Source organism: Castanea sativa, chromosome 6, assembly GCF_040712315.1.
Source record: "Castanea sativa cultivar Marrone di Chiusa Pesio chromosome 6, ASM4071231v1".
Taxonomy (NCBI): domain Eukaryota; kingdom Viridiplantae; phylum Streptophyta; class Magnoliopsida; order Fagales; family Fagaceae; genus Castanea; species Castanea sativa.
Genome location: NC_134018.1, coordinates 15159402 through 15231490, shown reverse-complemented (window position 1 = coordinate 15231490; position 72089 = coordinate 15159402). Strand labels below are relative to the sequence as shown.

Sequence of the window (72089 nt, the reverse complement as noted above, 5' to 3'; positions counted from 1 at the left end):
ATGCCTTGAAACTCAATTTTCTTAATTTATATTTTATATTAAAAAATTGTCATAGAATTGGTTTCCGAATATTGAGTGAAATTGCTCTATTGATCTAAATTTATGAAGTTAGAACAATCAATATTTTTGGACATTTTTAGAAGACTAAAATATTATATTATTGATTAAGAAAGACTATGTAGCATGTTAAGTAACATGTGGTAAACATTGCAGTTGCTCTTCACATAGAACCTGAATTGTATTGCCATTCTGAAGTAAAGAAAAATCATCTCAGTTGATATGTTATAGTCTTTGCAGATGAAATGCCCAATTTCATCACCGACTACGAACTACAATTCTGAGTTTACAAAGAACTTGTGATTTATATCTTATATGACTTTTCACATAAATCAAATACTATGCATCTCATGGACTATATCATAATGTCTCAATATTCATGTTACCATTATTTTAGATAATAATAAAACAACTTTATTTAATCATAACATTAAGTCATACATAATGTAATACATAGCATCATACACTGGGATTTAAGGGCACACATCCTAACAATCTCCCACTTGCCCTAAAGACTATTGTGCACTAATTTAACTCTCATTCCTTCCAAATGTGACTCAAAAGTCCTTTGGGGCAAGGTTTTGGTAAAGGGATCCGCTAGATTACTTGCACTACTAATCTTTGCTACTACTACATCTCCTCGAGCAACAAAGTCTCAAATAATGTGGTACTTTCTCTCATTGTGCTTCCTTCCTTGTGATTTCTTGGATCTTTGGATTGTGCAACCGCTCCACTATTGTCGCAAAACAATGTGATGGGAACTTACTCCATTCTTACAACACCAAGTTCAGAAAGAAATTTCTTGAGCCAAACAGCTTCCTTTGCTGCTTCACAAGCAGCAACATATTTAGCTTCCATGGTGGAGTCCGCAATACAAGATTGCTTAACACTCCTCCAACTTATGGCTCCACCTCCCAAGGTGAAAACACATCCTAAACTGAATTTTCTGAAATCTAAATCTGATTGAAAATCTAAATCTGTATAGCCAATGGGAATCAAATCCTCACACCGATAAACAATCATATAATCTCTCGTTCTCCTAAGATACTTGAGAATATGTTTTACAGCTTGCCAATGTTTTGGTCCTGGATTTGATTGATATCGGCTGACCATGCCAACTGAATAACAAATATCTGATCTAGTACAAAGCATGGCATACATGAGACTTCTCACTGCAAAAGCATAAGGAACTTGTCTCATCATATTTTCTTCCTCTTGAGCCTTAGGCCTTTGGTTATCAAACAGAGAAACTCCATGTCTAAAAGGAAGCAATCCTTTCTTGGAGTTTTGCATGCTAAACTGTTCTAGGACCTTATCTATATATCCAGCTTGTGATAAGCCTAACATCTTATTCTTGCGATCTCGCCAAAACTTGATCCCTAGAATAAAGTTAGCCTCACCCAAGTCCTTCATATCAAATTGGCTTGACAACCAAACATTTACTGATGAAATTACCCCTACATTATTTCCAATGAGTAGAATATCATCAACATAAAGCACTAAGAACATTACTACTTTGTCTTGATATTTTTTGTACACACATGGTTAGTCAAGATTTTGTTCAAAACCAAATAATTTGATTGTTTGACCAAATCTGATGTTCCATGACCTAGATGCTTGCTTAAGTCCATAAATGGACCTTTTCAACTTGCATACCATATACTTTTGGTTCGTTTCTATGAAACCTTCCAGTTGCAACATGTATATTTCTTCTTCAAGATTGCCATTAAGAAATGCAGTCTTGACATCCATTTGCCAAATCTCATAATCATAATGAGCAGCAATGGATGAGATAATTCTAATAGACTTAAGCATGGCTACTGGCGAAAAAAGTTTCATCATAGTCAATACCTTCTTTTTGTGTATACCCTTTCGCCACTAGTCTTGCTTTAAAGGTTTCAACCTTTCCATCTATCCCTCTCTTCCTCTTGTAAGCCCATTTGCAACCAATAGGTTTAATGCCGTTAGGCGCCTCTACAAGATCCCAAACTTGATTGGAATACATAGAATCTAATTCAGATTTCATAACTTGAACCCAATGATGTGCATATATATCATTCATTGCCTCCTTATAAGTGTAAGGATCCAATTCAGCCTCTTCTGAGATAGCTTCATAAGGTTCTCCTAAACCTATAAATCTTATAGGAGGCCAAACAATTCTCCCACTACGACGAGGCACTTGTGTACTAGACATCTCATGAGTAGTATCTTGTGGTGTATCTAATACAGCCACATCATCCCTAATTTCATCTATTAGTTGTTCAACTACAGGTTCATTCATTTCAGCCGAGACAACTCTACTTCTAGGAGTAAAATTATTCATATAGTCATTTTTCAAGAATTTGGCATTTGTGCTAACAAATACTTTATTATCCTCATGACTATAGAATAAATGTCCAATAGTTCCTTTTGGATACCTTACAAAAAATACCACTTCTGTTTTAGATTGTAACTTGTCAGACTTTCCTTTCAACATATGTGCTGAACAACTCCAAATGTGGAGATGTCTCATACTAGGCTTACGCCCATTCTACAACTCTACAGGTGTTTTAGGAACAAACTTCAAAGGTACTAAATTCAGAAGATACATTGCAATATTTAAGGCATATCCCCAAAAGGAAATTGGTAGAGTCAAATAACTCAACATGTACCTAACCATATCTAAAAGAGTCCTATTCCTTCTTTCTGCTACACCATTTTGTTGTGGAGTTCCAGGTGCAGTCAATTGGGATATTATCTTATTTTCAGTTAAGTAATCCTTGAAATCCCCAAGAAGGTATTCGTCACCTCGATCAGATCGAATGGCCTTTATGCGTTTACCTAATTGATTATCAACTTCAGCCCTAAACTGTTTGAACTTTTCAAAGGCTTCGGACTTCCGTTTCATTAGGTACACATAACCAAATCTAGAGTAATCATCAGTGAAAGTAATGAAATACTCATAGCCACCTCTTACTTGGATTAACATAGGACCACATACATCTGAATGTACTAGTTCTAACAAATCTTGGGCTCTTCTACTTTTTGTATTAAAAAGTTGTTTGGTCATTTTACCTTTCAAACAAGATTCGCAAACTGGAAAACCATCAAAGTCTATGGGCTGTAAAAGTCCATCTTTGATTAGTCTTTGAATCCTACTTGAATTAATATGACCCAAACGCAAGTGCCAAAGATATGATTCACTCTTTAATGATTTTACATGAGAGTTATTATCTAATTTTAAATTATATAATTCATGCTTATCAGGAGTTAAAATATAAAGACCATCCACAATATTTCCAGAACAGATGAACACTTTATCCTTCTTTATTACAACATTGTCTTTCAGGATAACACAATACCCATGTTTACCTAAATAAGTTGCAGAAATTAAATTCCTACGAATATTAGGTACATACAAACAGTCTTCCAATATTAAAACTCTAGACTTAAAGCATAAATTAAACACTCTAACAGCTACAACCGAAATCTTGCTCCCATCAGCCAAAGTAAGAAATAGTTCTCCCTTATTTAACTTTCTGGTCTCCTAGAACCCTTACAAAGAATTGCAGATATGATTAGTACAACCTGAATCCACACACCAAGAATCCGTGAGATTCTGTACAAAACATATTTCAAGAAAAACGAACTTTTCATACCCTTATTCTTGGCAGCCTTAAATGTTGGACAATTCCTCTTCCAATGTCCTTTCTCACCACAATGGAAAAACTTTCCTTTGGTTTTCTTTCCTTTGTTGGCAACTTCTAAGGCAATTTGTTTACCATCTTGCTTAGTGAAGTCCTTCTTCTTCTTTTTCTTAGCCTCGCCTTTCGACTTAGGTTGAGAAGTAGAAACTTCACCCATATTGGCTTTAACACTAGAAATACCAAGAATGCCTTCCACCGCTACCAACTCATTCATTAATTCGGACAATGAATAATTTTTTTTGTTCATATTATAATTGAGTCTGAATTTCTTGAATGATTCCGGTAGTGACTAGAGTATCATATCCACTTAGGATTCTCCATCAATGTCGGCACCTAAAACTTTTAATGTGTTCAAATTAGCAATCATCCTAAAAAAATGCTCTCTCATTGAACTTCCTTCAGCCATTTTAGTATTATAAATTTGCCTCATAGTTTCTTGCCTTGCTAAATAGCCTTACTCACCAAACATCTCCTTTAGACTTAGCATTATGTCTGAAGCTAGTTCTACATCCTGTATTTGATACTGTAGAACATTTGAGATAGATGCTAGGATATAGCACTTGGCCATCTCATTAGATTTCTGCCAATGATCATATCGCTGTTTTTCCTTAAGAGGAGCATCTAATGAAGGAAAGCTAGGACATGGTTGAGTAGGCACATATTTGTGCTCTTCAGCAGTAAGAACAATGTCCAAATTTCTTTTCCAGTCAACATAGTTAGATCCAATCAGTTTGTTTGGTTAAAAATAGCAACAAGTGGGCTAAATGATGCCATGATTTAAATCTGAAAATAATAAACATGAATGTAATAAGTAAACTAGACATTATCAATTTAGCATAAAGCATATAATATGGAATCTTAATAAAACCATAATATAAACTATGCAACGACAACCCAATCCCATGTTTAAAATTCCTTGGAAGCAAGTAAATTATAAACACTATGATTGATTGAGAACTATTCTTATTATTAGTGCTATCATGATAACTCTTATCAAACACTAATAACATGTTGTATTTCCTTTAGCCTCTAAGTAATAATGACATAGCTCCGAAGGGAGGTTAACATTAAACTTAGTCTAGTGTACACTATTGACTGAATTCTATTTGAGTCATTAAGTAACTCCACGGTAGCATTATCGTTCTTAATGTAAAAACATATATCATCCATCATTAAGAAGTATATTTTGTAGTATCATGAATTAAACACCCTCAGAAGGGAGCAAGGCATATACGCCAAGGCGAGGTGCTTAATCATTCTATTATAAACCATCAATGAAAGCCGTGAGATCCAACCCTTGTATCTCTCTCCCACTAGATGTTTTAAATTAAAGGTTTTTAAGATCAAGAACCATAATAATGCTAAAAAAACCTTTAAAAACATAATCCTAATCTCATTAGGAATAAATTTCATTAAACTAGCATTAACATATATAAAATATATATATATATAACATAATATAAACCCATATTACATTTAAAAATCCATATTATATTATATATAATATAATATATGGATTAATATATGTAATATATAATTATTACATTATATATTTTACTATATGTAATCTTATATACGGATTATATATGCAAATGGAATTCTTTATATGCATGCAAGTTGGCCATCAAATCTGTATAAACTAAAGCACATCATAACAATTATACATTGCAATAAAGGACAAGCAATGCATTAACATTCAAGTCATGCAATCCGTATCATTATTACATAATATAGTAATACAAATGCATGATGGCCAAGCCGTGCATTAAAGTCAAGCCACGCAATGAATGAGGTCCAAGCGGTGCAATTATGGTTCACACATGACAGTTATTGAAATTCAATAACTATATCCTCTAGGCCATAATTATACACGGCTCCTCTTCAATAGCAATATATCCTTGTGCAAACATGGGTATATATATACAAGTGATGCAATTCTCTACATTATATTCAAATGATGCAACAACTATTAAGACACGACACCATTACTTTATGATGCAGAAAATTGAAACACAAAGATAACGGTTTTCTTAAATTCTAAAATTCAATCACATATTATACAATCATGAGATGAGAAGATAGCTCTGATACCAATTGTTGGAAAAATTGGTTTTGTATCTCATACAAAACACACAGCGAAAGCAACAAACATAGATCTATTTCATTCATGATTGATAACATACACTATGCAAATTTCAGAATTTAAGAACAAGATAGCGTACCTTGGTATGGAGAAATTCAAAACAAAGATTAGAAGCACTTGGGAACACTTTTAATCTTCACTCCAATTCCACTTTATGCCCAAGATGTGTGGTCTCTCAATCAATTTTCGAGGGAGAATAATCGAGTGGCTTCACTCATACATGCACACCATTTCACAATGATGTCTCTTTCTTATTATTTTTCTAATAAAAATTTTTGTATATTTCTCCCTTTATAACTAACTAATTATCTAATTGGGCTGGCCTATTGGGCCTTTCCAATTGGGCTGGCCTATTGGGTCTTTCCAATTGGGCTTTAGTGTGTGGCTTGGAGTGGGACCAAAAGGAACCAATAAGACACTAGCTTCAATGGGCCTTGGCCTTTTCCGTCAACTCTGGACAAGTCCAAAATTACCATTAATTATATTTAATACTATTATATAAATATAATTGCACTCTAGGCCATATTAATAAATTATATCCCAAGACTTTATTATACATGCAACCCCTTCATAAAATATTCGTAGTAATATAAAGTCATGAATGTAGACTGCCACTTTGTAAATTACTACATCTTATCCTTGAGTAGCCAGTTTAATCCTTTAAAGTTATTTATCATATATTTATGAAATTCAATTTCATAAATGTATACTTTAGTAACGTCTTACCAAAGTGGTTAGGCCTAACTCTTTGAATAACAAACTCATTAAACTTATCTCAGGGGAATAATTTGTATCTCCATTAAGAGACTATGAATTTCATCTTGAGAATATATATTTCATCAACACTAAATGTGATTGCCCAATATACTAAGATTTTGACTGTTACTTTAGATCTCACTCCAGATATATCAAAGCAACCAACACTTTATGATCGGGTCCATTATCCTCTCAGGATTAAGAGTTCATGTAAATAGAAGTCGTGAGATTTATTATTCATTTGACAGTCATTAAGAGAATAATAAATCTCACAGCGGTTCAGTTCAATATGTCTTAACTCTTAAAACATATCAACATATCAACTAGAAGTCTACACTTCCATGATCAAGACAAATCATCTCAGTTGATATGTTATATTCTTCGCAGATGAAATGCCCAATTTCATCACCGACTACGAATTACAATTCTGAGTTTACAAAGAACTTGTGATTTATATCTTCTGTGACTTTTCACATAAATCACATACTATGCATCTCATGGACTACATGATAATGTCCCAATATTCGTGTTACCATTATTTTAGATAATAATAAAACAACTTTATTTAATCATAACATTAAGTCATACATAGCATCATACAATAGGATTTAAGGGCACACATCCTAACACCTATGACATAGTAAAGGCGTATCTGATAAACATGACAGAAGGAATAAGAGCATACAATTAAAAATAGAAAACACAAACTTAAGCAAGTAAACTAAGTTTAAGCACACTTAGTTCCCCTTAGTTGACTTAAGAAAGAGCCCAAAGTATAATAATTTTTGCACTGTTGTTTATATATACCGAGCAAAAACTTCTAATTCAAATTTTCACAACTCCAACCATCATAATAACTATGATATCCATTGAACACATGTGAAATAGCTAAAAACAAGGACAGAAGTCCTCTTGACTCATCAGAAACTGTCTAACTACCAAAAAGAAAAAGAAGGCTCCTGATGAAAATTGACTGGAAATAAGATGATCCTGCAAATATGGCTTCCTTCCTAAAGATCTTTTATGTGTTTTTCTTCCTTCCAAGGTCTTTCAAACCAAAATAGAAGTAGAAGGCGTTCAATTAAGCAAATAAAAATCAAGCTACGTGTTACTAGAAGTTAAACTCACCTGAAATACGTTCCTTGACCCAATTATAGCTCCATCTATGAACTAGGTATTATCACTTGTAATATTTGCTTGTGAAAATGCCATTCGATCAATGCCAGTACCACTGGGATTCCGGTGTTCAAAGTAATAGTTCCACCAGGCTGCAATGAAGCCTAAACATGCGACATACACAAGAAAGAAGAAATACAATGAGATGTTCAAAACTTTAACCCCAAAAATTTGATGGTTTGTGGGGGGCAGACTGCAGAGAGCAGAGATAGAATCAGATAGACAAGTATACCAAAGTGGGACGTCCTCCACATCCAAGAACAATACTCCATCTTCTGTTTTAGTTCTTTAAGCTTTATCTCAACAATTATGCCTCCCTCATTCTTCTCATCAGGTTGTGGTTTCACCTCAATGTTTCAAAACAGACTTAGAGAGTTTATGTTCCTCAGAGCTTGCTTCCCTGCCTCAATGTTAAAAACTTGGCCCGGTCGAAGCTGTCATCCCAATACAAACATTCACCAACAGAAATAAACAACCAATCAATCATCCTGTGAGAATTTGATGAAGAAAATTCTGTATTGCATTACTGAAAAATGAATGTACAACTAGTATTTATACAAGCAAAAAAAAAAAAACTAACTTCCTAAACTAACTCCAAATTATAAGCATCTTTCCCTCCAAAACCTATTACCAATCAACCACTTACACGTGTCTATAAATATAACTACCAATTACAGTTAATACTAAACTACATCTATACTACTATTTAAGTGGTTGTACCTATTTGGAGTGGATTTTTTTTGTTCCAAAATACTCTTACACCCCTAGGTTTAAGTAGAGACAACTAAAGGATAGTTTGGTAGAAGATTTTTTTTTAGTTCCAAAATACCCCTACACCCCTAGGTTTAAGTAGAGACAGAACCAAAGGATAGTTTGGTAAAAATACATGTCTAACTTGCACTAAAATATTGCCTACAAAATAGGAACACTCTTCCACTAACCCATTCTTCAAAGTTACTATACGTTTATTGTTTTTTTTAAATAGAAAAATAAGTTAAACACCTCAAGTTTATCTAAAAACAAATTTAAATATATATATATAAAATAAACTAAAGGACAATCTGGATTCTTTTTGTTCTAAAATACCCTTACAGTCCTATGTTTAAGTAGAGACAAAACTAAAGGACAATTCGGTAAAAATAAAACCTTAACTTCCACTAAAACATTGCCTAAAAAATAGGGTCACTTTCCTATTGATTTTCAAAATAAAACATTTGAATAACTATCATTTTTTTTTTTTTCAGTTTTCAAAATAAAATTGGTTATCCTTATTACTCCATGGTATACACTTTTGTAGTTTTCCTTCTTCAGTAAAATAGTTAGTGTTTCTCTATCTCTGAACGCTGCAATTTAAAAGATGGGATGGGTCATGCGATTCCATGTAAGAATGTTTTATGCAGTTTTATGGTAGTAATATTTACTTCCATTCCTACAACTTTATAAAGTTATATGCTTGAAAACTATCCAATATTGTTCTATGATCTCACATTTTAATTCAATGTGATTCTTAGGAATGTTTACTTGATTTGGTAAGTTATAGCTTTGGTGTGATTCGGTCTTATATTATTATTTTTCCTAAAAATTGGGTTAATGTGTTTATGTGTAGCATTTTAAAAAAATTATTTTTACTGTAAATGCAAGAGAAGGGCAAACATTAATTAATGATGTGGAACTATGTATTTATTTTGAGTAAACATTAATTATTATTTTTGTATTATTGTTAATGTAATTGTTTCATGTTGATTTAATGAAGGATTCGAAAGTCACACTCTTTCATTCTTCTTCTTCTTTTTGTTGAGAAAAATACTCTTTCATTCTAATTATTATTTTCCGTGAATGTATATTGATCTTTTATATTTTAGTTTTTTAATTTTAAAAAAATTAACAATATTCTAATACGTTACTCTGTCTTTTCTTCAATGGATTTTAATTCTAAAAAAGAGGATAATTGTAGAAGCATGTCCTTAAGCATATGTTAATAAGCAACATATTTAACATCAAAATTAAGTGAAGTTTAACCTAATTAGTAAAAGCATAATTTAGTGTGAACATTTCTTATATAGTTTTCTCCATAATTTAGTGTTTATAAACTTGACAAAATTGACTTAAATATTTTTTTTTTTTTTTATGTTGGGTTGATTTTTTGTTTTTGTTTTTGTTTTGTTTTTAGCCTGGACATATACTACTTCTGCATATGATATTTGTTTTGACTGCATGAAAAAAGAAAAATGAAATTAACTTGACAAAAGTTACTAAACTCAATATTTTTGTGGATTAATAATGGCTTAAGTTGGGTTGAGTTTTTTTTTTTTTTTTAGCCTTGACATATATTGGTTGGTGCTTTGTGTTTTGACTGCATGATAGAACGAAAATGAAATATTGGTTTTTATTCTTATCCACCAATATAAGAATATATTTATACACACTTTTTACATTTTCCATTATAATGCATTTGTGGGTGAAATAATTTTAAAATCACACCCCTAGATTTTTTGTGATTAGAAGATGTAATAATCTCAAATTATAAAGGATGCAACATCAATTAAAAATATACTAGGCTCTGAACACGCACTCACGCGCGTGCTCAGAGACTTTTCTATTTTTTGGGTAAATGTCAATTTAGAGCATTCATTATAATATCTGATTATTACATTTTTCAATCACCAAAAAACCTCGGGGTGTGATGAAAGATTATTTCAACACACATATTTTTCATCACACTCGTAGGTTTTTTTTTTTTGTGATTGAAAAATGTAATAATCAGAGATTATAATGAATGCTCTAAATTAACATTTACCCAAAAAATAGAAAAACCTTTGAGCACGCGCGTGAACGCGTGTTCAGAGACTAGTGTAGTATAATGAACTAGAGGATTAGCCTATTAGGCACTGTCGTTTATGCAGAGTGCAGAACAACAAGTGATCTTCCAGTGCTCGGTCTTATTGCTCCTACTCTCTGCTCATGCTCGATTCAATTCTTCAATCCAGGTGCTTGGTTCATCTTTAAGTTGGTCCTTTGATCTGACCCTTCTGACACATCCATCCAATCTCTTTTACCTACCAATCACCCATTTGACGATCAAAAGAAGAGCACACAATTTTAAAGCCAATCACCCTCCTAAAGTTTGAAATCAGTCACTCTAAAGTCAATTGCCAAATAGAAAAAGGTCGTGACTTAACATCAAGATGTGACTTTGTAGTCGCAAACCCGTGCAATGCACGGAAAAACTTTGCATAAATGTATAATGTAATTATGTTTGTCTTGAATTGAAACAAACATAATATTGGCTGTGAAAAAAAGAAAAAGAAAAAGCTTTAAGAAAAGTCATATTTTTTTTTTGAAGGCAAAACCAATATCATTTAATTACCAATAGCAATTGAGTCCAAATACAAAGCTTCTAAAGCCGGTGGAGGAGACTCCTCCAACCAAACAATATCCTCACTAATATGCTTAGCAAAACGAGCTAAAGAATGCGCTACCCCATTGGCGCTACGTCGAACGCCCCGAAATTCCACATGTCGCATCCTTCCAGCCAAGCAACGAATATCATCATAAATATTTCCCAAGCGAGACCAATCTGTCTGAGCTGAGACAATAGACTTCATCACAGTTGAATTATCTCCCTCCACAAGTAAATCAACAAACCCAACATCTATCGCAAATTCCATAGCTTGTCTACACGCCGAAACCTCTGCCTCTTCACTATCCATCACTGCACTGCCCCTTGATGACAACGCTGCCATAACCTCACCCCTTTCATTCCGAATAATCACACCAACACCTGAAGCTGAAGCATCCATGAAAACCGCTACATCAAAATTTAGCTTATATATCATACCGTCAGGTGGCCACCATGACTGTGAGTGACCAATAGTAACAGGGACCGCTAATTGTGACTGTGCCTCCTTATACTCCTCTAAAAAGCTGCTAGCCCGCACATTCAACCTACCCGGTTCCTGCAACCTACCTCCATGCACAACCCGATTACGTTGATGCCAAATGAGCCACCCTTGCACCAAGAAAAACTCAAGCACGTCCTTAGAAACCTTTTGCATAATATTCTCAAATAAATGTATTATATCAGCCTGATCGGTCAGCCCTTTATGCAATATTCGGTGTGCACATCTAGCCCACACATCCTGAGCAGCTCCACACTCCCATAGCGCATGTATTGTAGTTTCAGGAAATCGGTTGCAAATGGGGCACATATCATTCTCTAAAATCCGCCGCTGCCGTAATCTATCATAAGTAGGAAGAATATTGTGAAGCATTCGCCACGTAAAGACTTTAATCTTATTTGGGATGTGAAGCTGCCAAATTCTTGCCCAAACTTTGCTGCTAGACATCATATTGGACCCTTCTCCCTTCCGGCTTGCCTCTTTCATCAAAATCCTTGCCGTATGATAACCAGACTTCACTGAGTATCTTCCATTTTTATTGTGAAGCCAAACCATCACATCTGGTACACACCATCAACTTAGAGGAATCCGAAAAATAGCCTGAGCATCATACCTGTTAAAAACCGCATCTATGAAGCCACGATTCCATTGAAAGTTTGCCCAATCTATCAACTCCGACACATGCCAACTTTCATCTATTTCATTGGGTGGAACCATAATTTTATTAGTTGGGTGGTTTGGAATCCACTTGTCTGACAAAACCTGAATAGAAGAGCCCGTGCCCACACGCCAGCAACATCCTTTTCTCAAAATCGGCTGAGTTGCAATTAAGCTCTTCCAAACATAGGAGCTGTGTGGATGATCAACCGCCTCCAAAAAGGTGCAACGAGGGAAATATTTAGCCTTAAAGCATCGATAGAGAAGAGAGTTGTGATCAGTCAACATTCTCCACCCTTGCTTTGCCAACATCGCTAGATTAAAACTTCAAATGTCTCTAAAACCCATACCTCCCTCCTTTTTTGGCTGAACAAGTGAATCCCAACTCTTCCAATGAATTTTCTTATCATCCCCACATTGACCCCACCAAAACCTCGCACACATCATATTTAATTCATGACAAAGTTTTTCTGGAAGTTGGAAAACTCCCATCGTATATGTAGGAATTGATTGAGCCACAGCTTTGATGAGGACTTCCTTCCCAGCTTTAGATAACAACTTCCCTTTCCACCCCTGAATCTTCTTCCAAACCCTCTCTTTGAGAAAAGAGAAAGCTTGATATTTTGATCTGCCAATCAATGTGGGTAATCCCAGATAGGATTCAAATTTGTCCACCTCCTTCACTCCCAATGCAGCGGTTATCCAACCTCTTTGCACCTCTATTGTATTGCTACTAAAAAACACGGAGGACTTTTCTAAATTGATGCATTGGCCAGAAGCCACACCATACAATTCTAAGACTTTAGAGATCACATGCACTTCCTCCTGTGTAGTTTGACAAAACAGAAGAGAGTCATCAGCAAAAAGCAAGTGGGAAATGGTGGGGGCATTTTGACTAATGGACACGCCATGAAGTCGACCGTTCTCCTCCTCCCTAGCCAACAAAGATGTAAAGGCCTCAGCACAGATCAGAAATAAATAGGGGGATAAGGGATCACCCTGGCGAATCCCTCTAGTGGGCCTAAAATTACCATATGCCTTGCCATTAATACGGACAGAGAAAGAGGAAGTAGTGACACAACTCATAATCCGGTCAACCCATCCTTGAGGAAAGCCCAATTTTATCATCATTCCTTTCAAAAAAGACCACTCAACCCTGTCATACGCTTTGCTAATATCCAGCTTTAATGCAAGAGAACCTTTTTTACCCTATTTCCTGCCATGCATGGCATGCAAAGTTTCATAGGCCACAAGCACATTATCAGTTATCAATCGTCCCGGAACAAAAGCACTTTAAGTAGGTGAAATTAATTGGGGCAAGATCGGCTTTCAATACGTTGCTTGATACCTTAGAAATAATTTTATAAATAACGTTGCACGAGCTAATAGGTCTAAAATCGACATTTTTTACGGAGACTTCACCTTAGGAATGAGCACAATATGGGTGTAATTTATTTCAGGCAACATATTATTAGTATTCAAAAATTCCAAAACAGCATTAGTCACATCATTACCAACAATATGCCAAAATTTTTGATAAAAAAGGGCATTCATACCATCCGGTCCAGGCGCTTTAGTTGGTCCCATTTGAAACACCGCCAACTTTACCTCATCAGCACTAAACTCACTGGATAAAATATGAAGCATATCGAAGACATCTTGTGATTGACGACATTAAGACATTCATCCATCTGGTCACCTCCACCTGAAGAAAATATATTTTCAAAATAGTGGACTGCCACCTCCGCTACATCCTCAATCTCATCAACCCACACCCCTTCAGAATTTTTAATGCCCTCTATAAAATTCCTCCGACGCCGTTGCGAAGCCTTTAAGTGAAAAAATTTAGTGTTTTTATCCCCAGACTTTAGCCAAGACAACCGAGAGCGTTGTGCCCAAAAAATTTCTTGCTTAAGAAGAAGATCATCAAGCTGTTTACTGGCTACAAAGTCGACACTCGGTTTCCTCATTTTGATCACTTTCATTTAACCTCTCAAGCACCTTCTTTAATCTTTTAATTTCGGACACCTGAGGATTTGTCCTAGATGAACCCCACGCATGTAAATCATCCCCACATTGCTTTATTTTTGCATTAACACTGGCCATTGACAAACCTCCACACCCCATTCGGTCCCATGCATCTCCAACCACCTTCTCACAATCCTCATCTAACAACCACACTTCTTCAAATTTAAAACCCCGTGCAATCCTCCCATGAAACCTGTTATCCCTCCTGGTTTGTAAAAATATTGGCAAGTGGTCTGAAGCATGTGAGAATTTATGAGACACAGTGCTTGCCGAAAACATATCAGTCCACTCCTTATTCGCAACCACTCGATCAAGTCTTTCTCTAGTATTTGCTGCACCTGTACGCTTGTTATTCCAAGTAAATTTATATCCATGAAATCCCAAATCCATCAACTGACAAGCCTCCAAAGCAGCCCCAAACTCCTCCATCTGTTTTACTAGTGGCGGGTGAATACTCAACTTCTCCGACGAGTGTAAAAATGCATTAAAATCACCAACACAGCACCATGGACCATTCACCAACAAAGAGATATGCCTTAAAAGAGACCAGGATTTGTGCTTTTGATTTGTTTCCAGCCAACCATAAAATCCTGTTAAAAACCATTGAAAACCATCATCCTCTACCACTTTCGCCAAGACATGATTGTTTGTATAGTTAATCACCTCTAACCGAACCTCCTCTTTCCAAATCAATGCTAACCTTCCACCAGAATCAGGCTTCTTAATAATCAATTTATTCGGCTAAGCTAAGTCTCGACAAAAATGCATAAAACCTTCTCTATCAATTCTTGTTTCCATAAGGAAACATACAGTGGGAGCTTGATCCTTCACTAAATTGTGGAGGCTTCGTACTGTCCAAGGGTTCCCAAGCCCTTGGCAGTTCCAACTTAGTAGTTTCATTGTGTTCGGCAAGGGTGTTCAACCACCCTCGCCGCTTCAATTGATGTAAAAACCTCCCCAGTTTTAAACCTCTTCTCTGCATGCTCATCACTACTGCCCAGACTTACTTGCTGCTGTTCTTGGTTTATTCTTTTGCCCAACACTGATTTTGCACCCTCCTTTATTAACTCCAAAGGCCCATAATTCTTACGGGTCAATCTAGTCCAGGTACGTTGCTTGTCAAGTCCCTGAGGCCTGATATTTCCACACTCATTTTTAAGCCCATCTAGAACCCCTGGCCCATCCACACTAGGACTACCTATTGCATCACCCAACGTGCTTTCATCCATGTCATCCCTCTCCGTATCCCTCTCTCCATGATCCACGGAACCATGCACCGAAATTTTTGGACCAATCCCGATATTCATGCTATCGCCATCAACACGTTTGTCAACGCCAACCCTAGCCTCTGTTTCATCCCTACCGCCGTCATCCCTCACCCCTACCATCACCTTCTCCCATTGTGACTTAGCACTCCTCTCATCAGACCTCTGATCATCCACCTCTCGAGCTTGACCTCTACGACTTGGTGAACGGACACAAATTCCCGATGCCTTCATCCACTCCCCATATTGGCATGCTACCTCCCCCTTATTCTTAGTTAATACAAAGTACTGAGCACAATGTTTAAGATCATGTCCAAGCAACCCACAATGATGGAAAAAGAGGGCTAGCCTTTCATACTTAAACGTTACCTATGTCCTCTGTCCACTCGATCCAGCCAAAAAAGCCCCTCTCCGAATAGGCTTGGATATAGGGAGTGCAACCTTTACTCTCATAAAAAAGTTTGGCGCATCCTTTTTCTGCCTCTTCTCCACTTCCTCCATAACCCCTAGACGGCTACCAATCTCTTCTGCAACTTTCAGAGAAACCATATCAAACGGGGCCCCCCAAATTTGCACCCAAAAGGAGGCTGATTCAAACCTGACATTGCTTGCAGTCATCCCAGATTGCCACCTGATTAACAATAAAACCTGATTATCAAACGTCCATGGCCCATCTCTCAGAACCCTCTCCATATCAAATTCATTGTGAAACTTGAATTGAAAGAGGTTTGCTCCAACTTCCACCACCTAGACTTTATTCTCTAAACCCCACGCTCTCTTCAGTGTACTCTGAGCAGCCCTCTTATTAAAAGTCTTACAAGTGAGAAACTTCCCAATCAAACTTTGAGAACAACTCTCAATCTCCTCCTGCCTTCCTTCATCTGAAATAGCAATAACTTCTTCCTCCTCCGTAGTCAACTTCATATTCTCCATACTATGTATCACATCATCCGCCATAATGCAGTAAGGGCAAAGACCAAAACAAAGGAAAGAATCAAACCCTTAGCAGAAACTAAGGGAAGAAGAGACTCGTATACACGAGAGAGAGAACTCCTACCCTAGAGCAGGAGAGAATACTAAGAAAAGTCATATTAGGAATTCACAAGATAACTGATGCAATTAATTACCTATAGATTTTTATATTGCTACATATGCACTTCATAGATGAAATAAAACTAAAAAAGAAATATTGATGTAGCAGCTCATATGAAAACCAACCATAATTAGTATTACTATTACTAAACGCTCTAGTTTTTTTTTTTTCCAATTACTCCTCTTTAATCCAAATTTTGTTGAGTTATTTAAAAAGTTTAGAAATGAAGCCTTCAGGATATGTACCAAAACATTATTGAATTCATTGAACAAAAAACGATTTTAAGTATTTGTACAGCCGTGGCTGCTTTCACATATTCACAATGCAAAGGTAGAAGTAGAGTAACATCATTGAATAGTAATGAATTAGATAATGAAATTGCAGTTGATATGATTTCACAAAGTACAGTACTTGAAGAAAGCAAATCTTCAATATAAGGTGTATCATTAGTATATCAAATATCAAAAGAATGAAAATTAGAAAATCTTAAGCTAAACTATGGTCTTTCAATTCTATATAAAAATAAATAATAATGAAAACTATGGTCTTTCAATCAAATGAATACCTGTCATAATTATAAAGAGAGAGAGAGGTAAATCTGAGTAATGTATATTAATAATAGTGTAGAAATGATCTAATTAATGGTTTTATACTGAATTTTTTTTTAATAGACATAAGTAAAACGTAATTTAATTTAAATTTCTTTATTACTGATTTTTTTAATTTTTTATGCTTAAAAAAGAGTGAGGTTATTAATAATATGTTTTTTATTTTTTTAAAAATAATTACAACATGCTACTAACCTTGCAACTCGAACCATTTTCTTTTAAATGCTATGACAAAAGTGAGGTATAAATTAATCCAAACTCAGTAGTAACGTTTAAACTTACCACAGATCTTTTATTCAACTATCAAAAATTTTACCAATTAAGTTAACTGGAACTCGTAGTAGATAATTAAAATTATTTTGATGATAGATGGGCGTAAAAATAAGTTGGTCCCAAAAAAAGAGTAGAGTAAAGAGCAAAAAATGATGATATAAATAGCAAGAAGGGTTTTGCAAGCAAACAAAGAAAACCACATCAAGTGTCAAAATTCACATTTTGGAAACCGGAAAGAAACGAATGAAATGTTATTGTCCTAAAAAAAACTAATGAAATGGTAAAATTAACAAATAAAATAGCAAATATATTGAAGTCGGTGATAGATGGTGGCCAGAACACATAAGCCACACACGTGGTAGGAGTTAGAGCAATCCAACAAATTGTAACGTGTAAAAAGAAACCATGGACTTAGAGATTCATAAGTAAAAAACTGTAAAAAGGACAAAGAAGTATGGACGAAGAAGAAGAAGAAGAAGAAGGAAAGAAAAACCAAACTGAATAGTGAGTCTAGATGTCGAACACTAAGGAGCCAGAGAGAGAGGGCAATAAATGAGTCTCCTTTCATGGTCAACTCCAAGTCTCTAACGAAGAGGCAAAACTAAAGCCCCTTTTTTTGCGATAATTGTTCAAAAAAAATTTGTATCCATCCTAGTTTTTTTTGAATGCCCATTTAATTTAATTTAATTTTTTTTGTGGGATACACAAAGTTTATCACTTTATAGGATGGGAATCTTATCTTAAAAAAAAAATTATAGGGAGAGTTTGGGGGGCAAATTTGTATATGCTTTTTTGAAAAGATTTGCAGATCACTACCAATAGAGACTGCAAAAGTAGAAACGGTAGTGAGAGAAAAAAGCCAAGGGAAAAGAAAAAAAAATGTCTCTAAATTGTATCCGCTGCCGTTGGTTTGGATTTTGTATGGGCATAATTTGATATTTTATTTTATGAGATATTTTTTCTAGAATGATTAGAATTCAGAAGGGTAAAAAAGCGCGGTAAAATGAGAAGTGGAGACCTTTGAACTGGATTTGGTACTTGGCAAGAAGTCCTGGTTTTGAGATTGTTCAGTGGATAGAGGAACACTTATTTGGAAAAACTAACTCAAAAGTGTCCACAGGAAATAAATGTTAGTGAAGGAGAGAGAGAGAGAGAGAGAGAGAGAGAGAGAGAGAGAAGAGTATAGATAATGAGAGAGATCAGAAAAAACTGTTTATTACATATTATGTGACTACTAAGACAAAACGTTGTATCTTTACAGAAATGATATGTTCACAACATTTTCACAACATTTTTACAACAAATCCTAAGTGGCAGGATGTTACTGGTTGTTATTGTTGGATCAAAAAAGTAATCTTAGTGTTAGGTTCAAATTTGAACCAATAACAACTAACCACCTATGATTTGTTGTAAAAATGTTGTAAAAATGTTGTGGACGTAGCACCTCTCGTATCTTTAAGTAAGGCAACTGAAAAACCAACTGTATTTAAGAATAGCATTGAAACGGTTCATATAAGGCACTTTTGTTGGGTGTTTTAAGATGTAGAAATGTGACATAAATTTATGTAGCCACATGGCACAATAAGGAGTAGTCAACAAAAAGTCAAACATTTTGACTATTAATTATTATATAGATATAGATTTACTTATGTAAAGTATTCTAAAGCTTCACTCTAGTTTTAACTGTATAATTTTGCCATATTTCAACAAAAAGCTAATCCAAACACAGACTATATAGATAAATATTGAAAACAGCAAAGACATGAAAGTCACTTCATAACAGATCTTTGAAAAAATTAGTTCCCAATTTCTCTTGGACTTGGATGTTCTCCTTGTAATCTATGTACATCAAAGTAGCTTAAATTCTCAAACTAAAAACTCATGCATTAAAATACATAGCTCACGGAGGCATTTCATCGAACAATTCATTGCATTTCAATTAGACCAACTTGAAACTCTAAAATAAAATAAAATAAAATAAAATAACTCAAGCAATTTCTTAACAAAACTAAACCAACCAATACTTACCAGTAGATACAGACCCACATAGAAAAATCCAAATGAAACCCACACAACCCAAATACAAATAAAAACAGAAATACAGACAAACCCACGTATAACCCAAAATTCCATTGATATTTTATTATAGCAAATTTGGAATATAAGGAGAAAAGAGATGGACAGGCTGAGAGGACGGGAGAGTTAATGCGAACTTAGATAGGCTAAGAGAGACAAACCTAAACACCATGGTGGTTACGGCTTTAACGTTGTTGTCGCAGCTTGAGGCAGAGAAGACGCGAGCGTTGTGGGAGGATTTCCCAAATTCCACGGTTAGTGAGGGGAGTTGAAATCAATAGATTTGAGACTTGAAATCCAGGATGGATTTAGATCAAATTCAAATTCTTCTCTTCTTAAGAACGCGAGAGAGGAAGAAGATTAGAGAACGCGTGAGAAAAAAAACTGAGAGAGACATCTAGTTTTTTTTTTTTTTTTTTAAGTTCATGTACACGAACTAAACTAAAAAATCACTCTTTTAGGTAAGAAATGATTTAATGGAAGTTAGAGATGTATTTTTACTATATTGTTCTTTAGTTTTGTCTTTACTGTTTAAGGATATAATGACATTTTTGAATTAAAAAAAATAATAAAGAACTCAAACAGGAAAAGTTTCTTAAATAGTAGTATACTAGTATAGATTATATATAAGAAGATTCTTCTCTTTTAACTAGACTTTTATGTGTTTCGAAAATATTCTCATTAATAAAGGTAATCTCATTTAGAAATAAGGTCATAAATGTCAAATAACAAATTTTATTTTGAATTTAAAAAGAGAACTTTTAAAATTTAGAATTTTTTTCCCCTTCACGTTAAAACAAATATTACAGTTATGACTTATCTCTAAAGTTTATTATTTTTATTTGTTTGAAAAATATATATACTTTTAAATTATAATAGAAGCAAATTATTAACTTTTACCTAAAAAAATAAAAGAACCTCTAAACATGGGCGTGAGACTATGCTCAGAAGCTAGTAGGTATCTACTATCATTCACACCATCTAGCATATTTTAGGCTCAATGCTTTTCTTTAGCTTCAATGGAAATCAATGCATTGAAATTTTTCCATAAGATAATGCAAAGTTGTTTCTGTAGTACAGATTTTCATTTAGAAAAATAACATTTTCCCAACTAAGCACAGTAAACAATGTTTTCTTTTATAATCTGAAATGTAAAATTTGATAATTGGGAATCAAGTACAGAAGTTCCAATCATTAAACATACTTTCACCCGCTAAACGCATACATAAATTATATGAACAATACTATATGAGTCACTAAAGCCATAATTTTGGTTTGATCCTCAAATTGTGAAAATTGGAATTATATACCATTGTATATAGTACACTCCAAATCTCCATAAATACATTGAAACATGTTTATAGGCAAATACTTTATCGAGCTGCTGGTAATGTAATTGTTAGTCCATTTGTTGAAGATCCTTCTTGCTTGACTGGTGAAGAATCCATTTTTGATAGATACCTTCCAGTGTGAAAACCAGGCTCTTTAGGCTCAGGCAGTGCAGTTTCACTACTCAACATCAAAACCACTGTAGACATAGTCGGTCTATATTCTGGACATTGTTGTACACATAATAGACCAACATGAATTGATCTTAACACTTCATTTGGGTTGCACGATTCATTTTCTAATTTATCAATTAGTTCCAATTGTCTGTCCTCCTTATATAGTCTCCATGCCTGAGAATTTAGATCACTTGTAAATAGAAGTTCAAGGGGAAAAGAGATTATATTGAAACCCTAAATGTTAGCAAAATATGGCCAAAATCACTCATCTGAAAATTTGAAACAGAAAATAAAAAAAAAACAAAACTAGAAGGGATTATATTGGTTGACATTACTTACATGTCCAAGAAGGTTAAGATTGTGGTCTGGATGACAGAATCCTCTATTTCTCTTACCACTCACTATCTCTAATACCAAAACACCAAAGCTATATACATCAGATTTTACTGAAAAGAGTCCATCAATTGCGTACTCTGGAGGCATGTAACCACTGCAGAAAATTATTCATTAAATGAACATGTTTATGGATAGCTGTTGCAATTACAATATATGGAGATTCTTACTATGTTCCAACCACTCTACTTGTTTTTGCTTCAATTTCATCTCCTCCAAAAATTCTAGCCATGCCAAAGTCAGCAATCTTTGGATTCATCTCATGGTCCAATAAAATATTGCTAGCTTTTAGATCTCTATGAATAATCCTCAATCTAGAATCTTGATGAAGATAAAGTAGCCCCCGAGCAATCCCATTGATAATGCGGAAGCGCTTAGACCAATCTATTAATATGCTTCGATTTGGATCTGCAAGTTTAACATCAAAGTTAATTCAAGCTGGGGTTGTCAATTATTTAAATATTCATTGAACCTAAAATCAAATAACGTTGCTAACACGGACATTCTGTACGAGTAATTTCAAGTGTCTGCAAAGGTAACAATCAAAGCAAAAACTAGGACCACAATCTGTATAGAAATATTGGTTCAAGTGAAACAGTAAGGAAAAATGCTATTTGATGCAATTTCCATCATGAAGATCTACAAAACTATGATTGGTCTAAACATTAATTCAACCAGAAGTTGCAGAACTTAAAAGCTAATCTAGATAAATTTATAGTCTAAATAAGCTAAGATTTTGATGGACCCAAACCAAAAATAAAGGAGTCCAAGCTTTTGTTGGGCATGTATTCATATATCAACATTCTTTCTTCTTCTTGAATGCAACATCCTAAAATCTTCACAAGGTTACGATGCTGAAGCTTGGAAATGCTCAAAACTTCATTTTTGAATTCGTGGAGTCCTTGTCTTGAATATGCTGAGAGCCTCTTAACAGCTATTTCTTTATTTTCTTGTCCCTCTGTTAGTATGCCCTGTATATCATTATTAATTTGCATCAGTCAAAAACGTTCAGCTATAAGGGTTATTACATACATACATATATTGCTTGTATGTATGCATTCATATTTATAAATGTCTGAAAAAGTTCTATATGCAGAAAAGACTATTTATAACCCCCACCTAGATGACTTTATGAACAATAGAATAAAAAAAATAGTTTGTGTAGACATTAATTTCATATTTCTTTAAAAGAAGTCATCTTTTTAGTTAATTACCAATACTTGTACATGCACCAAATGCACAGAATGTCTTGTAAATTTCACATTAACAGACTCATAAGTTAATATTTCATTCAGAAAGCAAACTGCTACTGAAATATTAGGTAAGTTCAATAATATAGTTTGCTTTACCAAGCAGAAGTTATCAACAAAACTACAGAATAGGAACTAAATTCATGGGCAGAAATACTATTTTGGTGCCTGAAATTGCTTCCATGTAGAGTGTATAGTACCGACCATATTTATGGAACTGTATAGCAGTCTTTCTATTTAGATACCTTGTAAACCTGTCCAAAGCCGCCTTTTCCAAGCACATTTTTAACTGAAAAGTTATCTGTGGCATAAGCTATTGTGGCAAATCTGAATAATGGTAGCTCTAAATCGTCATTCTCACTTCCAGTGGTGAAGTCTTGTATTGGTCCCGGATTGTCTAAAATAATTCCTGCAAAGAATGGAGCACATATGAACTAAGGAAGGAATACATTTATTTTAGGAATGTTGAAATTTTAAAAACCCGTGGAACACTTATGAGGTAGATTATTCCAGTCAATGACTGATTGATCCGAGACATGGTAAAGAAAACAAAAACATCCTATAAATGATTGCCAAGATAAGGTTGGACAAGAAATTAGAATCAAAATATGAAATAGGATTGATTTGGGATTGTGGTTGTCAGATTAGTTATCCTTCCTTTTGATACAATTTTTCACTGCTCAAACCTGATTTTGGTATTTTTTAAATGTGTCACCTTCTCTTTTAGGCTTCTTCTTCAAGACATATAGCATCAAGCATAGGCCAAGGAGAGCCATTCCAAATGATAATAAAGCAATAACAATGATCCTCGCTTGTTTCTTTCTTTTCGAGCTTCTATATGCCGCTGCAATCATCAATTCAATATAAGAAATTAGCATTAGCATTATGGAAAATAATTTTCTCAAATCACTTTATCATTTACTCACATATGGATTAATTTCTAATTGTTCCTTCTGTTTCCATATGCTTATATTTCAATTGGCCTCATTTACAAATTGACTCAAAACAAAATATATTTAAGACTATGAAAAATGAAGCTTACGTAATTCAGAGGCAGCCATCCTAATGAAAATGTCTTGCCCATATTCAGTGTACACTCTTATATCAATCAGTTCTCCAAACCAAAATATGCAACCACTTCCTCCTCCGGTGATGTCCAAACTAGAATAAGCTGTACAGGTGCAATTCTTCAAGCACACATCCCTGCATTCATCAAGGTCCATGGTCCTGTTATACCAGGACTGCCTTGTGTCTGGCAATTTAATTCCAGAGTATTTTAGAAAGCCCTCACCAGCCCCACAATTTAAAGGTGTCTTCGGTACACATCCATGTGACCAATCAGCCTCATTCCAATCTTTAGGATATTTTGGCACAAATCCTGTCAAACACTCACAAGCTGGGGAGTTGTTGATGTTGCAACTACCATATGCACCACATAGTGCGTACCTGTCACAGCCATCCACTTGTGCCGTTAAGTAGAGGCTCCAACTCTGTGTTCTATCAATCCATATAAGCCGCTGAAATTTGCCATCAGGAGTTAAAACCATCCTTGAAACAACCGAGTCATTAATAAGCTGATAAGTATAGTAAGTCTCCACGGGATTGGAAACATATTCATATTTATAAATTGGGTTGGGTTGCAAATTAGGCATACCACTGAAATGTAGACCATTCCATGGTCCTGTCCGGAATAAGACTGTTGGTCCCTCCCTAAGAAGAAACTGTGGTAATCCATTTGGATCAAGCTGATTAGTATAATCACCTCCTGAAGGGTCGTCAGAGCTCTTCCATGATGTCAACACTAGACTCAAGCCAGTTCTCAAACTAAATCCGTACTTCATACCGGGCAGAAACGTATCAGTTGGGTGATCAAAACTCTGCCAAATTATATTTTCTGCATCACCATTTCCATCTCTCACTATAAAGTTTCCTGTATCCAGAAGCTGCGCAACTGGGTTGCTTGCTGCTTTTGATGAATTGGAAGACCAAATGACATTGTTAGCTTCATCGATAAGGACAAGAATTCCATGGTCCAGAAGTTTGAAACCTCCTGTTGTATTGTTAAGAGGGGTATCTCTGTTGGCAACCCATACCACTGTCATTGTAGATATCTTCTTGTACCATATTCCTATATACCAACTTTTGGAATTAACTGGGCTAAAGAATCCCAGCTCAAAATTCCCACCCGATGAAACTAAAGTCTGACCGTCTCTTATTGACTGAGTTACAACAATTGTGTCTACTGCTGTTGTGATTACAAAGATGGAGAATATACAACACAAAAAGTAGAGCACAAAATAGACTTGCATGGGTTGCCTCATGCTTCTCATGATTCAAGTGAACCTTTGCAAACTAATATACTGCAGGACTGATATAGAAAAAATGAAATGCTAGAGCATTCCAGTTTCCAAAGTCCTTTGCTATTGGAACTTTGAAGGGAACATAAAGCGTCTCCTATGAATTGCAAGTTAAATTACACTGTTCAAACAAGTGTAAAATTAAAGCATCAACTTCTTCATTTTTTTCTCTTTCTTTTTTTTTTTTTCGGTTTTGGTTTTTAAGTTATATTATGCAGGCCTTATTGTAATATGAATTGGTGAACGCATATTTGAAAGGTACTGTATTATGAAAGGGACTCAAGGAGTTGAGAATTATTAACAAACATCACCATTGCCTTGACCATAGAGTTTTGAACGGTTGACCTAGAGCTCACAATTATTTTTGATAAAATAATCTCATTTTCTATTGATGTTGGTGGAGAAGGCCATCAAAGTGAGATAAAAGTTTATCCAAATAGGTGGATGGTCAATTGAGACAACAGTTGACTCACTGTTCATAGGCCTACACTGTTCATACATTTTGATTTTGTAATGGAAATTAGAGAGAAAATGGTCATATTTATATTTTATAGAGCAAAAATGTGACTTGAGTTTGAATTTCAAAAATTTGACATTTAGGTTTGAATTTACTTTGTATTTAAAGTTAAAAAATATGACCTTTAGGTTTGAATTTACAAAAATATAATATTTAGGTTTGAATTTACCATTGGGTTTAAATTTCAAAAATTTAACTATTAGGTTTAAATTTACCATTGGGTTTAAAGTTAAAAAATATGACCTTTAGGTTTGAATTTCAAAATTATAACCGGTGGATATAAATTTCAAAATAATAATTGTTGGGTCAAAATTTTAAAAAAATATGACAGTTAAGCTTGAATTTACCATTTGAATTTCAAAATTATGATGGGTGGATATAAAATTAAAAATTATGACCGTTGGTTTACTTGACACCAAACAAACAGCGATCATCGAAGCCACTATTCTGGTAGTTTGGTTATCGGTTCTAGCAGTACAGTAGTTGGAGACATCGATTTGGAGGCAGTCATCAGAGCCACTATTATAACAATCCGCCCACCGGTGATGGCGGTACAATGGTCGAAGACACCAATCTGCTGGCAGTCACCAAAGCCACTATTTTGGTAGTTTGGGCACTAGCAATGTTCGTCGAAGCCACTATTTTAACAATCCACCCACCGGTGGGTCACTATTTAGTGATATGGTGGGCGGCGAGACCAATTCGACGGCATTCGTCAAAGCCACTATTTTGGTGGTTCAGCCATCGAACCTCTACCACAAGCGGCTCCCCTAGCCGAGCCACCAGTGTTGGTAGTTTATTATGAAAGCTCAAATTAGTGTGGAACACTAATGCTTGTTTAGACCCCCAATTTTAAATTACGACTTAATTGCTTTTACTCTAACTTATATAAGTGCCGAATAAGAGTAAATGAAGCGCAAGAAACCGAAACTACTCTAGTACATAAACATGAACAATAAACAATAAATGTAAAGCACAAAGTGTAAGGGAAGAGAGATGCAAATACAAGATAACATCAAGACGTGTTATCGAAGAGGAAACTAAAGAACTAGGCGAAAAACCTCTCCACGACCTTCCAAGTAGAAATCGATCCACTAGTGAATAAAGTTGGAGTACACGAATAACAAACAACCCTCCATGCCTTGTCTACCCCATGTACTTGAGCCCTCCAAGCTCCTACTACCAATGGACTTCTTAGAGTCTTGTTTTCACTAGCTTTCCTGATCCTGCAATTCAACCCGATTGCATCTGCCACTAAATGGCTCCTTCCAATACTTCCCAAAGTCACCAAAACTTGAATTAACACTCAGATTGGGTGTGGTAAGTGTTTGGGCTAAGAACCTCTCATGTAGAGATAGAGAGGTAGGAGCAGAGGAAAACCAAGAGGAAATGTGTAGATGATTGTGGGTATAACAATCTCTAACTCGTAAGTATTTTTGCTAGGGTTTTCTCTCTAAAAAGCACTCCTTACATTTCATGGGTATTGAGGATATATTTAGTGTGGGTAAAGAATTTGGTAAAACACTTTTTCTTTTTGCCAAGTAGAGAGTTTTGCGGGTACCTTGCGAGATGGCCTTTCTTGTGAAGTACTTGCGAATTTGACAGTTTGGCATAACTTTTCAACTTCTAGGTATGTGCTTCACACGTGACCTTTCGCAGGTTACTCTTCTCGCGAGCTTCTCGCGATTTAGTCGCAAACTGCACTGATTCCTCTTTGAAGCTTGATTCTTCACCAATCTCTCACACTCATCCCTTACCATTAAACCCATATAAATACAGGAAAATGATTGAAGAAATTATAATCAAATTTGAAATGGAATTAAATCCAACAAAGGCTAGTTGAAATTCACAACTTTACAGTCTCCCCCTTTGGCTATTCAGTGACAAAACCCCTAAATAGACTCTAAACTTAAGCGTGAGTTTGGTAACAGAGGCAAAACTTACTCACACCTAAATCTAAAAGCTGTGAAGCACTTGAACCATATACACTGGTATCTCGAAACACTTGCACATAACAAATAAACTTCATTAAGCACAAGACAAGTAGAATACAAGGCATGTATAAAGAGCATTTAAAATGCAATCAAGATAAGAAAGAGATATGTGAACATATAGTTTAACTTGATCATACAGGAAGAGTCATTAAGAAATGACCACAATGAACATTTAACGAGTAAATGATCATCCGGACACACAAGCAATTAAGAGCAGTGAACAAATTAATTGCATGTCCAACTAACCACATGATGCATTAAGGAAACTAAAGCGAGAAGCAATAGAAAACTAAAAGCATCAAGAAACGGCTTTAAAAACCAAAGAACACAAAGTACTAAAGAAAAACTAAGTTTTAGACTAAAGTCCTGAAAGCTTTAAATAAAGCATTGTAAATAAAGACATAAACTGTAAAAAAAACATATGTTAGACTATCTAAAAGATTGTGTGGCTGTAGCTTAGCTTCCTCCTTTTGAGCCCACTGATCTCCCCCTTTCAATATGCACTCCCCTTTACTCTATGCCATAGTCATAGTATTCATAGTAAGTGTTCTTCCCCTTTTTGGCACGAATAGTTAAAGGCTCTCCTTGAGCTTGCGCTGAATCTTATCCAATTGTGTATCAATGGTGGTCAAGCGAAGTTGAACATGATTGTTGTGAGAGTACATGACATTTCCAAGTCCAGGAAAGTGATCATGTAACCCTTCTATCAAAGTTATCAACATATCTGAATGAGGGATAGACGGTCCTGACTGAGTGCTAGATGAGTAAGGCTTAGGAGTGTGAGGAGAAGTTGTCTTGAGAAGTTTGGAGACATTAAAAGCAGCTGAGCTCTTCCCAATAGGAGAGGCGTGATGGAAGGATTCGTTCTTTAAAGGCTTAGAAGGACTTTTCTTTACACTTTCAGCAGATAAGTGACCCTTGCTACTTTAGAGAGAATGCAATGAAATTGGTCTTTAACGAGGCAAGATCGTTCCATCTTTCGGAGGATGGATGCCGTTAAGAGTCATGATCTTCATAATAAGGCTGCAAAAAGGTAGACATGTTCTTGCAGCTAAGTTCCTCGTAGTTTTTCCCATAGTCTGAAATATGTGTGCACAAATATCTATTTGAGCTCTATTAATCAAATCACATAGGAATTTTGCTCTTCCAAGGTTAATGAAACTTGTGTTGGACAAAGGGTACAAGTTGGAGTGCATAATCAAGGTGAGAGTCTTCATCTCTAGCTCGAATCTCGAAGTACCAATGGAGGTGCCTGTGGAGAAGACTTCATGATGCACTCCTAAAGTTTCAAGGATCTCAACAACGGGTGCTAATCTGTCATCATATGGGGAAGTGTCTACATTTTCCGGACGATTGATGAGAAGGATCTTTGCTAGATAGTTTGTAGTGATGACAAAATCCTTTCCTCAAACCAAACACTTCAGTTCTACTCTAGTGAACCATGCATTGAAGTAGAATTTTTTGACTAACTCTTTAATGGGATCTTCAAAGCTACCAAACAAGCTTGCCCAATCTTTGCCCACAAAGATTTTAGGGATGAAGGTTAATCCCAATGTGTCAAACCTCACAATCTTTTCCACCACAGTAGGAGCATTCTTGAAATTGTTGTTAAAGGATTGAGAGTCCAAAAGAGTTTTAAATCTCTTGTTGTCAAAGTTTCTCGTTGATTGACGTGTCCTCTTTGATATTGGAGATGATGTGAGATCAATCAAGGGTTCCTTACCGCATGAAGATCTATAGGACATTTGCAAAATAGTCACACAAACAAACAAACCATACACACAAATGGTAACAAACTTAATTAGATACAAGTTAGTCCATAAACAAGAAAAAATAAGAAAAATGTCCTAAAATGGAAATAGACAAGCAAAACATAAACATAGGAACATGTTATAAATGCTAAAAGGTCTAAAAGGCTTAACTAGCATAAGTGAATGCAAAACATGTCAAATGTTAAAGTGTGTGCATCAAGGGTGCATCTAGTGTGCATATGAGATGCATGATTAATGCATAAACAAGCACTCATGGGGCAAAGTGTGTAAAACACACAAACAAAGATCAAAACATAATAAACATGCATAATCATGATAATCCTCAAAAATTGGTACTCATTGGAGTCCAAAAGAATGAAAAAAAAATACCATATAGGCATTTTATCTGAAAGCTCGAATTTGCACTAAAACACAAGAGCTTGTTCTGGCCCCCAATTAAAAATTACGGCTAGCTAGATTTTACTCTAACTTATACTAAGTGTGGAACAAGAGTAAATAAGCACAAAGAACCGTTATCACTACCTTAAGCCATATTCATCCATTATCAACAATCAAATGAAAGCTTAAAGAATAGAGAAGAGAGATGTAAACACAAGATAACACCGAGACGTGTTATCGAAAAGAAAACCGAAGAATGCGCAAAACCTCTCTGCAACCCTTCAAGTAAAAATTGATCCACTAGAGAATAAAGTTGGAGTACACGAATAATAAAAGACCCTTCAAGCCTAGTCTACCCCATGTACTTGAGCCCTCCAAGCTCCTACTACCAATTGACTTCTCGGAGCCTTATCTTCTCTACCTTTCCAGATCCCGCAATTCAGCTCGATTGCATCCATCAATGAATGGCTCCTTCCAATGCTCCCTAGTAGCACCAAAATCTCACTTTACACTTAGAATAGGTGTGGTAAGTGTTTGGGCTAGCAACCTCTCAAAGATATAGAGATGGAGAGGTAGGAGTTAAGGAAAACCACAAGGAAATGTGTAGATGATTTTGGGTATAACAATCTCTAACTCTCAAGCGTATTGTCTAGGGTTCTCTATGAAAAAACACTCCTTACAATTTGTGGGTAATAAGGGTATATATAGTGTGAATAAAGACATGGTAAAACAAAACATAACTTTTTGTCAAACAGAAACTTTCACGAGTCCTTTGCGGGTTGGCCTTACCCACGAGACACTTGCAAAAAATACAACTTGGCACGACTCTTCATCTTCCAGTCATGTGTTCACGTGGCTTTTTTTGCGGGTAAGCTTCTACCGAGACAGTCGCGAGCCAGTCGCGAAATCCACTTAATCATTCTTTAAAGCTTGAGTCTTCACCGATCTCTCACACTCATCCCTTACAATTAATCTCACATACATACAAGGAAAATGATTGAAGAAATTACAATCAAATTTGACACAGAATTAAAACCAACACAACATAGTTGGAAATCACAACTTTACATTATCAAACACTTAGAGTACACACACTACACTTATATATTAAACAATGCATGAACACGTGAAAAACTTGTCTAAATAAGTCTTAAAATGCCACTAGGGGCCAACAAAAACACAACCAAACACAATGGGACACAGCCTAATCAAGAAAAAATCAAAAAGATTTGACAAAAATAAAATTTTCCCAACCCTATTTAAAATAACACCAACCCTAGAATTTGAAGAATCTAAGACTTAATCTAAGGATTCAAAAGATAAAAGTTGTTAAAACATTCCTTAGAGAAGGCTTAGAGATGAAATCTAAGGAGTTTTGGTTGAGATTTGAGTGAAAATGGTGTTTTGGGTTGAGAGAGGCACGAAGAATGCAAAAATAAACTTTTGAAAAACTGCCACTTTGTGCCCCTTCAAAAACTAAAAATCCACTCATTTTACGAGATAGCTACTCGTGAAGTACTTGCAAGTTTCTCGCGAAATGCCTCAAATGCACAAGGTAAGTTTCACGAGAAGCTATTTCTTGTGAAGAACTCGTGAGGGAGTCGCGAAACTCTCTATGTAAAATTTTGTAAGAAATGAAAATTTGCTTCCTCATTTTTGCGACTAAGGTGCGAGATACCTTACTTGCGACATACTCGCGAATGTGCTTTAGGAGGAGTTTTTCAACAAAACAAATTTGGCTTTTTGGAAAAACTTTCAAAACACACGTAATACACAAAAATACTTTAAAAAAAAATAAAACACTCAAAAATATGTTTGGGTTTGATCATTAGGTAATTGAGAATACACATATCACATTTGAACACATACAATCGCACAAATGAAATAGGCATTCATTGAACATTAGACTTGTGTGTTGTGTGTGTGAATCAAGTATGAACTAGTCCATAGTATAGTATGAAGCTTCAATATCAATTCAATCAAGTCATACACAACTAGCACAAACTCAAGTGACCTATCTCACTAGTAAAAATGAACATATATAACCCCCACCAAAGTGTTTACATTGATTGAAAACTATTCATTTGGCTTTCATTTTTCATACTTTTTTATCAATACAACTCAATTCTTTGAGTAGCGATGCCATGAAATTTTTTATATTTCTTTGTGGAATAAGCCTTTGGCTTTGGCATCATACATGTTGAATACATTTTGCTACACCTTGTCATGATCAAACTAGTTTTTGAAGTAAGGCTTTTTCAGCTCTTTCTCTTTTTAGAAATTGACATTTGTAGAGCTTTTTGACATAAAAATAAATGTGAGGAGATATATAGGTACAAGTCTACGCATGTATCAAGATCAAACAAAACTATTGACCAATCATTCATGATGAGCTTGAAGATCTATCCACAATAATCATACATAGGTTTCTAGATTTCATTCACACTTTAAAATGTGCATACATAACAAGTTAAGCTCGTAAATGCACTACGCCATTAGTACGGAGGTACTAGGTCAAACTCAACATGTGATATACACAACACAAGCAATCAAACTTTTTGAGATTTTTACTTTATATGGATTTTTGAATTTTTTTTTAACACTAAAAAAAAAAGCAATAAAGTAAAATCAACAAAACAAGGCAAACAAACCAAATACCTATAAAAGAAACATGCTAGGAGGGAAGCAATGACTTTAGAAGAACGCATATGCCATGATGCATGAAACTATGACCCTAATACATTGGAAGTATTAATGCATAGGCATAGTGTGAGATCATACATAAGTACCCTTCTTCACCCATGCCGTACGAGTGTTTTGGTTGAGGTCCTTAAAAGGAGGAGTACAATTGACATAACTCTCAAACTTCGAGGTGAAGCTAGCTAGGCATGATGAATTTTTCTTCAACATCTCCATAACGTCTCTGATGGGTTGACCCTCATTTTCTCCTTTAGCTTGATTTTCCCTTGGCATTCTTCTAGAGTTTCCTTGATCACGCAGAGAATCAACCCTCTTGAATGCTTGAAGCTTAAAGCAATTTGGTCTTGTGTGTCCTCAAACTCCACAATGATGATAGAAATGCTTCACTTGAGGTCCCCTTTGATTCTTAGACAATGACTGCCCTTTTGCCTTTGGTTTTGGACCAATGTCTTTCTTCTCAACAGTAGGGATCTCAACCTTGGGCTTCTCTACGTTCTTTGCCAACATAAATTTCATCTCTTTTTTGGGTTCGCTACTTAAGCTTCCTTCACTGGTGTAGCCCAATCTGGTCTTGTCCGAGGAAGGCTTTTAAGATAAGAGCACGCTGTTAAGTTTCTTGGTTATGATGCATTCCACTTTGACATTTGTTTGAATTACTTCGAGTTCAAGAAACTTAATTTTGGATTAGGCATTCAGCAACTCTTCCTTCAGATCTTCAACTTCACACTTGGCATCCTTAAGTTGAACAAGAGTAGATTTGTGCTCTTCTTCAATTTTCTTCATCTTCTTAACAACACTCTTGGCAACCTTAGCATATTTGCCATAATCTTCAAGCAATGCATCGTACACTTGTTGAAGATTCTTCTCACCCTCATTGAGGTACACATTCCATCATCCGAAACTTCAAATTCTTTGCCTTCGGAGTGTACACCAAGTTTATCAACCAAATTGCTCAAGTCATCTTTAGAATCAACCATGGTAATCGTCATAAATGCTGAATAGTTTCCATCACTATCACATTCTCCTTCTGCATCAAAATTTGAGTTTTCCAAGTCACTAAGGGTAGTTGTTAGCACTTTAACATTTCCTCTCAAATAGTTTGGACATTCTTTCTTTAGATGCCTATGGCCATTGCATTCATAGTACACGATTCCTTGGGTTGATGATGAATCTTTCCCATCCTTCTTCTTGAAGTCTCTTTTGTCATTTTTGGAGGATGAGAATTTTCCTTTGCCAAACAACTTCCCATTGCTCTTCATCTTGAGAAACTTCAGAAGTTCTTTGCAAGATATGCCACCTCTTTTTCAACATCATCTTCATCGGAGGAATCACTAGTTTTCTCATTTATGGTTTTGAGAGCAAGTGATTTGCTAGACTTGTGAAAGAGTAGTCTGAGCTCATAAGTTTGAAGACAGCCAACAAGCTCTTAAATCTTGATCTCATCTAAATCTTTGCTCTCCTCAATGGCGGTGGCCTTAGCCCAGAAACTTTCGGGTTAAGAATTTCAAGATTTTCCTCACCACTTTGGTGTCTTCAATCTTCTCTCTAAGATTGAGCTTGCCATAACAATCTCAATGAGTCTCCCATAGAATGAATCAAATGACTCATCATCACTATCTTCACTTCCTTAAATCGAGTAGTGAGCATTTGAAGCTTAGTGTCCTTGACCTTCTTGGTCCCCTCTTAGGTTGCCTCAAGAATGGTTTATGCCTCTTTGGCAATCTTCACATGAGATATCCTGTAGAATTCATCAGTAGAAACATCACAAAAAATAGCGTTAATATCTTTGCTATTGGCATTTGCCAAAGCAAGTGCAGCCTTATCCCATTCACCCTTGGCTGTTGTAGGTCTCACCCAACCATTCTCAACAGAATCCCAAATGGTCTTATCAATAGCACATAGAAAAGCAAGCATACATACTTTCCAAAATGCATAATTACTCCCATCAAAGTAAGGAGGAGCGTTGAGAGATTAAGATCTATCCATCTCAAACGGGGTCTAGGATCACACAAGGATAATGAAATCCAAAAAGTGTACCCGCTTTAATACCAATTGAAAGCTTAAATTAGTGTGGAACACTAATGTGTTAGGACATATGTGTTTCATATGTTAGGAACATATGTCATTATTTTATGTAATTGGCTAATCCTTTGACAAAACACATTTTACTTGTAATTGGGTAGATCTAGGATGTGTTTAATACTTCAAGAAACCTTGTTTCAAGACAAAGTATTAAAACCATACAAGTCTGTCCAAGATTCAAGTGTGAAAAGTGTTGTTCATTAAAACTTGACAGCTAGCTTGACAACTAGCATCTATCGAGACTTGAAGAGCTGCTCTAGCCCGTGGCTCGATAGCAGCTCGACAAATAGGGTATCTGTCAAGATTTATGAAACCCGAATTTTCAAGTCTGTTTTTCATCCAATCTGTGATTATATGTTTGGATTTTCTTTTCTGACAACCCTAGACATATAAAATGATTATTTTAAGGGCCATAAAAGGTGACACAAGTGGCACAAGTGTTGAGCAATTTGTTCAAGCAAATTGTGACTGGAGACCTAGTTTTTCCCTAGTTCATCTTTCTTGTGAATAAGCTACTGTGTTTGTATACCGTAAGGTTTTATGACCAAGGAGCTTCTCGATCTTCGCCATGTGATGAATTGAAGAACTTTGCAGCCAACAATCCTTCTCTAGTTGGTGATTGAAGTTGTGTACTAGGATTCGAGCAATTGGTTAGTCACGTACTGGAATCCGTGCATTGAAAAGGAGAGATTGTCACTACTGAACAAGTCCAATTGGGTATTGGGGTAAGGGTTCAACTGTAGATTGGTATAAGGTACTAGGATTCCTTTACTTGTAACCGCTTGTTTTGATATAGTGGATTCTCAGGAGTGGTGACCTTAAAATCACCCAATAGGGTTTTTGCCGTATAGGTTTTTCCCATTAATAAACAAATCACCGTGTCAATTTAGTTTCTGCTGCACTTTAGTTTATTAGTGATTTGTTTGTGCTATCATGCGTTTGCATGTTAATTTGATTAATTAATAAACTTAGCTAATTAATCAATTAATTCATCACAATGGGTCAATACGTTTTTGGCCTATCAAGTAGTATTAGAGCATGGCACTAAAGGCCAAGAGCAGTGACACTGATGAGTCTTTCGATGATGAAGATTCTAAAATGAAGTTCTACATCACCCAGCAGTTCATGAAGAATGTCAATGTAAAGGGCTTCGACAAGGACCGTAGGCATTCTAGTTCTTCTAAGTTCAAGAGCCAGGACAAAGGAAAGAAGGATGCAAGGGATGGCGGTCAGTACACTGTTCCCTCAGGACGTAAGTGCTTTAGGTGTCAAGGCTTCGGACACATGAAATAGGAATGCCCCACTTATCTCAAGTCTATTGGGAAAAGCAAGGCACTTGCTGCTACATTAAGCGACATCGGACCTAAGAATAATTCCGAAAATGAGGATGACGGAATCCTGAATGCCTTCACCGCCACTGTCAATCCTACTGAAGGTATTGTAGAAGATGTGGAAGAAGAAGAAAACTTGGTGGAGTCAAAATTTGAGAAGATGGATAAGCAAAATGACATCCACATAACCTATGCAAAGTTGTATAAGGTATCATAAAAGTATGAGAAATTGAATAGGTTGACCACCAAGAAGCTTTGTGATGTGGAGCTTAAGCGTGAAGAGCTTTCCGCAAAATTTGATGAAACCAATCAGACTATTGGAGCACTGAGGTTTGAGAACAACTTCCTGGCTGAGAAGACCAAGAAGCTTGAGGCAGAACTGTTTCAAGTCAGAGCTCAGTTGGAAAGGACTTTAAGCGCTAAGCTCGATAAGATGCTCAATCTTCAGAAATCTGCTTCTGATCAAACCGGTTTAGGGTACGATTTCTCTACTTCCAATATTGCTTCTACTAGTACTACTGTTTTTGTTCCTCCTAGTAATAATGTTGAAATTGAGAACACTAATGTCAAAACTGATTTAGCTAGTGAGAACATAGACAAGGATAAATCCATCTTAGGAGCACCCCCTAAGCAGGATAAGAAAGAAGCTAAAAATCCTAGGGCTAAGAAGGCTAACTCTTGAAAGCCTAAACAGAAGAAGCAGCATCTCTGTCATCACTGTAGAGCAGCCGATCATACTCGCCCTAATTGCTATAAGTGGTTAGCCACTCAACAGAGCAATGGCATGATCGCATTGGGAAACCAGAATTAGTTTCCATCCTCTCTTGCACCTTTTGGAGATCTTCTCAAAGCCCTCATGTTTCTTTCAAACTTGAACGAGTTCAATTCTTCCCCCTCACCACCGATTCAAGGCTTTGCTCAAAGGAAAGGCTCTTCCAAGGTGTGGAAAGAAAATGACTCCAAGTGATTTAATCAGTTCTTCTCCCTCCCTATCTGTTTTTGATTGCATTACTTGTGTGTTTTTGCTTTCTTGTTTTGAGTCAGTCTAGTTTTATGCATTGCTTTGCTTTGTTTATCATGTTTTTGTTGGTTATTTTCAATTTGTTTTATTTTATTTTTTTCATAAAAATAAAAAATTTGAAAAATACAAAAACAGTGTGTGTTTGTGTACATTGGTGCTTGTGCACCTTGGATGGCCATTAAAACAAAGTTTTCTAAACTTTGTATCTCTCGCAACTTAGATAAGCATCTCTATGCTCAACTAAGCAAGTGAGTTTTGTGACTCTTTGTTTGTGATGAGTAAGGTTAAGTAATCTCTTGTACTTAACACGTGTATCACTTTTTTTGACGGGAAGGACTAGAAAATCCTAAGAGAAAGGCATAAATAGTCATCTCACCACTATTGCCCACCAATCATGAAATGACATCTGTATGCTTCAGCATAGTAAAAGTGCAATGTCTATGACATCGGTATGCTTCAGCATAGTAAAAGTGCAATGTCAAAAAGCTTAACATAATTGGGTATTTCTTTCCTCTCTTTTATATGCCCATGCGTGGTTTGCTTAAGAGAAAAATATGCAAAGAAAAATAAAAAGCAAAAATATTAAAAGGCTTTAAATATGATTGCAAGCGTGTATTCTAGGAGATGTGGGAGTTATAGGATGTACCTCGAAGGTGATAGTCCCCATCAAGCAGTTATGATCGTGTGTAAGTTAAATTGATTTACTCATATCTCAAATCGTCATAACATAGAGATATTTATGCAATCTTGCAATATTTTTCATACACAACACGCAATATTTTTTGCTACTCTTGATACATATGCAGGTACAATGTGATTTGGTCATCACAAGGTTTACATGTGTTAATGTATGCTCACTAAACTGTCTTAACTTGTTTTTGAAATATAAAATTGGTTAGACTTGTTTTGTGTGTGTGTTTATTTTGGGATCTATGTGCTTAGTGTTTTTGTTGAGAGATGATTTTGAGAGCTTAAAATGTTGATTGGATCATTGGTTGAGTTGCTTGTTTGATTCCATTCATGTCTGTGTTTTTCCCTTCTTTGAAAAACTGTTTTTAAGCAATCTCGACAACTCCTCGACACCTGGCTTATCTATCGAGCTCTTTAGTTGCTTTTTATCACAATCTCGACACCTCTCGACAGCTATGTGGATCGATCGAGAATTCTTCTGTCCCCTCGATAGCTCCTCGACAGATCCTCGATCCATCGAGCTTCTTTGTGAAGAATTCCTTTGTTTGATCCTCGATAGATCCTCGATAGCTAGCTCGATAGCTTGAAGACGCGTTTTAAAGCTCGACAGCTCCTCGATACATCTCGATCGATCGAGCTTTATGAGGTTTCTATATATATGCTTGTCGCGATTTCTGATCTCATTTCTTCGATCTCTCTTGACAATTTCTCATCTCTCTCACTCCCAAACACTCCCAACTCAGCCACTTCATCTTCCCTACTCTTTCTTTGATCATTTGCTTGCCCTTTCATAGGTATTATCTCTTTTCTTGTCTTTCTTCATACATGTTCATGCATTCTGACCTAGATTTTGGGATTTTTTTTTTTAATTTGGGGTTTCTCGAAATTGATAAAGTTTTGGTGGAATTTTTGGGTTGGGTTTATGATTATGTGATCTTAACACTTCATGCCTTGCATCTCATGTGCATTATAACTATATTTTCATGCATTTAGATGTGTGTTATATGTGTTATCTGATTGTTTGCTAGTAGGATTGGATTGCCCATGATGCAATTACTTTGCATGTCACATGTTCATGCATTCCCATACATACGTCCTTTCTTTTCAATATATTTTGATATATTTGAAATGCTTGGGACTTTTCTAATTGTCTCTTTCTCCCTCTCTCTCTTCTGTTTGCATTAGTCTGTTTCTATGGCACCTAAACGTAAATCTGTTCCGTCCCGAAACCCTCTACATTTTGGGGCATCTTCCTCTTCTGATCCTACTCCCTTTCACATCCGGTTCCGTGATGAAAAGGCCAAATCGAACTTCTTTGAGAACTTTTCCCAACGAAGCATTCATTCAGAACACCAAGTCATTCTATCAGACTTCTCTAACACTGACCTTCCCACTGTCATCCATAGTAGGGAATGGGAGTCACTGTGTGACGTCCCGGTCACATGTCCATCCGTGCTGATCTAGGAGTTCTACTCCAACATGCATGGATTCGATTATTTAGTACCTCAGTTTTCTACTCGCATTGGTACGCGCATCGTGGTCACTCTGGCTCTTCTAGCCGACGTGCTCCATGTCCTTAGGGTAGCGCATCCTAACTACCCTGGTTGTGAGCGTCTTAAGGTTGTGTCTAAAGACGAGCTTATGTCTGCTTTTTGTGAGCGCCCTTCTGATTGGGGTGAGCGTCAATTCACATATTGTTCGACCTTTGCTAAAGGTCCGCGTTTTCTTAACATGGTCATGACTTTTTTGTTACATCCCTTATCTCATTATAACTTTATTACAGAGCCCCATGCTCAGTTTTTGCTTTCCCTTCTTGAGCATCTTAGTATAGATTTTTCCTCTTATTTTATTCATTCTATCATAGATGTGTATAGAGATACGGCGACCTGTGACAAGCTCATCTTCCCTTTTGCCATCACGAGGATCTTACGCCATTTTTCTGTTCCATTTCTCATGTCCGACCACTTTTCTACTATGGGTGCTATAGATGCCGCTACCGTTAAATAGAGCAAGGCACAGTTTCAATCGAGGAGGTCCGAGTTAGTAGCTCCTCCTACTCCTTTAGCTTTATCCACATCTGCTCCCTCTCCTTCTACGAATGGTGTGACTCTCGAGGACATCATGGCCCAGCTTTAGCGCATGGATGCTCACCTCGACACTCTCAGTGATAAGTTATGTCAGGTGAACACCCGTGTTGGTCGTATTGCATGACGGCAAGCGGTCATAGGTGGCTTCGTGGCTTCTCCTCCACCTACTCCTGAGGCTTTTGAGGATGAGGATGATGGTGATACTAGCTCTTCCAGTGCTGACGAGATGACTACTTGACACTCTTACCCTTTGTCACTTGTGACAAAAAGGGGGAGTAATTTTTGTTATGAGAGTAGTCATAGTTAGGGGGAGAGTTAGTATAGGAGATTTTTGTTAGGAAGAGTGTTGATATTGAGGCCTATAGTGAGGATACTTGTATCTTTTCTTTTCTCTCTATCTTTAGATACATTATCTCTTGTACATGGGTCGTGTGACCATTTTGACATACATTGTACTTATATTCTTTATATGTTGATGTATGTATGCTTTTCATCTACCCTTACATGTGCAGTTTCTTTTCTATCTTTATGCACCTGCTTCTTATATATTGTATGCAATCTTTTATTTCTATTTAACACAAAGATGCCTTGATGAGTTTTGTTTAAATGTTTCAAAAATGTAGATTGTCAAAGTCTACTTGCCATGAACTCTCTTCTTGCAAATTTTTTCGAGAGTTTGTATTAGGATAGATTTTATTGTACGTAACAATTGAATATGAGTTGAGTGATTTATGACTTCTCCTATATGTTCATTTATTGGTTGTGATTTTGTCACGAATTGCCAAAGGGGAAGATTGTTAGGGCATATGTGTTTTACATGTTAGGAACATATGTCACTATTTTATGTAATTGGCTAATCCTTTGACAAAACGCACTTTACTTGTAATTGGGTAGATCTAGGATGTGCTTAATACTTCAAAAAACCTCGTTTCAAGACCAAGTGTTAAAGCCATGCAAGTCTGTCCAAGATTCAAGTGTGAAAAGTGTTGTTCATTAAAGCTTGACAGCTAGCATCTATCGAAACTTGAAGAGCTGTTCTAGCTTGTGGCTCGACAGCAACTCGACAGATAGGGTATCTATCGAGATTTATGAAACTCAGATTTTCGAGTCTCTTTTTCATCCAATCCGTGATTGTATGTTTGGTTTTTCTTTTCTCACAACCCTAGACATATAAAAGGATTATTTTAAGGGCCGAAAAATGTGACACAACTTGCACAAGTGTTGAGCAAAGTTTATTCAAGTAAATTGTGACCGAAGACCTAGTTTTACCCCAGTTCATCTTTCTTGTAAAGAAGCTACTGTGTTTGTACACCGTAGAGTTTTGTGACCAAGGAGCTTTTCAATCTTCATGTGATGAACTAAAGAACTTTGCAGCCAACAATCCTTCTCTAGTTAGTGATTGAAGTTGCGTACTAGGATCCATGCAATGGTTAGTCACGTACTGGAAACTGTGCATTGAAAAGGAGAGATTGTCACTATAGAACAAGTTCAATTGGGTATTGGGGTAAGGGTTCAATTGTAAGTTGGTATAAGGTACTGAGATTCCTTTACTTGTAACTGCTTGTTTTGATAACAGTGGATTCTCGAGAGTGGTGACCTTAAAATCACCCAGTGGGTTTTTTGCTATATAGGTTTTCCCCATTCGTAAACAAATCACCGGGTCAATTTATTTTCCACTGCACTTTAGTTCATTGGTGATTTGTTTGTGCTACCACGCATTTGCATGTTAATTTGATTAATTAATAAACTTGGCTGATTAATCAATTAATTCATCATAAGGGGTCAATACGTTTTTGGCCTATCATAATGCTTGTTTAGACCCCCAATTTTAAATTACGGCTTAATTACTTTTACTCTAACTTATCTAAATACGAAACAAGAGTAAATGAAGTGCAAGAAATCGAAACTACTCTAGTGCATAAACATGAACAATAAACAATAAATGTAAAGCACAAAGAGTAAGGGAAGAGAGATGCAAACACAAGATAACATCAAGACGTGTTATCAAAAAGGAAACCAAAGAACTAGGTGAAAAACCTCTCCACAACCTTCCAAGTCGAAATCGATCTACTAGTGAATAAAGTTGGAGTACACTAATAACAAAAGACCCTCCAAGCCTTGTCTACCCCATGTACTTGAGCCCTCGAAGCTCCTACTAGCAACGGACTTCTCGGAGTCTTGTCTTCACTAGCTTTCTAGATCCCACAATTTAGCATGATTGCATCTGCCACTAAATGGCTCATTCCAATACTTCCCAAATGCACCAAAACTTGACTCAACACTTAGATTGGGTGTGGTAAGTGTTTGGACTAAGAACCTCTCAAGGATGTAGAGATGGAGAGGTAGGACTAGAGGAAAATTAAGAGGAAATGGGTAGATGATTGTGGGAATAACAATCTCTAACTCTCAAGTGTTTTTGCTAGGGTTTTCTCTCTGAAAAGCACCCTTTACATTTCCTAGGTAATGAGGGTATATATAGCGTGAGTAAAGAATTTGGTAAAACACTTTTTTTTTCCAAACAGAGAGTTTTGTGGGTACCTCGCGAGATGGCTTTTCTCGTGAAGTACTCGTGAATTTGATAACCTGGCATGACTCTTCAGCTTCTAGTTATGTGCTTCACACGTGGACTTTCGCAGGTTACTCTTCTCGTGAGCTAGTCGCAAACTCCACTGATTCTTCTTTGAAACTTGATTCTTCACCAATCTCTCACACTCATCCCTTACAATTAAACCCACATAAATACAGGGAAATGATTAAAGAAATTACAATCAAATTTGACATAGAATTAAAGCCAACAAAGGCTAGTTAGAAATCACAATTTTACAACTTAAAATATAAGTTTAAATTAAAAAAGTATGACCATTGGGGAAGATAATAAAAAAATTGATGAAGAATGAATATTTTATTGAAATATCTTGTAAAATAGATAAACTGATGTAGGTGTTTTGGAAAAGTGATTGTGTAAAATAGAAAAAGTAGATTTTTATGCTAAAATGGATGGAATATTTTACACGGACTAGTGCGGTTGCTCTTAGCCCCCTAAAATAGCCTATGATCCAATTTTTATCAATTACATAAAGGAACATAAGCATTATTTCATAAACAATTTAACTAGCACTGTTGCAAATCCTCATGCTAAGAATGGTACAGAGCATGAAAAAAAAATTCAAAAGTGAACTTCTAATCAATCTAAAGAAGTGATTGGGTCTGGCATTATCTCCCTCTCTTTTTCTTACGCCTCATCCTAAAGGATAGTGTACTGACCCAAGACTCAGAGCAACCGCATCAGTTCATGCAAACTTTCCATCTATTTTGCACACACAAAAAAAAAAACTACTTTTTTTTTTATTTTACATACCAATTTTTACAAAACACTCACATCTGTCTATTTATTCTACACATCTATTCAATAAAATATTCATTCTTTTACAATTTTTATTATTTGTTCACTCACTACCCCTCTCTCTCACACACCCAACACTACCAAAAAATACTAAAATATTAAATGCACGAGTTATAGTAACCGTGCATATATGCACGGTTATTGTAGCTTTTGTGAATTTATGCACCATTTTACACCCACTAATGTGGGGTTTTTTTTTTTTTTTTTTGCTCAATATATGTAAAATAGACTACTTTTTGTATCTTGCAAGATTATGCATGATCTGATGCGGTTGCTTTAGACAGGAACTTAACCGCAAGGACAAGGATAAAGAGACCAATTTTAAAGTTCTGCTAAGATGTAGGTTATTATTTATTTATTCAATGACAGTGTCTTTCAATTCTTTATTGGTTTCTCTGTTTGTGAATTGATTCTTGATAGAATCAAATTTTGGATGTTAGGGTTCAATGTCAATTTTCAAGTACCTTAACGATGATTAATGTTTGCTAATCTTAGAGTATCTTCATTTCATCAATGATTATTTTATATATGTTAGCTTCAAAAAAAATTAATTTGGGAATTTTATGTTCTGTTGGATTTGAAATGGGAAAAACCCAAAAAGAAACGGGTTACTTCTTTAGTGCAAGCATATGTGTTATTTTTCAATAATAAAAAAGTTGTCAAGTTATTTAAAAATGAGTTGTTCACCATCAGGAATGGTTAGTCCAGTGATTATGAGCTCACTTCTAAGGGTTAGTCCAGACTTAGCAAGTAGAGTGTCACTATATTCACGTGGTACTAGAATTTTTGGTTAAAAATTGTCATGTCATTACTAGTAGTGTTGATTTGAAAATTTTACTGTAGAAACCTAACAATTTATTTTGATAAAGATGAAACTACATACGATGCATAACTCGTGCGTGCTTGACAGGGCTTAGTTGTAGTCTTGCAGAAAGTAACTATGGGCCTATGGCTGTAATTGAGTATTGCAAAAATATCATCTTTATGGTCTGTTTGGATTGAGGGGGAATGAGGGAGAGTAGAGTAGATTTAGCACAAAATTAACTTATTTTTAGCCAACTATACTTTAGTCCCCTCCACTCCCCCTCCTTCCCCCTCCATCCAAACAAGCCATTAATTTCAACTAACCATTTCTCTAAAAATAAAAAATAAATTCAACTCTATCCACATACTTTCCATTTTATCATTACACTCAAAAGAGATAGATATCTACTACACAGCACATGGTCAAGGTCTTCATCAAGTGCTTAATATTTTCTTTTGTATCTTACTTGGAATTCACGAAATTAAAAATCCCTCCATCTATCCCTCAATTGTTTATAATTATTGTCTTTATAACATATTCTTCCAATTACATTCTGTTGCAGGAGATTTTCGTGGTATTGACTTTGTCTAGATGCAATTAATAAGTGAAAAATATGATTACCGGAACCAGTGAAAATGAGTTTTTAGTCTTTAGATTGAGTAATGACCCGGAGTCTTCGTCAACAGATGCATTCAAAATCAGGGAAGTTATTGGAGATGATTTGATAATGTGTAGACATGACAATTGTGTACAGAATAAGTTGATTCAAGTTGGAGAGAGAGAGAGAGAGAGTTGAACTAACATTACTAGATCTAGAAAAAAGAGCATTGCAATTAAGGGTGTATAACCTATATTCTATATATATCTAAAATGTATAGTATTTATTGTTGTTACACTCCAATTAAGTCACATCAGCGTTCACGCCATTATCTTTTTTCTTTTCAATTTTCGTATAATTATTTTTAACATTCCTATTTAATTTTTACACTTCTCTAACTTTTCTCCCTCCCTCCCTTACCTTTTCATTTCTCCACTACTTCTCCAACCTTTCTCCCTCCCTTATCTTTTCATCTCCCCACTACTTTCTACATTAATATCATTCTTCCTTTTTTCCTTCATTCATCTTCATTTGTTTTCATCTCTTCTTATTAACAACCTTTTACTAGAAATCTGTCATTATCTCGTCCATTCTATGCATAATTTTCCCTCACAAAGAAAAGGTTTTCTCTCTCTCTCTCTCTCTCTCTCTCTCTCGCAATTTTTTGGTGGATTTTTATTTTTTATTTTTCTTGTATCTCTGCTTTAGGTTGATAATCTTTTATATTCTTTAAAACTCTACTTTAGGCTAATGTGATTTAGTTTAGTTTTGTTTTTGTTTTTTTTTTTTGTTCTCTTTAATTGTTAAATTTTATCCTATTGCGTTATAAAGAATTAAATATAGCATATATTATTCTATTACATAGCATGATTTGGATAATTTGGTACTTATTCTATTACCCAACATGATTTTTTATAGTGCTTAATTTAGATGTTAAATTACCATACTTTTTTGTTTATTTTTTAGTCCTTTGTGGTGGACAAAGTACTCATAATAGTTGTATTAGAAGTACTCTGTAATGCCATTTATTTAGAGAAAAACAAATGTTAGCCAAACGAAAATAATCAGATGGTGACAAATCTATATACATCTAAAAGTTGAAGTGTAGCATTTATTATGATTACACTTCAAGTGAGCCACATCAGCATCCAATCATTATCTTTTTTCTTTTCAAGTTTCCTATAATTGTTTTAACATTTTAAAAAAAAAAAAATTACACTTTTCCAGCATTTCTCCCTCCCTTACTTTTTCATCTGCCCCGCCTACCCTCTACATTAATATCATTCTTTCTTTTTCCCTTTATTTATTTTCCTTTATTTTTGTCTCTTCTTATTCACAACCTCTTATTATAAATCTGTCACTATCTCTTCCATTCTATGCATAGTTATCCCTCACAAAGAAAATGTTCTCTCTCTCTCTCTCTCTCTCTCTCTCTCTCTCAATTTTTTGGTGAATTTTTATTTATTTTTATTTTTCTTGTATCTCTGTTTTAGGTTGATAATCTTTTATATTCTTTAAAACTCTACTTTAAGTTAATACGATTTAGTTTTGTTTTTATTTTTTTTATTTTTTTTGTTCTCTTTGATTGTTAAATTTTATCCTATTGAGTTATAAAGAATTAAATATAGCATATAAAAATATAATATTATTCTATTACATAGCATGATTTGGATAATTTAATATTTATTCTATTACACAACATGATTTTTTATAGTGCTTAATTTAGATGTTAAACTATGAGACTTTACTAATTTCTATTTATTTTTTAGTCCTTTTTGGTGAACAAAGTACTCATAATAGTTGTATTAAAAGTACTCTATAATGCCATTTATTTACGAAAAATCAAATGCTAGCCAAACGAAAATAATCAGATGGGTGACAAATTTTAGCTTTTGCAATTTTACTTTAATTGTTATTATTATTTTATGACAATGCATATATAGAAATTTAATTCTTAGATTTTGTTTATAATTGTTTATTTCATAATATGTTTTGGGTTGATGAAATTACAATTTTTGCAAAGAAAATAACCTTAATAGATTATCCACAACAAATTATTTTTCTTAATTGGTTCAATTAATCATTGTTAAGTCTATTGATTTTCTTAGTTACATTTTTCAGTGTTTTGGACTGCAAGTAGAAAAAATAAATTTGAGAGTTTTTTTAAAACTAAAAGAATAATTTTCAAATTTTATATTCTTTTTAATGATTCACAAAATGTTATAAATAACTTTTATTAAAAAAATGAATATTTTCATTAACTTGCCTTTTGAATTTTTGAGAAAATTGTATTGTTTTCATTTTGGTATGGCAAAATTTATATTTATAATATAATTTATGATTGTTCTTATATTACATTTATGATTGTTCCTATAATAAATAAAAATATAATTATGAAATACATTATTCTTTATTAAATTAGTTTAAAATGTAAAAAATAATAATAATAAAAAAAACCACCATAAAATTAATTATCACGTGCAACGTGCGGGTTCGTAACTAGTTTCAAATAAAATATGTGATGCTCAAGAGTCCAAATCCAGATAATTAATTGAGTGTGTGTTGTGTAAATATGTGTTGAGTCTCACATTGGGTAGAAACTAAGCTTATCTGAACTTTATAAACATCTATAAAGAGTCTCAATTTTGATTAAACTAATCATTTTAGTATCTAGTGCAGATGTGATCGACCCTTTTTATTACAGATAATATTTGACAAGTACTTCACATGCTAACACTGGCGGAGCCAGGGGGGGCGAGGGGGGGCACCTGCCCCCCCTGACTCCTAAAATTTTTTAGCATCAGTACTCAAGTACTTACTGACATGGAGGAAAAAAAAAAAAGAAAAAAAAAATGACTTCTTGGTTGAACGTGACTCTCAAGAAAAAGAAAGGAAAAAAAAGTTCACAAACACCAAACTTTTGTTTTGTCCTACATCACCTATTTCACTATTTTTTTTAAATTTTAATTTTATATATTATTTACACAATTTTTACTATTTATGATACTTTTTATAGCATTTTATTCTTGAATGATGCTAGGATACTACATATTTTACTACTTATATCTTACAAATTAGCATGTCACCAATCAAAAAATAATAATTTCAAACATTTATTCATTATGTTTTTTTAAGTAACACTAATCACATTTTTACTCCATCAATTTGTAAATTTTTTAGTAGCAATGAATTTGTTATTTTTGTTTATTTATTTTAATAATATGAAATATATTCATATTTGCTTATAATTTTTTATTTATTCTGTTATTATTTTTTATTAGTATTTTTTAGATTAATTTCACTTTTAATATTGCCCCCTCTAGACTAAAATCCTGGCTCCGCCACTGCTTAATGCTAAGGTTGGGAAGATCATATTTAGCGTATAATACGAGTGAACGCCAGTTTTTCTTTCCTTTTTTTTTTTTTTTTTCCTAAATGAGTGAAGGCCAATCTTGCGACTGGATCGGGGTACTCACACATGGCATTGAAAAACTGTAAAAATTTTAAAAGAAAGTTTTTTTAGCAAATTTTTAAAGAAAGTTTGACTATTTAGTTTGCAACAATTTCATCTTACAGTTGTTTTTTCCCAAACGTGTGTGTTATGCCATGAAACTGTCCATGTTGGAAGTTAGCCAATCATATAGTCAAGGATTTTTAAAGATAGTGGAATCCATTAAAAGATAATGAAAGTATAAGATGTAAAGAAGGTACAAAAATTCGATGAAAGTTAAAAAAGAAAGGGACTTTTATATATTTATATTATGCAATACATAAAAAGTGATAAATGTTGTACACATTTGCAAAAAAAAAATGAAAAATATTGTACACTTTTTTGTAAATGTGTACAATTTTACCTTTTTTTTTTTTTTTTGAAAGCATATTTACCATTTTTTGTGTCACTTCAATTTAAATTTATATTGCAAGTATAATGTAAATTAAGAATTTTCCAAAAGAAAAAGAGTTTTATACAAAATGTTGTATACCACTTTGGAAAGGCATATGCCATCTTTATTCAAATAGTTTTTTAGAGAGTAAAATATTACTTCTTTGCTCCCAAACTTTACTAAAAGATTTTTTTTCATCCTTAAGTTTTAATTCAACCCTCAACTATTGAAAAGTTCATCTTTACAAAATGATTTACCTCTTATCCTTAAACTTTAAAAAGTATCTTTTTCTATCCCTAAATTATTGAAAAAAAAAATCATTTTCATCCCTATTTTTTCCTCTAAACTATTATAAAAAAATATATAAAAAAAATAAAACTCTTTACAAAGTTTAAAAATGAAAAAAAAAAAAAAAAACTTTTTAAAATTTTGGAATGAAAAATAAACTTTTGATAAAATTTAGAGATTAAAATAATATTTTACCCTTTTATAAAAGAACGTTTTCACACCAAAAACTAATTTCCCAAAGACAACAATTTTCAGGACTTTGAAGCTAGCCAGTATACAAAACTAGGAAACAGGCGTACGGTCCTTTGCCATTGACTTCAAAAGAATCAAACTTATATTTTTCACAATTCAAATTCATTCAATTTTATTTAGGTGCTTTTGCATATATCGAAACGAAACCAAATATCTAAAATATGATAGTAAACATAAAACAAGAAAACATACAATCAAACAAACATTAAAAGTTAAATTTAAAAATTTTAAAAATTTTATTTGCCATAAAACAATTAACCAATTTCTGTTGCCATAAAACATTTTATTTTACCGTTTTAGCAATGAAATAATATTGTTTTGTCAAAAAAAAAAACACCAAATGAGGCACATTCTCAAATTTTTTTAGATATTTTAATAATTCAATAATTAGAAAGAGGATTTGTTGTATGTTTTGTGTAAAACACCAAGAAGTATAGCTTTTTTTTTTCTTTTTTTGAGAAACCAAAAAGTATTAGTTAAAGTGTTAAACAACAAGATACATCCTTATTTGGAAAAAGAGAATTTGATCACGAGTTCAGAATCACTTCTGAGTTCTAATACATAATTATAGACTTGTAACCCATTGTATCAAATTCAAATGGCATTCGTCTCGGCTCATTGAAGATTATTGTTCTGTTAACTCACAGTGGCGGAGCCAAGAATTTAGGTCAGGAGGGGCAAGATTAAAAGATAAAATTGAAAGTAAAAAACTAATCTTAAAAAATTTAAATATGAATATTAAGAGTATGCAATATACCTGTGAATATTTAAATTTGACTCAATGACTTGAATGCTTTTAAAAACTCTGCTTGAATGCTTTTAAAAACTCAACAGAAACTCTAATAGCTTGTTTGGATGGAAGGTGAGTACAAGGAAGTAGAGTAGAGAGAGGGAGAGTAAGTTAAATTACCTTATTTGAATATTTTTTAAGAAAGAAGGGGGAGGGATTTGGGAGGGTTTGGATGAGTTATAACCCCTCATTTTTAATTCCTCAAAATTGGAGAGATTTTGAGGAAGGGCAGAGTTTAGAAGTGCTGAACCAAATGAATTATTAAATTTACCCTTATTATATTAACAAAATTACAAATTATGAAAAAATTAATTATTCTCCCCTTACTTAATTTAAAAAAAAAATCCAAAGAACTTTTTTTTATTTTTTATGGGAAGCGTGCTTTATACTGTATTAGATATACACTCTTTTTTTTTTTTTTTTTTTTTCAGAGTTCTATTAATATTAGTATTAGTACTCCAATAAAAAACAAAAAAGTTCTATTAGTATTAGGCTGGTGTGATTCCTATTCCGTATTGGCATATAGCATTAGCAGTAGGTTTTTTTTTTTTCCTTTTAATCATTACTAAGTGGGACCAATAGTTTTATATTAAATTTATAGTAGTTTTAGAGTTCTATTAGTTAAAGCTGTTGAGTTCTGAACCATGTAGCTGTTTGTTCTCAATAAATAGAAAAGTTTTTTTGTCTTTTGTGTAGGGGGTAAATAAGACATTTCAATTCAATACATTATCATTATCAATAAAAAAAAAAATTGAAAGTTCAGGGGGGGCACCTGCCCCCCCTCGGCCCCCCCTTCCCTCTGCCCCTGAGCTCACCTGTCTATATTGGGCTGGGATTCAATTCAAGCCCTTCTTAATTTAGTCCATATGCCATCATCAGAGACCCCAGTTACCTTTCACTTTTCTGATGTTAGTGGATAAATATTTTTGTTACTTTTTCTTCTTGACTCCTCTTTCCCTGGACACGGTAATATATATATATATAAATATATATATATATATATATATATATATATATATATATATATGTATGTATATGTATGTATGTATGTATGTATGTATGTATGTATGTATGCATCCACACAAAAAATTAAAACAGGAAAACATGCAATCAAACAAACATTAAAAATTAAAACTTTAAAAAAAAAAAAAAAAAATAGAGAGAAAGAACATGAAGACAAAACAAAATAAAAATCACACTAAAAAAACCTGGAAAATAAAATTTTTTATGGCAACAAAAACATACCTCTTCGTCAAGGTGAGCTTTTCTCTCTTACATTTCGTGTTTTCCCTAAATAATTTCAGAAGTGTATTCTTGAAGAGAGTAGGATCCTTGTTTTTATTTTATTTTATTGTAAGGTTGTTTTTCTTAAGATGTTTGGATAGGTTTGGCTTGTAATTTTTTTTTTTCTAGTTCCTAGTCTCTCCCAATATATACTATTCTTGTATTTTTTTTTTCTTGTAATTACTTTTATTTTAGCAATGAAATAATATCTTTTGGTCTCTTAAAAAAAAAAAAAAAAAAACACCAAATGGGGCACATTCTCAATCTTTTTTTATTTATTTTAATAATTTAATAGTTAGAAAGAGGATTTGACCTAGGTTTTAGTTTAAAACACCATTTTAAGTGTTAATCACTTTTAAAGTTTAAACTACAAGATATGTTCTCATTTTTAAAAAGAGAATTTGATCACGAGTTATGGAAAACTTCTGGAACATAATTATAGACTTAAACCCATTGTATCAAATGGCATCAGTCTCGGCCCATTGGGCTGAGATTCAATTCAAGCCCATCTAATTTTAGTCCTTATGCCACCTCCACCTCCACTTCCACTTCCACTTCCACTTCCACTTCCACGTCACCAGAGAGCCCAATTACCTTTCACTTTCCTTATGTTTGTGGATAGACTTTTGTAACTTTTCTTCTGACTCCTCTTTCCACGGACACAGTAAAAAAAAAAGTAACAAAAAGTCGAAAGTAAACAAAAGTTGTTTTGACTTGCTCTTTTTCCACAAAAAACTGGACAGTTATGCCCCTAAAGAACCTTCAACAGAAATAAAAAGGTTCCCAAGACCAAGAATTAGCCAGCAACATTCTAGGCAAATTACAAATATACCCTCCCAAGACTTTCTGAGAAACCCAATTGCAACCCCAAAATGGACCGGCTCTTATTCTATTCCTAATCTTTCATGATCTGTATTTGTCTGTCTGTACATTAGTTGTCTTCCATGGCCTCTCCTTCTTGGAAATCTCAACCCTCTTTCTCCTTAGTATTTATAGCTACGTCTAGTTCATGTCTAACCAATCTCATCACAAACTCACACAACAATCTCTCTCTCTTTCTCTTTCTCTTTGTCTCTCTGCCTATTTTATTGCAATGGCATCCCAAACCCCACAAAGCCAGACCCAGTTCCAAGATTTCTTGCCCATCATGGCCCAAAAGCTTGGTGGGGACGGTCTGATTGGAGAGCTCTGCAATGGGTTCAATTTGTTAGTCGATGGTGACAAAGGGGTCATCACTTTTGACAGCCTTAGAAGGAACTCGGCTATGCTGGGTCTGCAAGATTTGAGTGATGAAGATCTACGGTCTATGTTAAAGGAAGGCGATTTTGACGGTGATGGTGCACTCAATCAGATGGAGTTTTGTGTCTTGATGTTCAGATTAAGCCCTGAGCTTATGGAAGAGTCTTATTTGTTGTTAGATGAAGCTATTCAACAGGAATTCCAAAATTGTAATTAGAGATATTTTTTTTTAACTCAAATTTTTTCTATGTTAAATTCCTTATTATGTGTATCATCAAGAATTGTATGAGTTTAAGAGAATAGGAGATGACCAAGAAATTTAACTTCAATAATTTTTTGAAAACTTATGGATTGGCAATAAATTATTCAAATATTCTTATGAATTATATGAACCTATAGGATTAATTTGCGAAAATGAAAGGGAGCATACAACAAACAATTCTTAATCTTGTTCCGCAAGATTTGTTCCTGATGAAATCTATGTCAAAATTTTCACTGCCTATAATAAAAGACATTTTTTATTTTTGTTTTCCTAAATAAAACTATAAAACGCCTCTACCAAAATTGTTCTGGTATTATCAAATTATCTTTTTCCAAGCTGTTTATAATTTTAATTTTTCCCCTGAAACTGAATAGCTGTTCAAAGCTGTTGCTGAGCTGGTTTATAATTATTACTTCGTGGCGTTGCGACTTGAATATTTTTATTGTATGTTCCCCCGGCCAACCCAAATAGAAGTCAATGCGTGAAAACACCGTCAATTGTCATCTCTCAAGTCTAAGGTGGATTTATCAACCAAAAAATGAAAAAGAAAAAAGAGTCTAAGTGTGGTCAATGGGCCAGCTCGGCCCATTTTTACTTAGCCCATGGACCTACGGGTTGTTGATAATTTAATAGGCTGTGTAGGGTTGGGCTGGATGGAAAAACCAGCCCATGGCCCTACCTTTGGGCTATGCTTATTTGGTCTTTAGTGGGCTGAGCTAGTAAGATAGGATTAATAGGCTACCTATGGACATTTGATATGGGTCTTCAATAGGCTTATAAAAATTAAACTAAAATAATTATAATTATATATTATTACAAAATGCTTGTCAAATTGAACAACTTAATCTACTAAAAATATTCTATCCAAAAAAAATCTACTAAAAATATATTCTTAAAAAGTTACTAAAATAAGATTAATTAACTTGTATTTGATTAGAATAAATAAGTACATTAGTATATTCATAAGAAATGTTATGTTCACACTATTTTTACAACTAATCATAAGTGGCAAGTTGTTAGTTGTTATTATGGGTGGGCAAAAAAATAATTTAAATTGTGAGTTCAAATTAGTACCAATAACTATTTACCACCTATGATTTATTTTGAAATGTTATAGACGTATCCCCTCTTTATATTCATGAATATGTTAGAGTGAAAATAGTTGCATCACTACAAAATGCGTACATCCCAACTAAGTTGACACCTACAAACTTGTCTGTCATTTGTAATTCCCAATCTATATGATTTAGATAATGTTGTAATTCAAATAAGACACCTAATGTTATTGAAGATGCTTGTCCTCTTCTTCTTTTAACCATATGATAAGCATTTTGTTTTTCTTGGTTACATAAAAAACTAGTGGAGGACAAAGAGCTTCTTGTGTTTTGTGTTTTGGGCACCAGTTTTAGAATTTTTATAAGCATTTCTATAATAATCAAATAATTGTGTCACTAAATTTTGAAATGATAGTATGGTCTCTTGAATTTTTTTCAACATCATCATTATAAATTATTTCTAAAAAACTATCAACTCTTCAATTGTAAACCTAGGATCAATAATCATAGCCATTCCCGAAATCAAAGGCATATCTCCCTATTTGTCATATTTTTGTCTGGTTAATTTTAATGTTTCATCAAATATTCCAAAAGGATAACCATAAATCTTCATGGAAGTGCAACTCTTGCTTTATCATAACTCAAAAAAAAAAAAAAGGAACTGACCGATAATCAGTGGTAGCTCAAGAATTTTTTTTTTTAAGATGATTTTAAAAAAACTTTAATTATATAAAATCTAATAAAGAAATAACTTGAACATATCAATGTCACAAAAGCAACAAAAAAAAACACTTAAATACTTGAACTATTACAATGTCTTTGTACTAATAAAGAGAAACTAAAAAAATTGAACTAATAAGAAATTAAGTGAAAATTGAAAATGTTGAGATAACAATAATAAAGTGAGAAAGAGTTTGAAATGATAACATAGAAGAAAAAAAAATGAAGAGAGAGAGAGAGAGATGATATTTGCTATAACTACGAGCTGAACTGCTAAGGAAAGCAAAATTTTTGTGACTGCAAATTAAAAGACATCATAACTACAAGCACTACCAAGGAGAATTCACAACAACAATATTTCCCTTTGAACTTTTTTTAAGGAAAATGAAATTAGAAATTATTTTTATACAATAGGTTGAACAAGTTACAAATTGATTGATTATGGATTTTTATTTGTTTTTGTATTTGAATAGGCTTTTGTTGAATAATTTGTTCACTTGTTGTTTGACTTAGTCTTAATATTATTATTATTTTTGGGTTATTTTTTGTTGTTATCTGGGATTTTTTTTTTATTGTTGTTATTTAAGATTTTTTTTATTTATGGGTTACGAACTATGTTTTAAGGCTAGAATATTTTTTGGAATAATGCTACATTTACAACATTTTTATAAAAAAAAATTTACATGACAAGTTGTTTTTTATGGGTGAAAAAGTGAGGTCAGTATTTGGCACAAATTTGAATCAATAACAGCTAACAACATAGGATTTGTTATGAAATTATTATGAAAATGTTGTGAATGCAAAGTTATTCCTATTTTTATTGAATTCAAATTTTTGTGATTCTCAAGTCAAGATGTTTAACATTTTTATTAAAGTGGTCAAAATAGTTAGTTTAATGTATAATACACACACACACACACACACACACACATATATTGTATGGGGTCCGAAGACTGAGTACTAGACCAAGGATCAACTTGCCTAATCCATACCCAAAAGGGTAAATGAGCTGCGAGGACTCCGCCCACCCAAGGAGAATAAGAGGATCAGGACAATTGATATCCTGTGAAGACCCAAGGAGTGGAGAAAAGATAACGACGGGGGCAGGGAAGGTAGGAGGAAATTTCTTTAAAGATATACCTCCCACCTCTACATTCAATTCCATACACCAACCTTATTAGCAACATTAATGTGGAAATGACCCTTGCACAGTAAATTTACAGCTAACAACCCTTTCTACCATCTTCAGCAGAGTTTTGATGGAACAAGTATCCTAGGAAATGCCTTGAGGCATATAGGTGGAGGGTTGGGATGCATGGAAAAGGGATATAAAAGGGGGAGAACCCTCCAGGAAAACGGGATGAACATTTTAAGGACCATTAGAATAGAAAAGAGAATAGTGAATAGCCTGATGTAAAACTTGAACTATATTTATATACAAAGAAGCTAATACTTGGACTTGCCCAAGGAGGACATTATCTTCAATTGTTGTTTAAATCATGCCAATCCGTTACTTTGGGCTCTTTGGCCTTAAGCTCGGGCTTAGTGTAAAACACTGTTTTCAGAACCGGACCGAACCAGGAGGCCGGATCATGAAAACCGAGAATCGGGATGAAAACCGGTTTTTTAAGCTTAAAGAACCATATTTTTAGTTAATTCCGTGAACCCCTAAAACCGGGGTTGGACCGCACGAACCGCTCAAGAACCGTGTGGTCCAACCCCTTAGCATTTTTTTTTTAATAAAAACAACTTAATACAATTTTCTTCTACTTAATTAAATTATCCATCTCTTACAAGGAATAAAAAAAATTATAATTAAAATTCTTCAAAGATATTCAACTTTACTTCAAAAATTAATCATAAATTTTAATGTTTTCATGGTTATTATTTTATTTTATTAACTTTCTTATTTAATTATTAAATATATGCTTAAAAATCATTAAATTTCCATCACATATATAGATATATTAGTCAATTTTGCTAGTTTTATAAATTTAATATCTATATTTAGGCTTTAATTAATTATTAAATTAATTATGATATCATTACGGTTTGACCCCGGTTCAACCTTAGTTCGACTTAAAAAACATTGAACTTCCCTTTTACGGTTCAATGAACGGTCCGGGTTTCAAAACCTTGGTGTAGAATTGCACTTGGACTTGATTCTCACTCTCTCTAAAAATTCTATTGTATGGGCTTGATTTGAAGGATAAGGTATCACTGATCTAAGTAGGTTTGAGCCTTTATTTTCTAAGTGTATATATATATATACACACACACACACACATATACATATACACACATACATTTTTATGCAAGTTAAGTTGATCATGTGACTACCCTCACTTAAATGGGGAGCCACCCCTACCAGTAATGGGATTTTTGCAAACATGGAAATCGTTATCCTTAAGAAGTCAAACAATGAGAGGTACCAAGGGACTAATAAAGAATTAAGGAAGAAGACCTTAAGGAATTTCATTAACACTAGATGGTCCAATGAACTCTACTGTTCGGTAGATTTTTTAAGAAATAAATCCCCGACTATATTATACACAAAGTATTATTTTAAACAATGGAAGATAATTATTTATTTATTTTAGTAACAAAAACAAACTAGAGAGATGGGCTGGAGTGTTAACACAAACACACATCACAAGCTCCTCCCAAAAGTCGTACCCACCAAGAATGAGTTGAGTTTGTGATGAGTGTGTGTTACAAATCTATCCCCTCTTTCTAGTGTGTGTGCTCCTCTCTCCGATATGTGTTTGTTTCTTAAAAAAAAAACCACCAATTTTTATAACTTAATTGGTTTTATTTCTTCAAATACAATATCTTTTTTTTTTGTGTGGTGAAAATACAATATCTTTTGTACGTTTTTAGACCCCTTAAAACACAACCAAATTAACTTGGTTATTTAACCAAGTGATTAACTTAAGTAAATTATACAGATCTAGGTTAACACATATAAATCATATAGTTCTAAAATGTGAAAAATAAAGAATACACCAATATGACAATCTAGGAAAATCAAACCGGTAAAAGAGCTGGGGAGAATTTAACCTAACTATCTTCAAGGTAAAACTAAATCTACTATGAAAGAATTGAAATTTACACAATAGCGACTTAGATCACTAACATCCTTTTGCTACCTAGAGTAGGAAATTTACTATCACGACCACGTGACAGTTTCGAGTCCATAGACTACTTCTTTTTTAGATTCCCAGTAAGCACAAGCACTCCCGCTTATATATCTTTAAGCTCTTGAATCTGCAACTGAATTGATCACCAAGCTCTTGACATAAATCTAGATCTTTATAACTCTAAGTATATGTGAAGATAAACATTTCTATATCTCATAAAAGATTCACACACACAGCATAAAGAGCGACAAAAAGACTCTAGAGAGGTTTTGGGTACGAACCCTAGATACAAAAAGAGACACCCTCTTCTCTCTCTTAGAAGCCTTTAAAAACGTGTTTAGGGTTTCTTTTATATAGTAGAAGAAGTAGATCTGAAACTCTAATCCTTAATGGGCTTGAACTGCTGTTTAGGCCGACTTATAATTCTGCAGAAAATTCCTGATCCACGATTTTCGATCGATCGAGTCTATACTTCGATTGATCGAGCCGTGATGAAATAGAACAATAATTTCCTGCAACTACTCGATTCCAAACTTACAATAAACCAAATTTTGAACAAGTTTAAACCTAGACTAAATGTTTTGATCATGGTTTGTCAACATGATACATATTGAAGTTCTAATACATTAGTTCCTAAGGTCTTAGAACCTAACATTTGTTTTATTAAAACAAAAATTGTAATTTATTAAATTCATTGTCTTACATTAGCCTTTGACTTAATATCGCTTTGATAACTTTGCATTATAATATAGAACAAATATAAATTAAATCTTAATGTAACGACTGAATCCATGAACTGTCATACTACTTTTCTAATGGTTCAATGCTTGGCATGATTGTGATGTTATAAAGTGTGTGTCTTTGTCTTAGAATCTCATTTCCTCTTTCTTTTATGTGTTGGTTTTTAAAAAGCACACACCAAAAAAAGAAAATAGAGTGGGTTAAAGTTGGGCTTAAAGCCCCTCCTATTCCTAGTTCCTAGTGTGACCTCGCAATAGCATTCTGAATTTATACCGTTGCGGGCTTCTTGGCCCGGAGTGAGACATGGGGGAGCAAAATGAGTCATGGGAGGATGATTGGGTCCAAGATGAATAAGAAGAAAACTAATTGGGTTAACCTGTGGGCTTATTTGGACTGTAGGTTGGTTTGGGCCTCAACTAGAAAAGATTCTAGGAATCTCTCATTCTGAAGTCTGAACCTATAATGCTCACTTTTTTTTGTGGAATTAGTAAGTTTTCGGTGCGATACACAAATAATTTTGTAATATTTTATATAAGACGGTTTTAGATAGTATTGTACATATATTATAAAAAAAAGTAACATAAATTAGAATAAAGAAACATATACATTTTGAGATATTAAAAATTAATTTAGTAGTTTCATGGCATATTTAAAGCCTTTTCAAGGTAAGATTAATTTTAAAACATGAAACCAAAAATAAATGCGAAAGAGTAATGGGCCATGAAAATCAGCTAATTTGTATTGTGTTCACATATTTAGTACTATGAAATAAAGTATGTCCAACTCTCTCACTAAAACATGATATGGGTAAGTGTATGCGTGTGTCTTATAGATGATTTAAAATCATTGTAGAATATGACTTTACACTGCGTACCATGTATTCGCTCTACTTATATACCCAAAACAAAAACTATCTAACCAAATGACCCAAACCTAAATCATATTTAATCACCTAATTTAAAAAAAAAAAAATACTCATAAGGGTTTTGGCGTCTTGATGGTGGTGAGAGGCCAATATGACGGAGGCGGTAGCCCCTCAAATTTTTCTTTCTCTTTTTTTTTTCAAATGTTTTGTCAATCTTAGGTATTTTATTTTGGTAATATGTAGTGAAACAATGTGTTTTATTTAACAATCCACAACATTTTTATGTCTCTCTATCTCTCTCCAAGGCCTCATCTGGTTAGTTATTGTTATTAATCCTTAATTATTATTATTTTTCTTTTTTTAAAATATTAAAATGGTGGGTATGCTAAAAGACATGAAAAAGAGAGAAATGTGTGATGTAAGCTTAGACAATTAATGAGAGATTAATGAGATAATAGTAAAATAAGTTAATGTAAACTTTTGAGCAACAGTAAAAAAAACTTAATGAAAGAGGTAAAAAAAATACTAAATGCAAAATTAAAGCGTCACTTAGCAAGACCTAATGTACTCTCGCATGAGATCTCTGCTTATTTATATATTTTGATGATTATTCCTTTATATCTCCTAATCACTAATCAACATGAGTCTCAATAAAACTTTGTGATAGGACTTTATCATACGTACAAAATAAGCATCGATTTTTTTTTTTTTTTTTTAAAAGGATATTGCTATTGTGTTCATTCTTATAAGAATTTAAGTACAGATTAAATTTTCATTATTTTTGACAAATTTTCTTTGATTCCTTTGTAATTTATATATTGTGTTGGTTTAAATGAATTTTTTCTCAAGCTTTCAAAGAATGGACTTTAGATAAGATATTCAACTTTTATACATCAAGCATTGACTGTAAGTCTTATACATGGAACAAATCGAGATAAGAAATTAAGAATATGGTCCATTTTGTTCAGCCTTAGCTTGATTTGTCTAGACATCAATTTTCTCTCTTGCCAAAAGTCCGACTTATTTTAGGCGGAAGTTTCCTTGATTATTACTTGTATACAAAATTCTAGGATCATTAAATTGGAATAGATCCCTTACTGACATAACCTATTGGAATAGAATGAAATTTCTTCCCATCCACACTAAACATTGTGTACACTCCAAATTTTTTTTTGCATCTCATAATGATATGTTGTGAAAATGTGTCATCCAAGTCTAACATGACTGAGAGAAAGGCGTGATGTAAACTTAGACAATTAATGAGAGATTAATGAAATAATAGTAAAATAAGTTAATGTAAACTTTTGAGCAACAGTAAAAAAAACTCAATGAAAGAGGTAAAAAAAAAATACTAAATGCAAAATTAAAGCGTTATTTGGCAAGACCTCATGTACTTCCGCATGAGATCTCTGCTTATTTATATATTTTGATGATTATTCCTTTATAACTCCTAATCACTAATCAACATGAGTCTAAAAAAACTTTGTGATAGGACTTTACCATACGTACAAAATAAGCATAGATTTTTTTTATCTTTATTTAAAAAAAAAAAAAGATATTGCTATTGTGTTCATCCTTATAAGAATTTAAATACAGATTAAATTTTCATTATTTTTGATAGTTTTTCTTTGAATCCTTTATAATTCATTTATTGTGTTGGTTTAAATAAATTTATTCTCAAGCTTTCCAAGGATGGACTTTAGATAAGATATTCAACTTTTATACACCAAGCATTGACTATAAGTCTTGTACATGGAACAAATCGAGATAAGAAATTAAGAATATGGTCCATTTTGGTCGGCCTTAGCTTGATTTGTCTAGATATCAATTTTCTCTCTTGCCAAAAGTCTGACTTATTTTAGGCGCAAGTTTCCTTGATTATTACTTGTACATAAAATTCCAGGATCATGAAATTGGAATAGGTCTCATATTGACCTAACCAATTGGAATAGAATGAAATTTTTTCTCATTCACACTAAATATTGTGTACGCTCCAAATTTTTTCTACATCTCATAATGATACATTGTGGAAAGGTGTCATCAAAGTCCAACATGATTGAGAATTGTAGTTGAGACTATGGCCCAGAAACTTTACTATTCAATACTTTGTGAGAAAAATTAAACACTCATTTGATATAATAGAAGACTATAGAATTTGACACTGCATACACTGGGGCCTGTTCTTGATGTTGTGAAATTGTTGTAGGTACTAAAAACTTTAGTTTGATTAGTTGACAGGTCATGTTCTTTAAGCGTGAAAAGTCTATAATGGAAAACTTTTATGATCCTACAATAAATGTTTTAGAGTCAAAATTGTTAGCCCTCTCATCCCATTGGGATCCCCCTATTTATACAAAGAAAAAATGGTCCAATATTCCTGAGTGTGCTTAGTTACATGGAATTTTTGTACAATTGTGCCTAGATTTTTTTTGCAATACTCAATAAGTTGTTTACTCATTTTGTTAATTATCAATTATAGTTTTAAAAAATTATAAACACAATACCATTCAATTAAACTAACGTGAAAAATTAAATCTATTAGATTAAAAAAAATGAAAATGAAAATGAAAATTTCACAAAAAAATTCTTAAATAGAATTAAAATAATTTTTACTCAATATAGTTTATCAAGCAATCATGGGCTAACTAACAACATTCCAATTATTACGTCCATAACGGGGTGGTGAAATGGTTGTTCAGTTTATTTAAGAAATGTGATCTAGCTAATAGAAATTAAAAAAATGTAATAACTTTCATGCGTAGTCAGGAATTATACCTTTACATATATCTTATGCATTTTATGAGTTTTATTTTATATAAATATATTTCATAAAATTAACAAAATTTATCATAAAGCCCTTCATTTTATTTTTTAAAATCACTACATAAAAATGAAAGAATTTTTTTTTTTTATCAAAATTTTTTTCTCTAGTCATAATATTTACCAAAAAAGATCATACCAAAAAAAAAAAAAATCGTGCAACGCATAAGCCAATAACCAATCTATATATATATATATATAAAATTAAAGTCAAAAGTGAGAAAAAATCCAATTAGATTCTAATTGGATTCCAATTATTGTATAATTTACGCCACGTGTCCAATTTAATGTTAAAAAAAAAACATTTATTCCAAATACTGATGGACTCACCATTCCAAATACATTACAATATACTTTTTTTTTTTTATCAAATAGTAATTTTGATGCGATAGTGGCTTCTAAAAAAGGGCCATATATGGAGGAAAATTATTGTGTACTCCCTCCTCTCACATGAATGGTGGGTCCCACTTATTAAATTCATGGTGGGACCCACCATTCATGTGAGAGGAGGGAGTATGCATTTATGGTACTCCGGAAGTACCTAATAATTTTCCATATATGGGACTGTGATTTCATGAACAACATGTAATTGCAAATAGAGTGATGGTAGGTTGCTATACATTTATATATTAGAGTTTAATTTTGTGCCATGTGTCTCATCTAATTTTTAAATTTGTGTGTAAAGTGAATTATTAGATGCAAAAATTAAAAAGTCTAAATTCAATTAGGTTCTAAATTGAATTTTAATTGAAGTTTAATTTTGTATCATGTGTCCCATTTAATTTTTTAATGTTTATAGCAAGGAAATTATTTGGTACAAAAACCGAAAAATCTAAATTCAATTAAATTCTACCTCATATATATATATATATATATAATTGTGATTATTTTTAAATGTACATGTGCATAGGGCTTTTCCTTTGCAAATCAAGTAACTATCAAGGCTAGGCTAGTCTCCAGGTCGGCTTGTGATCCAAAAAAAAATGTCAATTGTCGGTTAAAGAGTGATTTGTTTTCCATGAAGTCTGTTCAATAATCAATACAAGAGAGCAACACTGGCTTTGCCTTGTAGCCTAAATACAAGTTTAAATAATATGAGAAAACCTTCAGTCAGGTCCTGGCGTAAAGAAGGCAGTTTACGCCACCAATGATGTGCCGCCACGTCATATATCCATTGATCTTACAATACACTCTTGCACACACAAGTATAACTCAATTAAACACAAAAATTCTCAAACACCCATCAGACCTGAGAAGCTCCAACGCCTCTCCTCTCCTCCTTTCCTCGTACCACCGGACCTCCACCCCGCCGTTGGAGCCGCCGCACACATTGGTCAAGAGCTAGCGTCGCCGCACAAATTTAATGGAATTTTGGGTCTGGCTTCCTTCTCATTCTCTCCCTTTTTTTTTTTTTCGAGACATGGGTTTGTGATTTTAAGCTCAAAAGAGAGTCTTTAAGGCTTTTTCGATAAACCCATTTGATTTTAAGCACAAGGAAGAAAGAGAAATTGAAACAAGCCCATTGGATTTTTATTAATCTTAAGCTTATTCCCACCTCAAAGTTTCAATCTTCAATTTTTTTTCTCTCTCTTTATTGTTTCCACAGAATTTTTAAGACATGGGTTTTGTGATTTTAAGCACAAAAAACAAAGTTCTTGAAGCTTTTGCTGCAAACCCACCTCTATGTCATTTTTTTTTCTTAATCTTCTTTTCCTTAAATGTGATAGTCATTATCATTAATACGTATTTGAAAACCCAATGTTTCAGTGTTCTTGCTTTTCAATTTTACACCCAATGTTTCACTGTCCTTCATCAAACACATCCCTACAGAAACTATCAACCACTAAAGAACCATCTCCAGCAAGAACTCTTTTAGGAGCTCAAACATTTGACGTGGAGTGGAAAAATGAATTGGGTTTCAAAGCTCCAACCTTGACCGACGGGGAGGAACCAGTGCGACGATACCAGCTCTCGACCGATGTGTGCGGCAGCTCCAGCAGTGGGGTGGAGATGAGAGGCGTTGGAGCTTCTCAGGTCTGATAGGTGTTTGATAATTTTGTGTTTAATTGAGTTATACTTGTGTGTGTAAGAGTGTATTGTAAGATCAATGGAAATATGACGTGGCGGCACATCATTGGTGGCGTAAAGTGCCCTTCTTTACGCAGGACCTGACTGAAGGTTCTCTCAAATAATATTGTTGAAGAGTGCAATGAATGCAAAAATGGGCAAGGCTTAATTACCTCCAAAATGGCCACGTGTGTGCAATTGATACAAGGGTTGGACTTCCCGTCAAAAATGATCACGTGTGCATATAGACTCTTATTACAAAGCTAAGTCAAATCCTGAATTCAAAGTCCAGCAAAACATATATATTTGATTTCTATTTTCAAAGTCCAGCAAAACATATATATTTGATTTCTATTTTGTTTTTGTTTTTGTTTTTGTTTTTTTTTTTTCGTTTCTTGTGGACGTGAACCCAGGGGCGGCACTTCCTTCTTCTTCGGGGTTCATTCCCCCTGACTTCCATATATATGTAGACTCTTATTACAAAGCTAAGTCAAATCCTGAATTCAAAGTCCAGCAAAACATATATATTTGATTTCTATTTTGTTTTTGTTTTTGTCTTTTGTTTTTGTTTTTGTTTTTTTTTTGTTTCTTGTGGACGTGAACCTAGGGGCAGCACTACCTTCTTCTTCGGGGTTCATTCCCCCTGACTTCCACACACACACACATATATATATATATATATATATATATATATATATATATTTTGTTAGCTTAGTACTATAATTTTTTCTTAAAAATATTTTTGCACACCTTTATTATAAGTATTTTCAACTCTAAGAATAAAGAGTAAGTGTTTGTGAATTGTAATTATCACTATTTTTTATAAATTTATATTATATATGTGAGTATGTCTAATATTGATTGTGTGCATTATTTTTTGTTATAATATTATTTGTGTAAATTGTGATGTGTGTGGATTTTTGTATGTATAATATAAATATATATAATTTAATAATTAGGAAATAGAGATGGTTTGTTACATGTGTGTGTATTGTTATCATGTTATGATACCTTTTTGTTATAAAATTAGTAAAATTTAAGAAAAACAATCATAAAGTTAGTGATTGTCCAAGCGTTTGATTGGTTAAGTAGACATTAGTGTATAATTTTATGTATGAATAAGTGCGGTTGTGTACGTCAATAATTAATACAAAACCAACGAGTTTAGTTTAGTCATTTAGTTTAAAATATTTTTATAAAAACAATAACAAATAGATAATAAAAACTGCATAAAAATAAAAATGTTATACAAACTTAACAAAATAAAATGATTATAGGCTCATACCTACCCACATTGGCAATAGATACTCATAATTCAAAATTGAATACTTGTAGAAGGAAATTGTAAAACTTCATGTGTTAATATTTTTTTATTGGTAACTAAATATATTCAATTTTTTTTTTTTTATTAAAAATTTTTAATGAGCTCCTTAAACAAAATTCCTGCAGCTGCAATTGTGTGGACCGGGAAGCAATGATTTCTTTTGAGTGTCAAAAGGAGTCGTAAAGTTAGAATATCCAAGTTGGTCTAGTCTTCCTAAAAATTTACAGTTTCCCAATAAAACGTGCAATTTGATTGGTCTGTATATATTTTTTTTACAAATGTACTAGTCATGAGTTTTACCAATTTTTTCACAACTGTTACTGTTACAAGTCTTTGTGTTACGGTGGATTCAGTCGAATATTGTCTCAAATGCTAATAAAGTAAGATGTAAAAAAAAAAAAAAAAGTAGTTAATGATTTTTCGGTTTCTGTAACTGTAAGAAATAAAGTAAGAAATAATCCACGAGAAATAATGTCCTCTACGACATGAAGTCCCATCATGGACCACTCATTCATATCTCTTTCACCTACTCTCTCTGCCGAGACTCATTACCATCTATATCAATTCAAGATCAACATGAAAGCCTACTCAAAACTACTCAATATTGAATTTCCTCATAATCTATGTGACTAGGTACAAATCCTTTTCTCATTTTATTTTAGGACAAAATTTTAATAGATTGTCGTGTGCAGTAGGGTATACTGATTCAGGAAAATAAATGTTATTGGTTGAAATGTGGAAAAAAGTCAGATAAGGAGGCCGCTTGCATAAATGTTCCGGCCATCAATGTGTAAGCAGGGACGGAGCCAGGACTCCAAGTTACGGGAGGCTGAAGTATAAAAAAAATTATTATGAAACTCCAATTTTTTTTTTTTTTTGTTTGAATATTATGAAACTCCAATTAGTATTGATAAATTAAGGCAGTCAATTTGATTAACAAAATAAAATATTTCTGTATCAGTTAATACCAGTATATCGTTTTGGAATTACCATTACTTTAATATATATATATATATATATATATATATATATTACACATTATATAATATCAATATATTAACCTAATATATAATAATATAAAAATATCTTATATTTGAACTAGAATTATATTATCTTTACTTGAGTTTTCTATTTCCCACCCACAGAACCACCTATAAGCCAGGTTTTTTGTTTTTGTTTTCATCTGATTTATTCTCCTCCAGTCATTCCTTATCTTATAGACCTTTCTTTTTCTTTTTCTCTAACTTTTTCATATCCACACAATTAATCATTTTTATTTTCCCCTCTCCTTCTTCAGCTTGTTTCTCTTTCTTCATTTCATCTTCTTCATTTTTCTTTATTTCATCCTCTCTCTCTCTCTCTCTCTCTCTCTCTCTCTCTCTCTCTCTCTCTCTCTCTCTCTCTCTCTCTCTCTCAAGTGTCCTTCAAAACATCAATTATGCACGTATATGTATGCTCAATCTGCTATTATGCTGTGTTGTAACGACTCTACCTCTTTGCCTTTCTTTTCAGTTCAGTGTCTCTTACTCTATCTCAATAAGAGATTTTTTTTTTCCTTTGGGAATTTGATGGAGGGATCGAAACTTTAAATTTTAAGATTAGTTTCGTTTCAAAGTTTTAAGGGGTTAGGCTCTTTTTAATTTGGTAAAATTGGTAGATTGGGCTTTATTACTTTTGTAACTTTGCTATTGGTGATTTTGTTATTAGGCTTTTTTTTTTTTTTGGAGCTTGCTATTTTTGAGGGAGCCTATGTGTAATTTTATTGAACAAAAATGTTAAATTAGTACCTATATATATATATATATATATATATATATATATATATATATATATATATATACACACTATTTTTTTTTCAAATTCTAAGGGGGGCCATTGCCCCCCGAAGCCAAAGCATGGCTAAGCACTAGCACTATACACATGCATTTGTCCTGACCCTTCTTTTTGTCGAATACATGTAGTGTTCAAGGTCTATGTCGTTTTAGCTTGTTAGGTACTCCATTGGGGTTTATGAATCATAGGGGCGGGGGGGTGGGTTTATGATCTATCTTTTGAGTTTTTAGAGGGATAATCAAGGAGGTCTAAAACTAGAAGTCAATGGGAACGCTTTCCTTTATTTCTATTCTTACTTGTTTACTCTTTTTGTTCTTCAAAGTCTCATTTGCAGTAGATAGCATTACTCCATCCCAATCTATTAGCGATGGAAGTACCTTAGTTAGCAAAGAGGGAAGCTTTGAACTGGGTTTCTTCAGTCCTGGTAGTTCCAAGAATAGGTATTTGGGAATATGGTACAAGAATATCCCAGTTCGAACTGTTGTTTGGGTTGCAAACAGACTCAACCCAATCAATGATTCATCTGGCTTGTTAATGATAAACAGAACAAGCAGTCTTGTGCTTATGAGTAACAATAAGAGTGTTGTTTGGTCCACAGGATTAGGAACACAAATACAAGCCAATAATCCTGTATTGCAGCTCTTAGACTCTGGAAATCTTGTACTAAAAGATGGAAATTCAGGAATCTCTTTGTGGGAGAGCTTTGATTATCCGTCTGATACATTGTTACCAGGAATGAAGATGGGATGGGACTTGAGGAAAGGTATTAAGCGGCGTTTTACAGCTTGGAAAAGTCCAGATGATCCTTCTCCTGGAGATTTCACATATGGGATTGAAATGCAACCTCATTCATACCCTGAGGCTTATATTAGGAAAGGCAACAAAAAGTTCTACCGGACTGGTCCATGGAATGGCCTTCGGTATAGTGGTTCGCCAGAATTGAAGCCTAATCCGCTTTATGCTTTCGACTTTGTCTCTAATGATGATGAGGTTTATTACATCTACAGCCTCGTAAATAATTCTCTAATCACAAGGATAGTTTTGAACCAAACCAGCTCTTCTCGTGAACGCTATACATGGATTGAAGCAGAGAATGTTTGGAGGCTATATTCATCAGTACCTAGAGACTACTGTGACAATTATGGCCTTTGTGGAGCCAATGGAAATTGTATCCTTAGTGGGTCACCAGTTTGCCAATGTTTAGAAGGATTCGAGCCTAAATCACAAGAAAAATGGAGCGTAATGGACTGGTCTCAAGGTTGTGTACGCAATAAACCACTGAGCTGCCATAAAGATGGGTTTGTTAAATTTAATGAGTTGAAATTGCCAGATACTACAAATTCTTGGGTGAACAAAAGTATGAGCCTCAAAGAATGTAGGGACAAATGCTTAAACAATTGTTCTTGTATGGCTTATACAAACTCGGATATTAGAGGAGAAGGTAGTGGCTGTGCGCTTTGGTTTGGTGATTTAGTGGATATTAGACAGTTTCCAGCTGGTGGGCAAGAACTGTATATCAGAATGTCAGTCTCAGAGATAGGTGTGGGGTTAATATTTTTCATAGGAAAATCCTTATTGAATTTAAATTATTGTTTCCATTGTGTTTTGAATTCTGTTTCATTTTGTTTCTTTAGAAACTGCAGTGCTTCCCTTGCTTTTCAATATCTTTTAGCTGAAGTTTAATTATATGTTCTTTTTTTGATAAACTATATTTATATGTTCTTTGATGTGCCAAATTCAACCATGAAGAGGCCAAAAAAGGTCGTAGGATGAAGAGAGCAGTGATAGTTGCTGTGTCCCTTGCTGTAGTTTCTGGAATGCTCTTAATAATTGGCTTTTACATATGCAGAAGCAGGACAAAGTTAAAAGGTAAAATAACTTTACTCTTGACAACCATTGCAAACATATGGTAATATTTGTATTATGGAATTACCTAAAATGCTTTTCGTTTTTAAATCTCTTAGTAATATAAGCAGAATCAGCTTCTGCCCTTTTGATAATACAGTATTTAGAACAAGGATTGCTATGAGGTATAATTCAACCACGTTATATTTTGTCGGTGCTTTGCAAAAGAGTTTCAGAAATTGAACAGTGTCATCAGACCAAGCAAACTTTTTACAATTTGTTGCATGATTAACCCCCATCTAATTTCAAGGTTCAAACGCTGAGATTTGTTAGACCTTTATTAGTTTAGCCCTCTACAAATCCAGAGAAAGTTTATGATATAGACCTTTATTAGTCTTGAGTTCTCAATGGACGTGTCTTCTATGGTTAGGCCTAGGTACTCATTTTAGTTGATATCTGTAGGAATGATAATTAAAATAGCAGGGTGCTTATTAGACTTGAGTTCTCAGTCAACATATCTTCTATAGCTTGGCCTGGTTTTGATTGATACACCTTGAATTTGAAAGTTTTGCAAGTTTGATTAGTGTAGATGGTTTTTGATAATGGTACCTTGATTTCTTTGAGATCACTTACATATAAGTACAACTCTTCTCATGTTGCTATATATTGTATTCATTTTCATGCTAATCTCATTGTCCAAGTTGGATAGTATCTTTTTTTCGGAGAGAATGTGTATATATGACATGAAGAAGGTTAATACTTTTATTAATTATACGAAAGTAGTAATATGAGATTTTGGTTATAATTTCGGCTAAAGTAACTCATACTGTTTTTTACCTCTTGAATATCTCAGCCAGTACTTTGATTCTTATTCCTTTCCTTACCCCCCCCCCCCCCCATCATTTCGTTTCTGTTTCTGTAAAAACAGAAAGGAATGAAGTTGTGGTCCATCAGAATAATGGAGGCCAAAACGAAGACCTTGAGCTCCCTTTCTTAGACTTCTCAACAATAGCTAGTGCCACTGATAACTTTGAAATCAATAACAAGCTTGGGAAAGGTGGTTTTGGACCTGTTTACAAGGTAAATTTGTGACGTCTTGTACAAAAACAACGACAAATGATGAAGCACTGTTTAGCTAGCTTTCTACAAATGATTTCAGGGTATACTAGAGGATGGACAAGAAATTGCTGTCAAGAGACTTTCAACGAGTTCTGGACAAGGATTGAATGAGTTCAAAAGTGAAGTAAGATTGATTGCCAAGCTTCAACACCGAAATCTTATAAAGCTTCTTGCTTGCTGCATTCAGGATGAAGAAAAAATGCTGGTTTATGAATACATGCCGAACAAAAGCTTGGACTCCTTCATTTTCGGTTTGAATCCCAAAACCTAATACATTTTATTTAGCTAGTGTACCTATGTTATTAATATTGAAATACATGAAATTCCCATGTTTTCTTGAAATATGGGAAAAAATAATTAACTTGAGCTAGAAACTTACCAGATCAAACAAAAAGTAAAATGTTAGATTGGTCCAAGCGCTTCCCCATCATATGCGGAATTGCTCGGGGGCTTCAATATCTTCATCAAGATTCCAGATTAAGAATTATACATAGGGATCTCAAAGCAAGTAATGTTTTACTTGATAGTGAGATGAATCCTAAAATTTCAGACTTTGGCATGGCTAGAACTTTCGGAGGAGATCAATCAGAAGGAAACACAAATCGAGTGGTTGGAACTTAGTAAGTAAAAAATTCACATGCTCTTTATGTAAATCTACTTCATTTCCTAATCAATATTTTCACTTTAAACTAGTGATGATGCCTTGCAGTGGTTACATGGCACCAGAATATGCTTTTGATGGACAATTCTCAACCAAATCTGATGTCTTTAGCTTTGGGATTTTATTGTTGGAGATCATTAGCGGGAAGAAAAGTAGAGGGTTTTACGATCCAAACCACAACCATAATCTTATTGGAATTGTAAGTTTCAAACAGTTGGATTTCTTATCCAGATAAGTTGGATTGATGAATGACAAATAGTGTTTTCCTATTTTCAGGCATGGATACTTTGGAATGAGGGAAGGCCTTTAGATTTGATTGATGAATGTTTAGGAGAAACATACACATTGTCGGAAGTGCTCCGTTGTATCCATCTTAGCCCCCTATGCGTGCAACAGCGTCCAGAGGATAGGCCAAGCATGTCATCTGTGGTTGTGGTTTTAGGCAGTGAGTGTGCATTGCCTCAGTCCAAAAAACCTGGTTTCTTCTTGGAAAAAGATTCAAATGTAGCACATGGTTTCTCAAGTAAGCACGAATTGCCTTCAACCAATGAAATAACAATTACAGTATTGGAGGCTCGTTAAGAATATTTTACTAATGCATTACTACTGTAACTATACAAAGTTGTCGATACAAAACGAATCATCAATATAATTTGTAAATTGTATACCTACAGTTGAGTAAGTCATGTCAATTCTATTGCAATTATTGAACAACAATGCTACCAAGGATTTAATCCTTGGAGCTTGCTTTGATTGGATGTATGACCAAAAAGTGAATTGAAGCTGGAGCAGAGGGGGAAATGAAATTAACAAACCTCTTTTTATTTTTTGAACAATCAACGTCTTTTTTGTTCTTTGTCAAAAATAAATTTCATGTTTTTAATTTTTGAAAAACCAATACCTGTGTCATTCTTTGTCAAAAATGTACTTCATGTTTACCTTGACGCACTCTATTTTCTTGTATGTCATCCCGCCAGTTGATCGCATCACTCTTTTAACTTAGATACAAGTGTTGTTTTTCCTTCATCAATGGTCTTCCTATAAGTGTTAGATAAATCCATGAAAAATTTATTTGTATTTGTTGGTTTTTAATTGTATTGTAAATTGTGGTAATGAGGGCTGAAGTTGAAGCATATGTTTATTGTGCAAAACTAAAGACCTCAATTGAGCGAGAGCTGGCTGAAAATTTCGATAGAGCCTCATTAGACACTCATCAACCAAGACCCTATTATGGAAATTCCAAAATTTGTTTCCATAGCAGTTGGTGCAGCCACCTCAAGCATAAACTCTACATGTATAA

At 33.9% G+C, this 72089-nt stretch overlaps 3 protein-coding genes across 6 annotated transcripts; 2 read left to right on the top strand and 1 right to left on the bottom strand.

Annotated features, from left to right (window-relative positions):
• Positions 1-20932: 20932 nt before the first annotated feature.
• On the bottom strand, positions 20933-25338 carry LOC142639238 (G-type lectin S-receptor-like serine/threonine-protein kinase At4g27290). Its single transcript, XM_075813378.1, has 7 exons — positions 23908-25338; positions 23581-23709; positions 23111-23274; positions 22367-22586; positions 21786-22023; positions 21562-21712; positions 20933-21396 (listed from the first exon to the last, which is right to left on the bottom strand). Exons 1-7 carry the CDS (start codon positions 25193-25195, stop codon positions 21091-21093), a joined length of 2496 nt encoding a protein of 831 aa, XP_075669493.1. The 5' UTR covers positions 25196-25338; the 3' UTR covers positions 20933-21090.
• A 26653-nt stretch (positions 25339-51991) lies between these two features.
• LOC142639243 (calcium-binding protein PBP1-like) lies at positions 51992-52721 on the top strand. Its single transcript, XM_075813386.1, has one exon. The coding sequence runs from the start codon at positions 52108-52110 to the stop codon at positions 52552-52554; it is 447 nt and encodes a 148-aa protein (XP_075669501.1). The 5' UTR covers positions 51992-52107; the 3' UTR covers positions 52555-52721.
• A 14661-nt stretch (positions 52722-67382) lies between these two features.
• Positions 67383-71624, top strand: LOC142639239 (G-type lectin S-receptor-like serine/threonine-protein kinase At4g27290). Of its 4 annotated transcripts, XM_075813382.1 has the most exons (8): positions 67471-67604; positions 67763-68704; positions 68914-69033; positions 69938-70089; positions 70169-70379; positions 70511-70748; positions 70838-70988; positions 71066-71624. In XM_075813382.1, exons 2-8 carry the CDS (start codon positions 67900-67902, stop codon positions 71369-71371), a joined length of 1983 nt encoding a protein of 660 aa, XP_075669497.1. In that variant the 5' UTR covers positions 67471-67604; positions 67763-67899; the 3' UTR covers positions 71372-71624. The 4 variants fall into 4 exon arrangements, 3 of the variants coding, with proteins under 3 accessions (XP_075669496.1, XP_075669494.1, XP_075669497.1); XR_012845146.1 differs by having other exon boundaries at positions 67383-68704; positions 70822-70988; XM_075813381.1 differs by having other exon boundaries at positions 67383-68704; positions 70679-70748.
• Positions 71625-72089: the final 465 nt, after the last annotated feature.

Excerpts from the sequence above, each read along its gene's own strand:
- LOC142639238 (XM_075813378.1), bottom strand. The coding sequence starts at position 25,195 with ATGAGAAGCATGAGGCAACCCATGCAAGTCTATTTTGTGCTCTACTTT. Across the intron at positions 22,587-23,110 it reads GCTTTGGACAGGTTTACAAG|GGCATACTAACAGAGGGACA; the intron begins GTATCTAAATAG and ends AATGATATACAG. Across the intron at positions 22,024-22,366 it reads CTTGGACTCCTTTATTTTTG|ATCCAAATCGAAGCATATTA; the intron begins GTTTGGGTCCAT and ends TTAAACTTGCAG.
- LOC142639243 (XM_075813386.1), top strand. The coding sequence starts at position 52,108 with ATGTCTAACCAATCTCATCACAAACTCACACAACAATCTCTCTCTCTT.
- LOC142639239 (XM_075813379.1), top strand. The coding sequence starts at position 67,429 with ATGGGAACGCTTTCCTTTATTTCTATTCTTACTTGTTTACTCTTTTTG. Across the intron at positions 68,705-68,913 it reads AATGTCAGTCTCAGAGATAG|AGGCCAAAAAAGGTCGTAGG; the intron begins GTGTGGGGTTAA and ends TCAACCATGAAG. Across the intron at positions 70,380-70,510 it reads CTTGGACTCCTTCATTTTCG|ATCAAACAAAAAGTAAAATG; the intron begins GTTTGAATCCCA and ends GAAACTTACCAG.